This window comes from Physeter macrocephalus, chromosome 13 (assembly GCF_002837175.3).
Source record: "Physeter macrocephalus isolate SW-GA chromosome 13, ASM283717v5, whole genome shotgun sequence".
Lineage (NCBI taxonomy): Eukaryota > Metazoa > Chordata > Mammalia > Artiodactyla > Physeteridae > Physeter > Physeter macrocephalus.
In genome coordinates, this window is record NC_041226.1 from 52,627,966 (window position 1) to 52,690,125 (window position 62,160).

The following is a 62,160-nucleotide window of genomic DNA, read 5'->3' on the forward strand; positions in this document are numbered from 1 at the left end:
AAAAAAAAAAAAAAAAAAAAAAAAAAAAAAAAAAAAAAAAAAATCACAAGTATTTACAGAGCAACTGTCTATAAGAATGACCTGAAGACCAGCAGAAAAGGTTTTCCACAACTAACGATATGAAGAAGGAACCACAATGAAAGAGGTAGGAGGAATGAAGCCTTGGTATAATCAAGACCCACACTCTTGGGTAAGTTACCCACAAATGGGAGGATAATCACAATTGCAGAGGTTCTTCCCAAGGAACAAGGGATCAAAGCCCCACATCAGGCTCCCCAGCTTGGAGGTTCTGCACCAGGAAGATGACTTCCCTGAATGCTGGGCTTTGAAAAACAGCAGGGCTTACATTTGGAAGAGCTGGAGGGCCATAGAAAATAGAGACTGACCTTCAAAGGGCATGTGCAAAATCTCACACTCTCTGTAGTCCTAGTTCAGAGGCAGTAATTTGAAAGGATACTGGCTCAGACCCACTTGCTGATATTGGAGAGCCTCCTGAAGAGGCAGGAGGCAACTGGGACTCCCCCTGTGAACACAGAGATGGCAGTAGCATTTTTGAGGGTTCGTTCTACCATGAGGATACTGGTACTCACAAGTGCCATTTTGGAGTCCTTTCTCTAACCTATTAATGCCAGAGGCTTATGGGCTTGCACCAACCCTGGGTCCCCCCACCACCACCGCTAGCTGCCCCAGGTCCTGGTCCCATCCATCAGCAGGCCAACACCAGTCCTGGGACTCATTCAGCCAGCCAGCCAGCCTCACTGGCTGCTACCATACAAGGCAGGACCTGATAGCCAATCTGTCTGGGGGCCAGTCCTGCTTACCAGTGTGCCTACAATAGAAGGCCCCACTACAGTAGAAAGGCCCATACAGCCCACATAGGGGGCACCCCTAGAGCATACAGCTCTGGTGGCCAGAGGGGAGTGCACTGCTGGGTCCCATAGTACATCTACATAAGGCTACTTCTCCAAGATTGAGAAATGTAACTGACCTACCAAATATATAAAAATAAACACAGAATTAGGCAAGATGAGGTGACAGAGGAAGATGTTCCAAATGAAGGAACAAGACAAAACCACAGAAGAACTAAGCAAAGTGAGGATAAGCAAACTTACCTGATAAAGAGTCCAAGGTAATCATCATCAAGATGCTTAACAAACTTGGGTGAAGAATGGGTGAACACAGTGAGAAGTTTAACAAAGAATTAGAAAATATAAAGAAGAACAAAACACAGCTGAAGAATACAATAACTGAAATAAAAAATATACCAGAAGGGATCAATAGCAGATTAGGGGACTTCCCTGGTGGCACAGTGGTTAAGAATCCACCTGCCAATGCAGGGAACACAGGTTCGAGCCCTGGTCCAGGAAGATCCCACATGCTGCGGAGCAACAAAGCCTGTGTGCCACAACTACTGAGCCTGTGTGCCATAGCTACGGAAGCCCGCGCACCTGGAGCCCATGCTCCACAATGAGAGAAGCCACCACAATGAGAAGCCAGCACACTGCAACAAAGAGTAGCCCCTGCTCACCGCAACTAAAGCCCGCATGCAGCAATGAAGACCCAACACAGCCAAAAAGAAAGAAAGAAGGAAAGAAAGAAAGAAATTTATATATTAAAAATATAGCAGATTAGCTGATTCAAAGGAACAGATCAAAGAGTTTTACAGACAAGCAAAAGCTAAAACAGTTCAGCACCACTAAACCAGCTTTACAAGAAGTGTTAAAGGGATTTCTCTAAGCAAAACAGAAAAGACCACCTTTCCTACCTTTCAGATGCTAAGAAATATAACTACATAAAAATAACCCTGGGGACAATGTATATTGCTTCTGGTGTATATATATCATGAGCTTTCTGGGGACTTCACCTAAGTCTCAATATAGAGAAAGTAGTGCAAAAAGTCCTAAACAAAAGTCCACATTACATTCTCAGAAGACCAAGTATAATTGTGAAACATAAGCTCAGTGTTCATACCTTTGTGTGTCAACCCCACTCAGGATAGGACTATTTGTTCCCAAATCAATCAGGTTGAATAAAAACTGAGTAAGTGGCTCTGAAGAGGAACCACATGTAGCTTTAGGGTGTAGCCAATCTTGTAATAATGATCTCGGTCTTGGAACTACAGAGTAAGTCAAAGCTCAGAGTCCTAAGATGTGGATCAGGAAGGGAACTCATGGTGGAAAGAAATTGATTCACCTAGAAGATGGTTTAAAAATAGCTGAATCTGTCTAATGCATGGTCAATCTATAAGGCCCATACTGTCACCAAGGTAAATGGATGAGTTTTTCCTTTTCTTCCCAGACTTCTGTTACGGAACATTGTTTTCCTTTTCAGGACTCATTTTGATTTTTTTGGGGGGTGTGGTACCATGTTGTGTTGGAATTCATCACATGAAAACATTAACCTTAGATAAAAATTCTCTAAAAATAATCCATATGAGTTTATCCTTAGTAATTTTTTATTTGAAGACATAGTTTTCTATCTAATTGAGCTATAGGTGTACATCTGTTTATTGTATGGTTCACATGCGACTATATGGCCATCATCAAAAAAATCTACAAACAATAAATGCTGGAGAGGGTGTGGAAAAAAGGGAACCCTCATGCATTGTTGATGGGAATGTAAATTGATACAGCCACTATGGAGAACAGTATGGAGATTCCTCAAAAAACTAAAAATAGAACTACCATACGACAGAGGAGTGGATAAAGAAGATGTGGTACATATATACAATGGAATATTACTCAGCCATTAAAAAGAATGAAATAACGCCATTTGCAGCAACGTGGATGGACCTAGAGACTGTCACACTGAGTGAAGTAAGTCAGACAGAGAAAAATATCGTATATTAACGCATATATGTGGAATCTGAAGAAATTGGTATAGACGGTCTTATTTACAAAGCAGAAATAGAGACACAGACGTAGAGAACAAACGTGTGGATAGTAAGCGGCAAGGGGAGGGTTGGATGAATTGGGAGATTGGGATTGACATATATACACTATCGATACTATGTATAAAATAGATAACTAATGAGAACCTACTCTATAGCACAGGGAACTACTCAGTGCTCTCTGGTGACCTAAATGAGAAGGAAATCCGAAAAAGAGGGGATATATGTATATGTATAGCTGATTCACTTTGCTGTGCAGTATAAACTAACACAATATTGTAAAGCAACTATACTCCAATAAAATAAATAAATAAAAAGAAAAGAAAAAAAAAACATTTAACTTACCAAACTCTAAATAAATTAGGCCAGATATGCATGTTATCTTGTCCCACAACACTATAGAAGATAATTACTTAATTTTCCATTTTTATTTTAAATTAAAAGAAACAAATGAAAGATAAATACACAGCTTGTGAATAATGTGGAACATCCAATTTAATCAGCCATGCAAGGAATTTCTGGACTTCATGTGTAAGTTCCAACAGGTATAATGACATATCCACTGAGAATCAGGAAGCAGATTTAACTAAACAATTAGTATTTTTTAATCTCAGTTTCCATTTTGATTGCTTTTCCTATTTTATTCTGAATTTCAACAGATCTCGTGTATACTGTGCAAACCTTGAGTTAAAATCCTTTCCCTACGCCACAAACTAAACTTACTTGTAGGGAGTTTAAACTAAATACCTGATTCTGCTGAAACAAGCTTATGCTTTATTGCATTTTTCTAATATCTTTAAATTTGTTTTCCACATGTGACAAAATACAGTCAGGATAATTTGACAATAAAAGCTGAAGGTATAGGAAATATTTGAGTATGTAACAGAGAGGGAAATATAGAAAACACTCATAAATATGAGATCAAATACTTTAAAAATAATTTCAAATAAATAAAAAATACTTTAAATCAAGAGTCTGGTTTTTATTTTTATTTTATTTTTTCCAGTTTTATGGATATATAATTAACATAGTGTATAAATCTAAGGTGTACAACATAATGATATGATATATGTCTAAATTACAAAATGCTTACCACGATAAATTTAGTTAACATCTATTACCTCGTAGAGCTACAAAATAACTTTGATATCAGTTGTAGTCTGATTTCACTTGGAGGGGAGAGGGGATGGAGGGGTAAGTCATAGGCCTAGACTGACATTCTGAACCCCAAACCAGGCCTATGTTGTCTTGGGAAGACTAGCTCTGGGCCCAGTGTAGTTGATGCTGGCAATCCTTCTGAATTAGCTACCCTACCCTTGGTATGGGGAAATGGCTCACTTCCTTGAGTAAATGAAAATGAAAGGGAGAGCTGAATGATACATCAGAGTGGGGAAGGGCAGTGCTTTTGTGCCCCCATTTAGGACAGAGAAAATATGTGCCATTTCCTTGACACAGAATGGAGCATTTCACGTGTAGAGACTAAAGGGGAAGAGAGACCCAAGACAGGCTGGGGGTAAGCTGGTATTAGACTATGCAGAGATTTTTAAAGCACAAGACTGATTTTTTTAAACTTTTCATTTTGAGATAATTATAGACTTGCATGCATTTGTGAAAAATAATACAGGGAGAATCAGTGTACCCTTTACCCCATTTCCCTCAATGGTAACATCTTGCAAAACTACAATACATCAGATAATGACATTGATACAGTCAAGATCCAGAACATTTCCATCATCAAAAAGATCCCTCATGTTGCCCTTTTGGAGCCACTTCCACTTTCCCCTTGCTCCCACCTTCTTCTTATTCTGGTGCGAACACTACTCCGTGCTCGATTTCTATAAGGGCAAACGCAAGTCTCTGCATAGTGAGTCTGAAGAGCAGTTCATCGTTCAAGGTAGATGTTTTGCAGCAGTCAGAAATCTTAAAGAAAAGTTATGCAATTGGTCAATACTAGTTTTGGAATGTCAAAACATATTGATAATTCTTAACATGAATTTGATATTCAGCTCTAAAGAAATCAGAAAATGAGTAAACAATTGATAAAGAAATCAACAGGTGAATTAATAGCAAAACTGGTCAGCCACTTAAAGCCTAGGTAGCTAGAGGAGATGTCCAAGAACCTCTCCCAGAAGGTATTAAGGGAGATTACAAATGTGGAAAAAAGAGAATGGAAAAGAGGAAGATGGAGTGAATCATTTTTATTTATTAGAACAAACATTGTTTCTTTGTATGTGGGTATCCTTGCACTTAGTTAGTCACCTTGATAAACTAAAAGAATGCAGTTTCTATGGGTCTGGAACACTGTGAGAGGGGAGGAGATACAGGGTGGGGGGGGCAAGTGCCCTGGGGCAGATTTGAAGTGTCACAAAACATGACACAGATGCTAGAGAGCCAGGGGAAAAGAAAGGCCACAAAAAGCTTTGGTTGGACTTCTTTAATAATTTTGTCCATGAATGTGTTTTTTTAAAAAAATACATGAATAAACGGATATATTGCATATGATTTATATGGAGGAAGATACAATAAGTTCTAGAAAGACAAAGAAAAATCATGAAAAACATATTACATAACGAAAAAGAAATACATAGTTATTAATGAAAACTGGGGTATGTGGCAAGTATCAAAGCATAATGAATTTACTAACAAATGACACATGAATGTATTTTAAGATATGGATAAGGGAGAAGAGAGAGTATCATCATCCTCAGAGATTATGATTTAATTGATCTGGGGGATGGCCTGGGCATTAGGATTTTTAGCAGTTCCCCAGCTGATACTGATGGACAGCCAAGATTGAGAAAGAATGGTTAGATGTAGACCTGTTCAATATTGTGAGATTGATGGTTTATATATTTATGTATGATGATTCTTTTATTGTGAAAGAAATTGAGTTAGGGTAAACAAGTTAGTTTACAAATAAGACCATTGGAATGAAAACAAAACAAACAAATGAAAAAACCAACAAATTTAGAGCATCCATAGAAATGACTCTGAACTCCCCCTATATATTTGAATCATCCCAGAGAGTACTTAAAATATTCCAGTACCTGACTCCAACCCTTAGATCTGGGCTAACTCTGCCCCAGACATCCAGTATTGTTGAAACAGAAGATTCTAAGGAGCAGCTGGGCTTGAGAACTGCTGAAGCAAATTGCAGTATTCAAATAGATGCTACCAAGCACCTGAAATAAACATATTACCTCATTCAGACATTAAATGGAGTGGTTCCTGGCAACAAATTCAAAGGGAAAACATATTACATGGCTTCCATTTTCTGGATGAAGTATACTAAACGCTTCTTTAGAAATGGCATATTTCTGGAGTAAAATTTAAGGTTGAATTTTCCTGGATTGACCTTTGTGTAAGGTCTTGAGTAGTGACTTATGGCTTCAACCAAAGCCTTTCAATGGACACTGCCATGCTGCTCAAATGAATACTTCTTAGAGAGACCTGTTATGGATGCAGAGGATGTATCCTTAAAATGGGTCTGTGAACGAAATTTTGGCTAGGTAAAGAACCAAGGAGACCTGAGAGAGGAAGGTCTTTTATTATTAACCTTATTTAGATATAACCCAGTTACCCCATTAGAATTAGTTTGCATCTCTCGCTTGGGGAATCATTGAGTAGCCAGGAATATTCCTGAAACCTGATTTGCATGGGTACCCCAGATTTCCATGAAAAGGTAATATAAACATTTATCTCAGCATCCTGATGAAAGTTGGGCAAGCACCTTTCAGGTAAAAGGTTACCTCTAAGACTTGAAAGGTAAGGACCTGATTTCTGCCTCAAGACCTAAATAAAAGGGAGCTGAGTTGTCATCCAGAAGTGTGACACTAAATCTTTCTGTAGCACATGTGCCCCAGAGCATGTGGCTCTTGTAGCTAATATAGAGTATCTGCTCTAGGTACCAGAAAGAGAATTCAGTCATGAAAGAGCTTCCAATCAGCACTTGATAAATGTGCAAAACATCTGAGTTGAGGAAGAATCTAACAGATATTTTTAAGTTCCTCAAGTTCTGTTCCTAAGCAGGCCCCTTGGTAACATCCTGGTTGTTTTGTTACTGTTGGCTCATCACTGTTAAATGGTTCGAGTCCTTCTTGAATTAATGGGCACCTAGCCCCATTGGGAATAATGGTAGGAAACTGTTAATGAAGAATAAGAAAAATAAATTAATAATTTCCAGCACTGTGGGGAGTCATATTCTGAGTCCTCACCTTTCTAGCTAAAAGTTTGTAAGGGTTGAGTTATTTAACTCCTTTATGCCTCACTTAACTCACCTATAAAATGAAGATAATAATTGTACTAACTGGTAAGTTTGCTGTAAGAATTAAATGAGATAATGCTTGCCAAGGGCATTACACAGTTCCTGACACAAAGAAATCATTCAATAAAAACTCACTGTGTTTGTGGTCATCGCTGATGTCTTCATTGTCACTATCATCATCATAATCCCTGGAGTGAAATGCAAAGGTTTCCCAGGTGGGCAAGACAATAAGATAGACATCTATTTCTGGAGTGTCAATTTTACTAAAATATTGAAGACTTGGATTGGAGAAACATTTTTTATTAAAACAAATATAAGTATATTTTGAAATAAATTTCAAAAATCCCATGGATATTTAGGCTAAACTATGAATAATTTGTGCCTGCAAAATGTCATAAATCTGTGCAACTTCATGTTAAGTCTCAAGACCTCAGAGGTCACATATCCTCTCTCTTCTGCCATCCGTGGAGCAGAACTCTAGGATCAATTGCATCTATTTAAAAAAAATTTTTTTTTTTCTATTTCTTTATTTATTTTTTGGCTGTGTTGGGTCTACGTTGCTGCATGCAGACCTTCTTTAGTTGTGGCGAGCTGGGGCTACTCTTCGTTGCAGTGTGCGGGCTTCTCATTACAATGGCTTCTCTTGTGGAGCACGGGCTCTAGGCGTGCAGGCTTCAGTAGTTGCGGCATGCAGGCTCAGTAGTTGTGGCTTGCAGGCTCTAGAGCGCAGGCTCAGTAGTTGTGAGGCACGGGCTTAGTTGCTCCACGGCATGTGGGATCTTCCCGGACCGGGGCACGAACCCGTGTCCCTTGCCTTGGCAGGCAGATTCTTAACCACTGTGCCACCTGGGAAGCCCAATTGCATCTTAAATAGTTCCTTTCTCTAGAAGAGTTGAGCATCACTGTAATTCCCACTGGAATCTATAGTGCACTGTGAGTTCCCAGTGAATGGTGGAGTTGATGTGGTACTTGAGGAGTCAACTCAAGAGACAGATGAACAAACTGGGTGTGCACACACACACACACACACACACACACACACACAAAGCCCTGTATGCTGGCAAGATCTGCTGTAGGGAGACAGCTGTGGAAGCTCTGTTTTCCTAAGAACACCTGGGAGAAGGAAGAAACCACCAAGCCCTGGTGTTAACTGCAAGGGCAGCCGCTGTTGACCTGCTGCCCAGAGCTGCTACGAGAAGCAGTAGGTGAGGCTAATCCCAAGAGAGGTTCTTCCAGGATTCTCCACACCTCTCCATTACTTCAGCATGAATCACTTGAAGGAAGAAGTGCATGTGTGCTTGTATGTGCACACTCACATCTCATGCCCAGGGGAGAGAACCAGGAAAAAGTTAAAATTAGATTGGGATTTGTGGGAAGTGATGTTTTTTCTTAATCATCATCAAGGAGAGAGACTAACAGTGTCTGTGGTGCATTCCAGTGGGACTGGCTGCCTGGGAATTCAGAGGGGAACTTTGAACCAAATAGAAGCGAGTCAATAGGAAGTAGGCAACCAACGTTGGTGTCCAAGGCAAGAGGGCTTATGGAAGGTCTTGAAGGAGCAAGTCATGCCACAATTAGCCATCTCTGAGATTCTCTCTCAACTCTCAGATATTTGGAACCCTTATCAGATACTTGATGGAATCAAATTTTACTTCTTAATTTGGTAGAGTAGGTATCCTGTATCGACTGAAGGAGACCCATATTGAGTGGACGCCAAGTTTAATCCTTTAGTTGTGACCTACAGGAAGATCTCATTCCTTCTGTGTTTGGATAGAAGTGGAGCTTACAGGTGGAGCCAGAATTTTCATCAGAGAATTGCACTTCTCAAGCACTTGAACTCATGCATGATACAGTCTTTTAAAAACATTGATATAGCGGGAGGCTGCCCACAGGTCTCATGTGCATCTTTTGAGCCCTGCTATTCAAACCAGTTTACATTTTTAGTTGCCTATGGCATCAAAATATGAATTATGTAAATATTTCTTATAAGTACATAGTATACATATATAATACATATATATGTATATATACATTGAAGATATATATAAGGATTCAAGTTGCATTTTCCTACTTATATTTGTAATAGAATCTAGTAATAAAGAGATTAAAAGCTTTTTTAATTAGTTACATAAAATGGATTAAAGTTTGATAAATTTTCTAAAATTGAATGGAAAGAAAATTAAGTCCACAAAATATCATGGAGACAAATTCTGATTTTCATTAAGGTTTTCTGTTTTGACTCAAAAGAATCTGAACAGTATCCTGTTATAACAGGGGATTGCAATGAATGTCTGAAATGAAACAGGTAAACAATTTTGGCTCAAGTATACTTAAGGTGGCTAGATAAAATATGAACTCCTATAGCCTAAAGCTTAAAGTGTGGGTCTCCTAATATAAAACATATAACTAATAATTTCATCCAAAATCAGAATACACTGAAACTTGATAGGAAAAAGATAAAAATCTTTTTACAGTGAAGGGCATATTGCAAGGAAACTTCTGTTTTACTTCATTTTCAGCAACATTGCTTACTGAGTCACTGCTACGAAAGCTTGTGGCCGGCTTCCTCCGATATCATTCTTCTTTTTATATTTTATATTTGTTGCAGACTAGTCAAACACATTACAACTTTATTTCTTTGAATCAGGCTGCCATGACAGATTAATTATGCTGAGTAATAGAGTATGAATTCTTAAACCAATGACACTGATGCTTATCATTGCATATGACAAATTGACATATTTCCATTAATTATTGAATGAAGGGTGGACTTAAAGCCATGATGGTGTAAAAGTGGGCTCGTGTGGAATTTGTAGTTAATTAAAATAATTTAAAATGGTTTACTTTTTAAATATATAATTTAAAAAATTTCCAGGTCAGTTGACACATATCTTTTGTGGGGGTAGGGAATATATGTGGATAGTTAGCCTTTTGTCTCTTTTCATTCAGAATGTTGGTAGATCATTGTGGGAATTGTTCTTTTACAGATGTTGGAGAGTCATAATCTTAAAGATCTGTACACGAAATCATCATATGACCCCATATTCTGCACTTGCTTTTATATTGTTTGTTTAGGATTTGTCCCCTGTGTTAGTCAGTCTCCTAAATATGTTCCTTATAAAATTTTCCTATAATTTAGGACCCATGAAAACTTCTTTTTCTTGATAAAATCTTTTGTTTTCTGATTTTGAAAAACGTTATTTTGGCATGTCAGCCTGCATATAAGCAATTATTACACCCATTCATAGAAAAGATATAGATCTGGATTTATTTTTTATTTGTCTTTTTCAGATATCTGATATATTCTTACTTCTAAATTATCAGCTTCTTTAACTTGCATTCTTTGTTGTGGACTGCCTCAAATCTCATGTGGAAATCTAGCTGCTGTAAGTAGAATATCCATGACTTTTTCAAAGTCCATGCAAAAGTGTGACTGGGTTATACCAAATTTTTGACCCCAGTTGATCAAGTCATAGTAAAGCTGTAGTGTTTGTGCAAATAATTGAGTATATACAGGAATAAGGCCTTTTAAGGTTTGCTGTCCTCGAAGTTTTTAGGATAACAAGGCTGGACGGGGCCACATTCTTCCAAGACCTGCTCTCTGTCACAAGTAGGTTCATAGCAATGCAAATGTTTCTTGCTTATGGCAACGTAAATGAATTTTGTCTGTTAAGGGAAATGAATCTCTGTAAATCTGATTCTCATTTGAATGGGTTTTAACATCTTCTGTAACTTCTAACCGGGCCCTCTTGGCTATTTGAGAGGACATATATCTAACCTCAACCCATATCTCCTGGAGTCAATGTGAATGTTGGAAAAGCTAGTCTGAGAGTGGTTAAGAACAGCTTCAAGTCAACTAGTGGAGACTGGAAGGAATGATGGGTGGAGAAAGAGGTCACCTTCTGATAGACATCTGACTGCCTATAGGCTGTGTCTGTTTAATCTCCTGCACTTGGAAGAGCCAGCCTTCTGAAAAGGAGAGTGATATTATCTCCCAGGCAAACTTGAAAAGAGAATAAACAATGCATTCATCTTCATTAAAGTATGTCACACAGCTGATTTTTTGCATATAAGAGTTTACCAAAGAAAATCTGGAACCACTAAATGCTACTTGCTCAACCAGGACCCTGTAACCATAACATTTAGCTCTTTGGAAGAAAGAAGGAAGCAAGATGAGGAATAATTTAAATTAGCCAAAGTCCCTCTAGATAGCAGATGCACACCATTCAATCCTGAAGTCAGTGACGTTTGTCAGTTTTTAATCTATAACTCTAAGTTTTATAAACATGAAAATGCTATATTTTCCCAGTTGTGTGGGAGAAGAGATAAGCTGAACTGTCTCAATATCAGGGGTTTCTCATTCTCTTAAACGTCTCCTAGGAAAATCCTGGGACTATACTGGAGAAAAAAAAGCAATACGTTATTAGGCTCTTTGTCAAAATCATTTCTGTGATTATTTGTCCTTCTGTTTGAGGGTAAACAAATAATCAAATACTTTACACAGAACTGTTAGATACATTAACCTTGGAGATTTCCAGGGAAAATCAAGGGCAGATACTCCCAGATCGGTTAGACTGACTTCATGAAATGCTTAGCAAATGAGAAGTTTTTGGAAAAGTGTATTTGAAAGTCCGGTTGATATACAGCTCGGTGTTGATCTCTCCTTCTCTGGTGAACTATCAAGCATCTGCTCTGTTGTTTTACAAGGTTTAACAATTCTTTTGATGGAAGCAGACAACACATTGACACTGGAAAGGATGAAAGGCAGAGCTCTTTGTTACCTACAACACCAAAGGAGAGAAGGCAACTGGGCAGTGCTATCCAAGGGCTTGTAGCCGGGGACAGGGTAACTGCTAGCTGGAGCTGTAGGGGGTAGCTTATTAGGGCAAGGGGGTGGGATTATCTAGGTTTCTGGGCTCCCTGTGGATTGGTTAATTTGAATAGTTTCAGGTCCAGGATAGAGGGGCTGTTTCTGGTTGTTGGGTACCTGGCCCTGGTGATTAGGGCTGTCTTCTTATAGTAGCCTCGAGTGTGAGATCCTGAAAGGGAAGGGGTTGGGGACTTAAGCAGCTGTTCAAGAGAGAGAACTGATTGGCCTCTAACTAGTCAGGACCTCAAAACCAGGTCAAGACAGCATTTAAAAAAACCCAACTATATTCCATCCATGCCCATCATTGTGCTTGGGCTTGACAGGGCTTAGGGTGTATAGCAGGTGTATGAGAAGATGTGCTACTATTAAAGAAGCTCCAGAATAGGAGAATGATTCCTGAGATCAAATTCCCATTTGTACACGATTGTTCTGCAAGGTGCATAATAAGGAGAAAGTAAGGTATCGTGATTACTTCAGATTCTGGTTTGGAAAAATTCTGTGTGAGTTTCTGTAGTCTGTATTCCTCTTTACTAATTCCATGGGAATGTCTGCTTCTCTTTTTTAAAAAAAAAAAAAAACTTCATTGAGATATAATTTAAATACCATAAGATTTATCTGATTGAAATATACAATTTAATAATTTTTAGTAAATCTACAGAATTTTGTAACCATTGCCACAATCCATTTTTAGAACATTCCCATTACCCCAAAAAGAGTCCTGCATCCATTTGCCATCAGTCACCATTCCCGCTCCAGCCCCAGACAACCACTAATATGCTTTTTGCCTGTGTAGAGTTGCCTTTTCTGGACATTTCATATAGTAAATGGAATGGTACAATAAGTGGTCTTTAGATCTGGGTTTTGTATCTAGCTTTGAGTTAGCATAATGTTTTTGAGGTTCATCCATGGTATAGCACATATCAGCACTTTATGTTCCCTTTTATTGATGAATAGAATTCCATTGTATGGACATACCACATTTTGTTTATTCATTCACCAGTTGATGGTCATTTGGGTTGTTTCCAGTGTGAGGATATAGTGAACAAGGCTGCCAGGAATGTTGCATACAAATTTCTATGTGGACCCATGTGTTAATTTCTCTTGGGTAGATACCTAGGAGTAGAATTAGTTGGTCATATGATACATTTATGTACAGCTTTTATGTACAAATTTTCCATGTGGCTGCATCATTTTATGCTCCCAACAACAATGTATGAGAGTTCTAATTTCTCCACATCTTCACCAACACTTGTTATTGTTTGTCCTTTTGATTATAGGCATTCTAGTGGATGTGTGTGAACATTTACTTCTTGGTCTTGGTGTCGAAGGATGGAGGGAGCAAAAAGTACCAAGTGAACTGAGAAGCTCTCTTGAGACTGAAACATGAGGCAAGCAGTTCCATATAAGCAATGGATCAGTTTATTATAGGGTGATTTGCTCACGGGGTGGGATCCAGTGGATGATGATCTGGAAGCATTCACAGCTGTGCTCCACCCGCTGAGGAGCCATTGGGACAATTTTATAGTTAACCTAGGGCATGGGGGTAGGTGCTTGGAAACAGGAAATACATTCCTAAGTCAAGATTTATGAATGGGTGACTAGTCTCGTGGGTGCTGGGAATACATCAGCAAAGGTCTTCATCATTGTTTGGAGACTAACAGAGCATAGAGGCCACCTGGACCTAATGATTATTAAACAATACTAACTACAAAGTCCTTGACGACAGAGAAGAGATTTACTACACAGTACAGCCCTAGATAGGGTCAGTGAAAGGACATGAGGAGTTGAATGGGCCCAAGATGGCATCAGTTATGCTAACAGCCATACGATTGGTTTGATAGTGTGTTTGCAATATATCTTTACTCCAAAAGTCTCTTCTATTCTGTGAGATGAGGATATTACCTCTGTCTTGGAGCTTGTTCCCCAACCTTAAGGGGAGCCATTCAGTTCCCTTTTATTAGGACTCAAGGATCCAGGAAATGGGATTGTACTGTGTTCTTTCCTTTTATGGTCCCAGAACATATGAGGGACATTTCCATATTGATTCCCTGACCAGAAAGTCATGAAAAGGTCATATGATAGATAAAAAGTGAGTGCTTATTTCAAGCTTCATCTGTGGTAAATGAGTCTATGGTGATAAATACCTCAGAATTAATTGCTTTTGCCCTGTTGTCCTTGGTTAATTGGCATCACATAGCTAAAATACTTTGGAGTGAGAGACGGCAGACCTAGCCCAGATTATCTTTGTTTCAAAATAGATTAGTTTATGGGGGAGGAAGTTGGTATAATGAAGTGAAGTTTGGATGATACTGGACCTTGAGCAGGTTCTGGGACATAGTTACCTTATTCATAGAATAGGAATGGTAAATAATCAGGGGATTTCAAAACTATTTTTTTTAGTTGAATAACTCTTTCATCTAGAAGACTAATATATTAATCAGAAATATGAGGATTTGCTCCATTTGGAATGGGGTGAGAAGCAAAGTTCCTAAAGTTTTGCTTTCTTTTGGTGGCTACTCCTCTCTCGGGTAGCACAATTACAGGACCCTGGGAATCTGCAGTAAGGAAATTACTGACTATATCATCTGTGAAATTCCCACTCAGCGACTAGGAATCTATAAGTATATAGCTTTTCAATTCTAGGAAAAGTTTTCTTCTGATGCCTTGTATAGATTTTACCTCTGTGAATAAACAATTGGCATTAAAGAAGCTCAAACAACTTACTCATAATATTTTACATAAAATTCAAAGCATATAATGCTACTAATAATCCAGAACATTTTGTAAGGGAGAAATTGTGCCATAAAATGTTGAGAGATTTCCTACCCAAATGCACTCAAAGAGTTAGGATAGAAATGCCTGTAGTTTTTGTAATAAAATCTCTTGGAAGGGGTAATTCTTAACACATGATTCTCATAATGAGTGAACTTCTTTCATATGTTCACCAAACTATTTTTGACAACTAGTACACACCCATCACTGAACCAGGTACTGTGGAGTCTATTTAATAGATGTGCAATTTCTTTTATGTAGAGAGTATTATCTCAGTAGAATACTCTAGTGGGATTTATTGGAAGAGGACTAGACTTTAACAATTAAGGTCAGATTTTTAGAACTCTGATAGTTGTCCTTCATTTCTGCTTGAAATCAGCTCTATCTGCTGACACTCAGCTACCCTGGAACACCCTTTGGAGAACCCAGAGCACCTGATAATATCATAGTTAAAATAAGAATAAGAGGTGATCTGTGCTTCCTTATGGGGAAATGGGTACAATTAAGATGTTGAGATTAGGAAAAAATATGAATAAACAAAGGATTTTATGTGTGCTGGGAAATTGGTCCAGAAATTATTTTAAGTAAATTTTGTAGTCTCAAAAGTTAGAATTTAACCTCTCTTGCCATTAGTTCAGTTTGATTATCCGTGGAACACTGGTTAAATTGCAAGAAATAGTAGAATGGCATTTTTACCCTAAACTTCTAAAGTTTCTATTTTTTTTTTCATTTATTTATTTTATTTATTTATTTTTGGCTATGTTGGGTCTTCATTGCTGCACGTGGGCTTTCTCTAGTTGCGACGAGTAGGGGCTACTCTTCTCTGCATTGCGTGGGCTTCTCATTGCAGTGGCTTCTCTTGTTGCAGAGCGCAGGGTCTAGGGGTGCAGGCTTCAGTAGTTGTGGCACGTGGGCTCAGTAGCTGTGGCTCGTGGACTCTAGAGCGCAGGCTCAGTAGTTGTGGTGCACGGACTTAGTTGCTCCGTGGCATGTGGGATCTTCCTGGACCAGGGCTCGAACCCTTGTCCCCTGCATTGGCAGGTGGATTCTTAACTACTGCGCCACCAGGGAAGCCCCTCTATTTCCTTTTTAAGAGAAAGGGAGACTTAGCTAAATTCTGAAGCAGGGATCCAAATATTTTTACTGTCTCTTATAATCCCACTCTCATCTCCTGAGTCTCGGACCTTGTCAGGTACTTAGAAGGAGCAGGGAATTCAAATGGCATTTTGTGGATTTAATAAAGTGTATATTTTGTTTAATAAAATGTATATAAAATGTGTATCACTGTTTCTACCTTTATAAAATTGGAATAATAAACTTTTCTTAGTTATTTGAATTACAGAAAAGACTGATTAAAGTAGAGCTTGTTATTATTGTTTCTAAATTGCGTTGTTCATTACTGAATAAACTCACTTATTGTATCCGAAGTTATCCAGTGGCTTAGAATAGCAATAAAAGGATGCACATCTGTTTTCAGTAGGCAGTTTTAAAGTTGGTATTATGCAATGTTCAGGAGGTAGGTATACTCATGTTTACTTGTTCAATTGAAAAACATTGCCAGGAAAATAAATGACTTGTTTCCTGTTCCTGAGTTGTTGCTATCTTATTCCTTTCAAACAGACCAGGTCGATTATCCATAATCTAATGTCTAAAATGCAAAGAAATAGGAAGGTTCACTTTCATCATTTTGCCCTTCTTTGATGCACTTAAAAATGCAGAATGTTTTTTTAAGTATATAGTTGTTGTCTTTTTGATTTTTAATTTAAAGAATCTAGAAGAATATGACATACCACGTGGGCATCACCTCATGTCTTTTTAGATACACACGTTGTAGAAAATCTGTCCATTTGTCTAAGCAGTTATTGGAAACAGCCGTTCCTAAGTACAAGACAGTATGATCTACTGGCAAGAGCACAGGACAGGGAGGCAGGAGACCTGAGCACTTATTCTGGCTCTGTGTCCAACCAGCTATGTGATCCTGGCAACAACAGTCAACAATCACTGGCCTGGAACCAAACAGGCTCATCATAAATACTTGGTGAATGAATGGATTAACTCGGCCAATATTTGTTGTGTGTCTATCATGTTCCACGCACTGCTGTATGTGCTAGGGTTAGAATAGTAAACCAAGATTCCCTGCCCTTGTGGAGCTGTGATTCTAGTTGAGAAAGATAGACAGCAAAACAAGTAAATTTATAGGGTGGCAGATCTGATAAGCACTGCTTTGGGGACAAATAAAGCAGAGAAAGAGGGTGCCGTAGATTGAATGTTTGTGTCCCCTCAAAATTCATATGTTGAAACTTAATCATCAATGCGATATTGTTGTTTGGAGGTGGGGTCTTTGGGAGGTGATTAGGTCATGAGAATGGAGCTCTCATGAATGGGGTAATATCCTTCTAAAAGAGCCCCAGAGGGCTTCCCTTGTGGTGCAGTGGTTAAAAATCTGCCTGCCAATGCAGGGGACACAGGTTCGAGCTCTGGTCTGGGAAGATCCCACATGCTGCGGAGCAACTAAGCCCATGCGCCACAACTTCTGAGCCTGCGCTCTAGAGCCTGCGAGCCACAACTACTGAGTCCACAAGCCACAACTACTGAAGCCACGCGCCTAGAGCCTGTGCTCCACAGCAAGAGAAGCCACTGCAATGAGAAGCCCGCGCACCGCAACGAAGAGTAGCCCCCGCTTGCCACAAATAGAGAAGGCCCACGCGCAGCAACGAAGACCCAATGCAGTCAAAAACAAATAAATTTTAAAAATAAATAAATAAAATAAAAGAGCCCCAGAGAGCTCCCTTGCCCCTTCTGTCATGTGAGGACACAGGGAGAAGACAGCCATCTGTGAACCAGGAAGAGGGCTCACACCAGATATCAAATCTGCTGGCCCTGATCTGGGACTTCCCGGCCTCCAGAACTGATAAAGGAGGCTGTTACTGAGGGAAAGGAAAGGGTTTTATTTTCTCATCCAGGGCTGGGTTTTAAAAATGCTTTGTGGAGTTGGAGGTGGGGAGTCTCTCTGTGAATGCTCGTGTGTGTGTGTGTGTGTGTGTGTGTGTGTGTGTGTGTATGGGGTGAGGTAAAAGCAGGGTGAGGTAAGTGGTTAGGAAGATTGCTCTCTGGCTCAACTTGCAAGTACTAAAATTTAAAGGCATGAATATGTGAAGATCCTGGCTGTAAGTGATAGTTAATAGCTGCATGAGGCCAGCTATCACATGCTCATAGGATGCAAGGGACATGTCTCTTCACATTCACTATTTATCAGCTCCCTTTGCATATTTATTACCAATCCCTGAACAAGAAAAACAACATGCAGCGTCCTGATTTTGTATTTTCCTTCTGGTTTCATACTACATGTGGTCTTACTCCTTATCCTTTCTTTTGACACAATTGATTTCTTAGGAACCACAATATTTGGAAAAGGATACACTAGAAATCCTTTTGAGTGATTCATAACGCTTCTCCTAAGTAATAGAGCTGAAGGTTGAAGCCAGTTAATTGTGTGGAAGTGCTTTTAAAGAGATTTTACCATTTGGGATGATCATTAGAGACAAGAAAAGTAGGACATTCCTCTCATTGTCCCTAAGTGGTGGATTGTATTACAGGGAACTCATCATGACACACAGTGGTGGGTTTTTTGGATTGACACTAGCCTCACATATTGGGTCCCAATAGCCTATAGTTTTTTTGGATGTACTGGGGTTTATCTGAATTTATTATTCTACTTGTTGTGCCTTGACCCATTGACATTGGTTTACAACAGATTGAAAACTTAAAGCTGACCTTCAAAAAATAATTTCTCAAGCAATAGTCCTGGAAACAAATGATGTGCTGCTTTTCTCTAAGGTGATTTCTTGATTCATATTTTCTTGGTAAAGGCAAACTTAAAATGTTTTGTTAGACAGAGTACATGTTTGTTAAGATGTCTGGCTGAGTGAGTGGAAAAATAATTGTTTTACAGAAGAAAATTGAAAAATCAATCTAACTTCACTGTACTATCAATCTCCTCCTTTTCCATGAAAGAAAGGCCGTTTGTCTGTGCAGGTGGTCTGAGTTAGAGTCGAGTCGCTCTATTGATGACAGGTAAGATGTGGTGTTTCCCCAGAACACTGGGGTCAGAATAGGCTCCTGGCTTGAGGAAAGATGAAAAAAGTACTCTACTGGGATAGCTCTTCTCATCGCTCTCTCCCCGACCAGAGTAAATGAACAGAGAAAAGAATTAACTCAATTCAGGAAAGAATTATAAAACCAAGCAACTTATTAGAGGACAAAAAAATCTTTGAAAGGTTTCATGTAGTTGAATTATTTGTCCAGAACAAGAGAAAGTTTAAGGCTGAGTAAACAATTATCTTAAAATTATTTCAGAGAGTATTTTTTATAGAGGATGTTTTACTCATTTAATAAATAGTTCTTGGGCACTTGTGCCAAGTGTACAATGGTGAGTAAGGTAAGACCCTTACTCACCAATGAGGGTAAGACCCTGCCTTTAAGGAGTTTTGCCTGGGAGAGAGCCCCTCCCACAAATCAAGTAAGTGAACAAAAGATAAAGGAATCACAAATTGTGATAAGGGCTGTGAAGGAAGCATGCAAAGGGCTCAGACAAAAAATTAGAAAATAATCTACTTTAGATAGGAAAGTCTTTTCTTTCCCATCTTAGCTTAAATATTCCCTTTAGAGGAGGCATCACGTTTAGGGGAGGTGGCATTTAAGCTGAGATCTGAAAGAAAAAAAAAGGAGCTAGCCATGCATGGCAAACAGTGGGGAAGAGGAAGAGTATTCTAACAGTTTTGTACGTGCGAACGCCCTGAGGCAGAAAAGTGGTTGGCTTTGAGGATCCCATGGAAGGCCATTATGCTTAGGTGATGGGAAGAAAAAGAGAGTGACTCAAGATGTTGTTGGAGAGATAGGAGAAGTCAACATCATGTAGGCTTCATAGGTCATGTTAAAGACTTTGGATTTTATTCCAAGCACCAGGAGAGTTTATTGAGAGTAAACTGAGGTAGTGACATGATCCAATAAACATTTTTAAATATTATAATTTTACAAATATGGAAGTGGAGAGACCAATCAATAGGCAGTTACAATACCCAGATGATGATGGCTTTACCTGCCTTGCAGAAGCAGAGAAAGAGAAAAGTGCATGGATTTGAGAGACATCTTGGAATAGAACCCAGAGGCAGAACTTTCTATTGCATTGGACATGACAAGTACGGAAAAGGAAGGAATCAACATTTCTATTTTTGGGTGGGGGGTGGGGAGGTGGCTGGTAGTACACTTGGCTTAACAGAGGCATACTGAGAGTGGTGAGGTGGAAAAGAGATTTGATGAGAAAATCAAGAGTTTTGTTTTAGATATGTCATGTTTCCTATGTTCATGGGACCCCCAAGTGGAGAAGCCAAAAGGCTGTTTTAAAGAGAAGTACGGAGCATCAGAAGATACCTGGGTTAATGATACCAATGTGGAAGTCAACAACTGATTCAAGGCTGTGGGAATGGATGCAATCAGCTATGAAGAGAATGGAGGGAGAGGAAAGAACAGGCGAGGAACCCAGCCTCCATGAGCATGATAGAGGCTGGGTCAGGAGACAGAGGAGTCTAAGGAGAGACGGTCGATGAAGCAGAAAGAAAACCAGCACACGGGGCATGGGAGTCATGAAGAGAGTGTTTAAAGGAGGGGAGAGCAGTCAGTTGTGCCAATTGCTTCTCAGAGGTCTGAGGACACAGTAACTAATGCCTACTGAGTTTGACAACATGAAGTTTTGGGTGATCTTGACCCAGGCATTTCCTTGGATGGTAAGGCTGGAAGACCATATGCAATAGGTTGAAGAACTAAAATGGGAAAGAAGGACATGAAGGGTAACCTTCTGTCCTACGTGCTTAAGACTCAACCATGCATCCAACACTGGTGATTTAGGAATAATTTTATGACAGTCAAAATTGATTTCCTCAGTTTTGAGAGAGAAATGTAGACTCTCTCCTTCTTTGAAAGCATTTTAAAGCTCCACAGTTGTTGATATATCCAGAATGCTTAATGGTAGTCTAGCTACCAATATTTATTGTGTTATCTGAACTAGAATTTAAAATTTGTCATCAATCACTATTTTTTGAGTTTTCCTGCTTACCCAAGTCATCTAATAAACAAAAATTTAAATCTGCACTTAAATGACTATAAGCTGGTGGTCAGCATTTCTGAATATCCACAGTGAACAAAGTATCATGTAAAGCACCTGGGGGGTTACAAAAGAGGCAGAGACATAATCACCAAGTTCCAAGGAATTTACAATTTCAACTCAAGCTGTGGCCCAATATTTATAGAAAACAATTAAGCAACTTTCTCTCATAATAATCTCAACAAAGTCCTGTTGTCCCCACAATGGTTTATTATGAATAAGGAAGATTTTCTGTACAATTAACGAATTAAATATCATCTATTTCAGCATTCCAGAATTTATTTTGTAGATATACGATTATGTGTGTCTCAATAACAACTTTTTAGAAGCCGAGGAGAAAACAGAGACTCGAACCAAGATTAATCAGAAGAGTTGTTTCTAGTATAACGTTATATGCCAATTACTTCTCAATTTTTTTAAAAAAAGTTGTTTCTCTCTCTCTTCCAGTCTAAACCCAATCTGTCCTTGTAGAACTCCAATCCCATCTCCTCACACTTTCTCAGGGTTTTCTTCTTTACAATATCCCCCAAATCTTCTGTATCTTTTACCTCTCCCTCTCTAGCAGTTTACACCCATCGTTATGTAAACTCTCAAGATTCTCATGTATAAAAAAAGACAAATGATTTACAAGCTCCTCAAGTTTAAGAGATGCCAACTCAAATACATGTTCTCCCCTCACTCCTGGCATACACACACACACACACACACACACACACACACACACCCTTCAAAATAATTTCAGGCTTCCTTTCCCTTGTGATTCCCCGTCTCTGTGAACGACATCACCCCAGCCAGACACCTGGGATGTGTCGTTGACTCTTTAACTACCTGACCCTCACTTTTCATTCATCACTAGGTGAGGTCCTGTTGACATACCTTCTAAATATCTCTTTAGTCCAGCTATATCTTTCCAGGACTATTACCCTAGTCTAGGGCACCATATCTGTCACCTAAATCACCCATGACCTTTTAACCAGTTTCTGGAATTCCAGTTTTGCTCTCTTTAACTGTCTACAGTGCATCCATGGTGATCTTTCTAAGTGCACATCCCTGGATTAAAAGTATTTAGTGTCTCCCCATCGCTACCCAGGTCAGATCTGAACCTCTTATCTTTGAAGTGCCTTTCTGAACTAGATTTGTTCACTTGCCTGTCACTGTTCTCTTGCCCTGATGCTACACACACATACACAAACACACGTACACACAGAGACATACACACAGTTCAGATACACATGCACGTACACATGCACAGAGACATACACACCCACGCACATGCATGTGCGTACATACAAACAGACACACACACACACATCTTCAGAGATCATGTTCTCGCTCATCTCTCGGCTATGTGGTGCTGTCTTCTCTCCTGGGAGAATTTCTTTGTTTATGACCTCTGTCTAGCTAACTCTCACTCATGCTCAGACTTCAGCCCAAATGTCACCTGCCCTAGGAAGCCTTCTCTAAGTGCCGTAGAGTCTGGGCTCCTCTGAGCTTTTCCTGTCAGAGTTCTTTCTGAGCTCCATGTTGTGTGATTGATTTGGGGGCTGCTGATAGGAATAAATAAACAGTGTTGCTTGTCTCAGATTTATAACTTGGCTTTCTCCACACTCTTTTTAAAATGTACTGAACAGTGAGTTTCCAGACAACTACAATGTCAATTTAAACAACTGAAATAATAAAAACTTGCCTAGTCTAACAGTGACTAGGCTAATGCTTATTTGTGTCTTGTTGATTATACTATGTTTCAACCTCTTGGAAAAGATAATTTTTCTAGCACCACCTACAACATATTAAAATGAACTTCACTTTCAGCCATTGTTTTCTTTTCCCCCTGTTTCCTTGATTTGCCAAAAAGCTTACACTTTCAAGAATTATTTTAGTACGGCATTCAAATTTACCTGCTTATTATATTGAATGTATTATAGTTTTAAAATCCCCTTTGGAATTTATTCACTTAATCTTTAGTCAACATTACAAAATGCTTCTATATTACCTGTTTAGTAAAATAACCTTGTCATACTTCTGCCAACCCCAAGGAATACAGACACTCTGCAAATAATAAACACCAGTGTGATTAATAAGCAGCATTAAAAAATCTAGCCAGAATGATTATAGAGCTTACGACCCAGGAAATGCATTCACATGCCTCACTCTACCACTATTCCATTTTTTCAAAATTAATTTTTATATTTATTAAACTAATGTATGCACCTAGTTTACTGTAAGAAGGTTTATAATGAGTAATAGCTGCTTCCTGCCCCTTCCCCATATCCTTTGCTTTTGTGAATTCTGTACCCTTAAATAATAACTTTCTTTTTTTCCTAGGCTTTTCAGGCTTTTCCTTTCATATTCCTAAATAACATACTTTTACTGCTATTTCTCGATTTTTCAATTAGGTGTTATCTATATTTTTCCTGTTTTTTTTTTTTTACTTCTTAAATTATAAACTATAACACAACTATAGAAAAGGGCATAAGACATGTATACTTAAAGAAATAATTATACAAATTTAGTAGTATATAAAGTGCATCATATTTTATGTAATATGTGTATAATAAATGATATATGCATATATATGTAATTTTATATAGTACTTATATAATATATAATATAATGTATAACACATGTATAATATAAATAGTGCTGAGGCTGAAAAACCTGTAGCAGAGTATTTCATTGTACAACTATACCAAAAACTCTAGCCACAGAAAATTATCATAGAAATTATCATAGATGGAGTTAGAATTTTTCCATTTTAGGCCTAAACAAACAATACTTCTATGAACATTCTGATATCTGTTTCCTGGTCACATTAGCAGTTCCTCTACAAGTAGTAATTTTGGTCATAGGGTAAGCATCTCTTCAACTTTTCTAGATAGTCTGCAATTGTTTTCCCAAGTTGGGTGTTAGGCTTTCACCATAGAAAATTAAGATTTACCTTTGTTGCACTATAACCATCATACACACTTTTCTTCCCCTTTTCTTCCAATTTATTTATATCACAATTTTATTTGTGTCACAAGACTCTTTAAAACAGTCTTCGGTGTTCATATTGACAACATAAATTAACTTATATCCAAGTCATGTACCTATTATGATTATTTTTCTCTGCAAGAAAAAATTTTGGAGATGAATAATTGTATAATTACTTTTTTGTTTGCTTACATTCTGTGTAACTATTATCCATTTATCCTTTTATCCATTTATCGTCATAGACTTATAAACTCCTGTAAATATGGTCAAACATAAAAGGCAATCTCTCTGTTCTACTTTTTCTTGGAGAGATACTTCCTCTTCTGTTCAGCTCCTAACTAGATTAACTGTACTGTAGACAGGTTAAACAGTATTTTTCCCCCCTCAATCATCTTGGGAATAGTTTTTGAGTCTTTCCTGTGTTGGATTCACCTGTTTCCTGGATTCCTTAATTTCCTTCCTCAGTTTAGCTTAAGCACATTTTGGAAGAATAGCTTTGCATTCTACTTTCCCTCAACTTCATCTCTGAAATCCTTTAATTTTATTTTATTTTATTTCTCCCATCATATTTTCATTTTCCAGGAGCATGTCTTCCATCTTTGAATGTCCCTTTTATTTATACCGCATCCAGGTTTTGCTGTTTGTTGTTTATTGCTCTGGGAAAATCAATTACAATTTTGTTGTATTTTTTTCTTGTGCTCTCTGCACTTTTGTTTCCTCAGTCTCCCCAGTTTTTTTCTCTTTGTTTCAGGTTCTTTCACTTCAGACATTTTTCCTAAAATGTCTACTGGTCTTTGCCTGCTTGTTCATATTTCAAACTGTGGCACCAAGGGGCAGATTGGAAATTCTACGTGTGTGGTGGGGCAGAAAACCCGTTTCAGTGAGAACCTTCCTCACCCTCAATATTGATATCTGTAGGTATTCTTTTCCTTGAGTTGAGCTGGTTATTTCCCCAGAACAGAATCTTCAGGCTCTTGCCGGGATGTAGAAAGCTGCCAGTCACTCTTCTGCTGTGTCTAGTGGGGGATGAGGGCTGAAGCTCTCACTGTCTGTAAGGCAGGTCTTTGCTTAATCCTTCTGATTTCAGTAAGGGGCCTCCGTCCCTTCTCACCTTCAGCGGTCCTCATTGTGTGACCAAGTCCACGGATAACAGGCACAACCTCTCTGGAAGATAAGCTACATGTGTTCAGCTGACTCAGAGCAATCACTCGTTGTACAGGCTGGAGATGGATGCTTGAGTCTGATCTTTTCGAATTTTAATAGAATCTTTTGTTTCTCGCTTCACTTCCAGCCCTTGTCTTCAAAGACACCTGCTCCTCCAACTCCTGAGCCTCTTCTGGGCTGTCAAACAGGTCGGCTTGCCTCTCTGGAAGACACTGTGTAGAGAAAGCCCAAATCTGACTCAGTTGTCCCTCATCTCTCTGGTTTTCATCTTACACAATATCGTTAACATTTCTAGGCAGCTGCTATCTCCTTTTTCATCTCTGTCTTTGTGGGTTTATACCTTTAAACATTTTTTTCCTGTCATTTTAGAGGAGTTTTGGAAGGAACATGAGGAAAAAAGCATATATTTTTAATACGCATCTTTAACCAAATGCTTAATCCTTCTCTGTTGCTAAGGTGACATGCTATATGATATATATATAAAATGTGTAATAATGAGTTAATAGGAGATGAGAAAATAGAGATATGTTATCATCATCATCTCTCTCTCTCTCTCTCTCTCTCTCTCACACACACACACACACACACACACACTGCTCCAGATGACTTCTCTGATGTTTCTCAAATTGCCAATTTCAAAGGTTGCTTTGAACATTCTCATTTTACTCGGATTGACAGCCTACTTCTTTGTTTTTGCATTACCTTCCCATGACTCTGGGGACACCAGGCTTCCTTGTTTCTTACAGTGTCTTCTGAATTTCTCTTCTCTGTTCACTCCTCATGCATTTGTGACTCCCGTTATTTTATTCTTTTTTTCTACTTTTTCTGGTTCTCCTTGAACATTTCCTCCCTTTAATTAGCATCTCTAAACCATGATAAACCCATTTTCGTCTTGCATTCCGATAGAGCTCCTAAGTTTCTCCACGGTTGCTCCATGGTACCGTAAGCTCATTCTACCCCAAACAGACTTCATATCATCCCCAGAATTCTTTTTTTCTCCTCCAATTCAATTGCTACCTCTCTTTTCCCTTAATGCTGTTTATCTAAGTCAGGGGCTGGCAAATGTTTTCTGCAAAGGCCAGAGAGTAAACACTTTAGGCTTTGCGGGCCGTGCAGTTTCTGTCACAATTGTGCTGTTGTAGTGAAGGGCAGCTATAGTCAACATGTAAACAAATGAATGTGGTTGTCTTCCCAAGACTTTATTTACAAAAGTTGGCCAGTAGGCTGGCTTTGGCTTGGCCTATAGTATGCTGATCCCTGATCCAGATTAATGGCTATCCAGCCAGAAACCTCATAAGAACTTTACCTTACACATCTATCTGCTTCGTGGGTTACGATGACTGTGTCTTTCTAGATCTGCCCTTCACCATCTTCACACACTTTCCTCCCTCAAATCCTCGTCTCTCTCACATGTCAATTGCAGTAGCTGTTTAACCCATCCCCTTACTTTCCATCTCGTAGTCATGCTACACATTGCTTCCAAAGCAGTGTCTTATGAGAACAGAATTTACTCTACTTCTTGTTTAAAATACTCAGTGTTCTTCAAATCTCTAGACTGCAGGGCTTCCCCAATTTTAGATGTATAAGAACTACCTGAAGTCTTTGTTAAAGACTTCTGGGTCCCACCCCAGAGGTTCTGATGATATGAATCAGAGTTGAAGGTCAGGAATCTGCATTTTAAACAAACATCCAGATGAGTCTGCAGCATGCAGTCCTCAGATATTTGAGAAACACTGGCCATGGAAAAGGGCAAACCCTTCTGTGTGGAACACAGGCCCTGTGATCTCTCCAGCTCCACCTCTCACAACCCCTCCTTTAACGTGTTGTGGGTCAGCCCTTTTCCTTAACTGGCCGTGCTGGTTCACTCCTTCAGTTTCCCTATTAGATGGTCATTTTGCCAGTAATGTCAGTAACTCCTGGTCTGCTGGGAAAACTTCCTTTAAAGCTCAATTCAAAACTTCCTTTAAGGCCCAACCCCTCTGATGAGTTTCCCTGAACTCTCGATTCTTACTGCGTATGTATCTATATTCTAGTATCTATAACAAATCAATTGCTTTAATTTGTTTGTCTATTGTGATTGTGAGTTGCTGGAGGGCAGGAACGATGTCTTCTGCATTTAAGTATACCTATGTTTTAGAGGGGACAATAAAATGATATAGTAAGTACGCTAAAAATTTGTTGATTCCATGTAAGAATTAGGTTGGGAATATTAATATCTATATTTTATAGATAATTCAACTGGAACTCTAAGATATTAACTGACTTGTTTGAGGTCAACCATATTGATGAAACAATCAAGGATATCATATTGTTTTTTGACTGTTTCCATTACACGTGCTGCCTTCCTATCATGATGGAGTTATTCCCTGTGCTTAAGCGAGCCTTGAATCCTGAAAGTGTTCAGTGAGATTTTCTGATTTGGGTATACACATTCGATCTGTTGATTATTTAACGTTGTCACTTCTGAGGCTGACTACTGACTGAAAGCAAGTCAGTCCAGCCAGATACATTGTTCTTCACAAGCTTGGCCTCTGCACTCTTTGGATTTCGGGACATTTCCATCTTAGAGCTGCCACATCTTTTGGTTTCCTTCCAAGAATCTAAAAAATTGTATTTATTCTGCCTACATTTACTATAATGAATTATGTGGTCATTATTATTGTAACTTGACAACTAACAGTTCAAGAGAAGGTAGGCTCTTTTTGGTGACTCCTGAGAGAGCGTTTTGACGGGGTTTTGCTCTCTTGTACTTCTCATATAGGTGTTCTGAATTCAGAACACCTATATCTCAAAATACCCAGCTCAGATTAGGCAGCTGAAAGCCAGCAAAGGTGAGGGATAACTCATAGAAACCTCTGAAACCCTAGGCTGAGTTTAAGATAGTGATATGGGAAAAGAGTAAATGTTAATTCTAGATTATTTTTGTCAGGGAAAGAAAGGGATTATGTGCTAAGAGATACAGACACGTGAACCTCAAGAGCAGTCAGTACACAGTTATTTAGTGGTCACTTCATTTTGCCTTGTATTAAATTTTATCATTTCTATCTCCTGTCAAGTAGGAACCTCTCATCTTATTAATTTCATCCCATCTTGCACTCAAAAGGAGCTTATGAACTGAAATGAGTGATTCTAAAATCTCATTTCAGCCTTTCAACTTTCACCTATGGTACAATAATGATTAAACAACGAAATGCTCCAAAGGCAGGAAACCAGAGATGGAAAGACACAAGGTGCCATTGGAAACAATCAATCAGATAATCAACCTTGGAAAACTGAATGTGTATATATCTGGTTACTCATCACAATAAAACATAATAGAAACTTGGCATTTTAATGTAACAGCTTTCATATTTCCTTGATAATTGTGTGTTTAACATAAATAATGTCCATTTGTAACATTTATATTTCCTTTAAACACTTACTAATAAATTAGTATTAGTTATTGCCTGCACAGTGAAAAACAAGCTGGTCTTTTTTTAAAGCAATTTAAATTTTTATTGATTTTGTTTACATAACATAGAATTAGCAACTACAGTGGTTGCCACTTTAAGTGACCTCAGAGAAACAAAATATATAATTAATTTACATGGTTATATTACAATTTTATAAAGTTAGCTACAGCAAACCCATGCTTTGTTATAAACTGTATTCCTTTGGCCATATGTTGTAAGCTGTCAATACTAACACGCACCCATATTAGCAAATATAAAGGAGAAAACAGTCTAAAATCACTTGATAAATCTTTTAAGTTTTACATCCATGTTAACAATTATTTTTGTCCATTGTTATATTATACAGTCCTTAATACTAGAAAATATGTTTTAAAGTTAAACAGTAGCACCTTTTCCCATATTGATTTTATTTACGCTAAGAAATCATGCTTGTTTCTTACCGACCTTTGTCAGTAGGTTAAAATTTTGAATCAAACATTTTTAGAAAAGCTACTGAACACAATTTCATTATAAATAATACATGTATATACTATTTGTGTGCAGTTTAAAATTTGGCAAGATGATTATAGACCATAACTCTGACAGGGAGAAGGAAAGGGCATTATGATGCAGATGAGAAACAAAATGAATGGTAATAAAATGAGCTCAAACTTAAATAGGAAGAAAAAAATACATTAACAAACTGAAAACAGTAGTAACCCAAAGTTAATTTAAAATCCGAAGTTTGAAATGTCTTTCGTGATGACAAGCATCTGAAAAAGTGATTGGGAAGAAATTAATAAATAAGCCTGGGATTTGTAAATACATTCCACGTGGCATGTGAATTAATTACTGTCCTTTCCTTCTGGCCCCATTATTGGGGTTTTGGTAGCATCATGTTAGATGCTGGCAGAAAACAACATTGCTCGCTTATCCTCAACATGTGGCTGTGGCCCTGGGTTACCAAAAAAAAAAAAAAAAAACCACACAAAAAAAACAAAAAACAAGGGTAGAAACTCTGTTATATTTTAAGACAGAGTTAAAGCTCTTGGGCCCAATTTGTTCCTGAAGCCACTGTGAGAACATTGCACTGTTTTGCTGGAACAGAATCAGGACCTTTTGCATTGATGTGACGGGCAGTGACGAACATCAGGCTAAGAAAGGGAATCTGTCCCCATGGGTTTCCTCCCGCCCCATCTCATTTCCTCTGTCTTCCGTTTTCTCTTGTACATACTTTCACACACATCTCATCTAAGTTAACCTGAGGCACTTTGCTGGGGAGATGAAAGAATTAGGCAAGAATGCACAAAATGCTCTTAACAGTCTCAAAAAGCAGTTTTGCCTGTAAATGACAGGAAAGCACCACATCCAGAATTCTTTTCTATTAGTTATTTACACAAATAATATAAAAATTAGTAATAAGCTTTACAGGTAACTGTTACATTGACTCTAATATCTATGATTGCCAGAGACCATCTTAACTGCAGCAGGGGTGAGAGAAGATGCTGCTTTCTCCTTTGCCATGTGGACACTGCTCCAGGCAACTCATATTCTGTCCATTATGGGGTTCCTGGCATCTCTCCATTGTAAAGGTATGAACACTGGGGCCTGCCCTTCGTTTAATCATCTACACGTTGTGTATTGTAGCTAAGTATTTACAGATGACAAAACTAAACAAATAGCATTTAAACTACAATAGTGAAAGAAGAAGAATGTTTTAATAATCCTCAAAAAAACTGTAGGTAGTATTTTCTTTGCAGAGTACACAGATAGGAGACTTCAAAGCAGTGTTTTGGGATGGCATTCCAAACCTTCTCTCTCTGTCCCTTTGTGACATTTGATCTTATCTGAATGTAAAGTTGAATATTTTCAAAAACCTCAATCTCTCTGATACTCCCTCCTGATCATTTAAATATGTCTCTAACATCAAAAAAATACACCAGCTGAACTGCTTTCATATTGTGTCTCCAATTATAGTCCAACCAATGGTGTGAGACTATTAATAGAAAAGTTCCTTTAAAAGATTTTTAAAATTTTAAATTGAGTAATTTAAATTTCATTTAAAAATTCTGTTTCGCAGCAACACATTTTTCCTTTGCATCAGATTCACCTTAATTAAAAAAATAAACATCTTTAATAGGAATTCTGAATGAGCTCAATTTAAACGTAAGTGGTGTATGAATATACCAGAAGTTCTGAAGAGCCACATTGAAGTGCTGACTGTAAAGGATTAAGTGCTTTCACAATGAGGCTTTCTTAATTCTCATCGCTTTTCTTCTCATGCTGTAAACAGCTTATAAAATGTCATGAGTAACTCTGAGTGTTAAGAAAATAATCACTCTTACATTTTTACATTGTTTTGTGCAAACACACAGTTGTTTTGTTTTGTTTGGCGGATGCCTCATTGTTTTAACGATTTCTGTCCAAAGTAAAGAAAATGAATATTCCTTCTTTCAAGATGAGCTGTATTTATTACTGGAACGGAAGTTGTCATATCCGTGATCATTAGCTTTGAACTTTAAGCACGACTGCTTTTCCTCCAAGGACTGCTTTTCTTCAAATGACTGGCACCAGCAGCATAAGCATGACTGTACAAAACAAAGTAACTTGTTAAAAGTTTACATCAGTTACACTATCACAACCCTTCCTACTCTCCAGAATTCTGGCTCTCTTTGTGTGACATGCAATTCTGCCGATTTCTTTCCATGCCCTCTTATTTTCCCCTTAAAAACATATAATTACATAAGTAGTATCTGATAATTTTTTTAAACTAGAAAATACAGAGAAGAAAAAGTGTACATAATTAAACTTCCTCATCTTTTAATTAAAATTGAAAGCCACTCTTAATTCTTGATACTTACTCTTGATTACTTGAGAAATACTTTTTTTTTTTTTTTTTTTTTGGGGTACGCGGGCCTCTCACTGCTGTGGCCTCTCCCGCCGCGGAGCACAGGCTCCGGACGCGCAGGCCCAGCCGCCATGGCCCATGGGCCCAGCCGCTCCGCGGCACGCGGGATCCTCCCGGACCGGAGCACGAACCCGCGTCCCCTGCATCGGCAGGCAGACTCTCAACCACTGCGCCACCAGGGAAGCCCGAGAAATACTTTTAATATTTGATAAATATATAACTCAAGACTTTTTCCTATGCAAATGGAAATATTACCATACACATATATACATATGACTGTATATGTGCATGTTTGTGGAAGTGTGTGTATTATTATGTTAATAAAACTGGACTATACATACCACTCCATGGCCTTGACAGTGACATAAACATCTTTCCATGTCAATAAACTTAATATTACATCACCATTTTTTTCAGCCACGTGTTTAATCTCATGTGACTTTTCAATACTGTTACACAATAAGGTTATAAAGTATATGTGTCTCAGTTTTAGTCATCCAAATTTTTTCTTGGATTTGTAAAAATCCTGTTACTTCTGTTTGTTTTCTGAGAATTTACATGTGTAAGAAAATGTAAGTTCCATTGCTTTCTGTTCTGTAAAATGAGGGACATGATCTGGTGACATTCTCCTCTAGCTCTAAAATCTATGAGTTTATGAGTAAGCAATGAATTTTATAGACTGCCTTTGATTTTACAAGGAAGCTGAGTTCTCGGTTTTCCAATAAGGAACTTCCAGTGGAACCAAGCAGAACCAAGGCACCATGCCCTCCAGTACAAAACCGAGCAGTTAATAATTAGGACAATAGAACCACAGACTCAGTGTCTGATGCACATTCCCCAGTTGTTTTACAGGTACGGTAACTGCCACCAGAGGGAAAAAGCTAACTCCATGATGACCAGACTGTAACTATGACATAAGCTGCACCATCCTAAGCAGTACTGAATCTATGGCTAGCACAAGTCCAAGAACGAGCCTCAAGAGAATGGGATTAACATTATTGCTCATAATAATCTGTATCTTGGTGGGCAGCAAAATAATTGTAGCTTGTTCTGCCCGTATATGTAAGCACACAACTACAAGAAAATTGTCAGCAAAGAGATGTTACAGACCCATGTTGACATCTTCCACTCTGAGAATATGGTGTCCCATGTCAGCATGAAGAAGTTACAGAAGATAGACCTTTGCCCCTAATCCCATAGAAATGGAATGGTGTTTGACAGTGGGGAACTGAAAGCAGCTCTTGTGCCCCTTTCCTGTTTTCCCATTTCTGTTCCCCTCTAACCTTGAAAGAACCTAATTATAGGAATGTGATCACTAAGCAATTGAAACTAATTCCTGACTTATGCTCTCCTGAATGCACACCATGCCTTGTCTAACCTGTTGATTCTCTTCCTAGATAAAAAGAAGTAAGACTAGCTCTCTATCCACAGTAGCCCCCCCTAAGCAATCCTGCATGCAGACCACTCAGGCAAGATAACATCTGAAGAGAGAGAGAGAGAGCCAGCCAGTCTGTCCGCAGGGGAGAGGCAGAACCCAACCTCCTGCCTTGATGATTCATTGAGATTCTTCCCCCTCCATTTTTCCCTTTAAAAACTGTCATGGCTGAGCAGAATCTTTGGTGTTGGTCTCTGGACACGAGTCCACCATCTCCCCAGACTGCTGGCTTTTCTGATTAAAGCACCTTTCTTTTCTACTGACACTTGCCTCTCGAATTATTGGCATATGAGTGGTGAGCAGCTGAATCTGGGTTCTGTTACACCAGGGACAAGTGAATCATTCTCACATAAGGGAAGCGAATATTTTATTTATGCTAGATTGTTGAAGGAGTGAATGAACGGATGGATAGATGTTACCCACAAATGCAAGCAGGCAAATGAGGAATAATTTCACATGTTCCACATCAAGGAGCACTTCTCTGTTATAGAATGAAGGCAGAAAAGTGGAGGTAAAACCTGTATTAAACTGCTTTGTTTGACTCGTTATTGTCACCTCTGTATGAAAAAGAAACTAATTTAGTTATAATCTACAGTGTGCTGCATAGTCCAAAATCTTCCAAAAATGGGAACAGTGCCTTTAATCATGTGTAGCTCTTATTTTGTCATGTGATGTTTGTCAGACATCAATGCATGCAATTTTTATTCATTTTCTGTGTAACTCTATGAGTAAAATTGATTGGTTGAGGCAGTAGGGAATGGTTGACTGGGATTTGTAGGCAGAAATCAATTATAGTGATTTATGAGCAAAATTCACATTTAAAAAGAAACGTCTAGGGCTTCCCTGGTGGCGCAGTGGTTAAGAATCCACCTGTCAAGGCAGGGGACACAGGTTCGAGCCCTGGTCCGGGAAGATCCCACGTGCCGCGGAGCAACTAAGTCCGTGTGCCACAACTAAAGAGGAGGCTGCGCTCTAGAGCCCGCGAGCCACAACTACTGAGCCTGCATGCCGCAACTACTGAAGCCTGTGTGCCTAGCACGGGTGCTCCGCAACAAGAGAAGCCACTGCAATGAGAAGCTCGCACACCGCAACGAAGAGCAGTCCCTGCTCGCTGCAACTAAAGAAAGCCCGTGCGCAGCAACGAAGACCCAACGCAGCCAAAAATAAAATAAATAAATAAATAAGAAAGAAAGAAATGTCTACCATGTAATACTAGGGGAAACTGCAAAACAATTGACTAGATCTCTTTGGGTAGAAATATTAATAGTTTGGAAGGGTTATATTTGATGCCAGATTAAAAAGGGCTTTTGATTTTCGAATACTCTCTTACCTTAAAGCAGTTTTTGAATCTTTTGCTCACCAAATACAGAGCTATTGGGTTAATACAGGAATTCAGGGAGGCCATGTTGATGCCAATGTAGTCCAATACCAACAAAAAGCTGCAAAAAATAATACAAGACATGTCTGTAAAAAAATATGCTGCTATGCACATATATTCTTTACAGACTTTTGTGTTTTTGTGAACAAAAAATTAGCCATTTACAATGGTTTTGACTTTATCACTAGTCTTTGCAGATTATGATGTCTCTCTCTGCCTCTCTCTCTCTCATTCTCTGTCCCTGCCATCGCCCCACCCCCCATGCCCAATTCTCTCGTTTAAAATGAAATCTCGGGACTTCCCTGGTGGTGCAGTGGTTAAGAATCCGCCTGTCAAGGCAGGGGACACGGGTTCGAGCCCTGGTCCGGGAAGATCCCATATGCCGCAGAGCAGCTAAGCCCGTGCACCACAACTACCGAGCCTGTGCACCTAGAGCCTGTGCTCTGCAACAAGAAAAGTCACTGCAATGAGAAGCCCGCGCACTGCAACGAAGAGTAGCCCCAGCTCGCCGCAACTAGAGAAAGCCCGCGTGCAGCAACGAAGATCCAACGCAGCCCAAAAAAATAAATTAATTAATTAATAATAATTTTAAAAAATGAAATCTCGTTTGGAAGCACTGAGGCTGGATGCAAAGAAAGGATTTACAAAGTGCAAAGGAGAATCAGACCTAATGTTTTCAATTGTGCTACTCACTCATTTGGACACCCCTGGCTCTCCATTCCCAGTGTTCTCCTAAGTCCCTTTACTTCTCCCTTGGAAATAGGAGTAAAGGTAAAAAAATGGTCATCTTAACTGCTCCCTAAGGATTAGAAAAATGGTGCTCTCTCTTCTTGCCAATGGAAGGAATCAATGGAAACACTTCTGAATGGCATTTATTTACACAACTATTTCTATTTTACCTTCTTACCTCAATAGTTCACATCTATTGGGATCATTCCGATCATAAAGAGTGAGCTTCAAAATCCTGCTGAGGTGAAGAGGAAGCCAACACAGGGCAAAGACAAGGACCAGGCAAAATACTGTTTTGGCCACTTCCCGTCTCTGAAATAAAACCACAGTCAGACACTGAATAGATGCCTCATTATAATCACAGCGTTCTCGCTTTCCAAGCAAAATATTTAATATCGTTTACAAAAAATCAGTGGCATTTGTAAAAATTCAGGACACTGAGCTTTAAACTGAATAGCTAATGTGAGTTAGACAGAAAGTGATCAGAGATTCATCTTTAAAAAGTAATGGCTCTTTTTTCATCTTTTTAGACTATGTAGAATATCTCCAGATAGATAATATAAAAAATATTCTTTGTATATTAAAAAATACCAGCACAAGAAAAAGGAAGCATGCTGTGGTGTATGATAATTTTAGTTTCTTATCACCATGATAATTTTCATACTCATAATCAGGATTGTAATCATGAGTCAGCAAATATTTCTATTTCCTTACCTGCTTTAAGTGATCATTTAAAGCAATTTGCATGCCACTCTTCTTTCTCAACATTTCACAGGTCATCAGGGTATAAAACAATGCAGTGATGGCCAATGGCAAGCAGAAATAGAAGCTAAATAACCACCAATCTTTAGCTGTCTTGTAAAACTATGGGGAAGAGAGAATGTTATACTTAATATTCCTCTGTAAGAAAATCTTACATATGAAATGTTAAATTAAAAAATACTCTTCAAGGAGAAATTATCTTCTAAAGTCGATGCATTTTATAAATACTATGTAGAATCTTTCAGGCCACGTCTGCTGAACAAATAATTAAATTAAATGAAACAAACTTTTCCTAAAAAGCATTTCAATTCTCTAAGGAAGTGTGCTATCATTACACATAACAATGTAAGTAATTGGGCAAAATTTTAAATATTTGGTAATTCAAATATTTTTGTCTTCACATATGCAAGTTATCCTTAAGGAATTCTTTGTGTGAAATACCACATCTGAATGGGTAAAGGTATCCTAGTGTTTATGGGAGTTTTTCACTTTTTAACAAGTTTGTTTATGGGAAAAGCAGGTAGGAGGAGGTCTATATTAATCATTTACCTAAGGGATGTATACATCTAACCTATCAACTAAAAATCAAAGCTGCTTGTAGCATGCCTTTTCTCTTATTCTTTTTCTGCTCTTTTTTTCTTTTCCTTCTTAAAATTGTTGTTCCAGATACGTCTGTGTTGGAGCAGAATTTACGTAATCTGTGCAGTAGTTTTCCCATTTTAACTAATAAGAAACAAGAAAACAGCAGTCTCATTCTCAATTTCACATTAATGCCCCTCTTTATTCTTTTGTCTACCATGATCTATACATATATTCATAAAGCTTTATCTCGTCTTACGTGTAAAATAGAAAATAATCATTGGTGGCATTTGGACCAGCCCCCTTTGCATTAACTCCTCTTAACCCATTCTGTTGGGAAGAGCCTTTTACACTTAGGATCTATCTTCTGATGACCAGTATTACCATTCTTTTCCTATTTCCTGATTAAAAGCTCTTGAATAAATGGCCAAGATGAAGTTCTTTGCAAGGCAGCTTTCCCTTTAGAGAGAGGACAAGCTTGTTATTCAAACCGAGCTTCACGGATTCACATGGATTCCGATCAATCCATCCATACCAGGGCGACTTCTACTTGATCATTCCCTGAGCCACACACTCCCTCTGAGGACTGCTGTGCTGCTTCATACAGAATATGTAGTAGCTGCCAGTCCTTACGGGAATTTGAGTAGAAAAGCTATAAATTCAAATAGATTCTCTCATGTAAACTTGGTTTTTCTGTATTCCTGAGCACCAGGGGATTCCTGGAGAAGTAGGACCTACACTCTTAATTCATGCTAAGGACAGTCAAAAATCAGTAGCTTCCCAAGAAGAGGAGATCAGGGGAAAAATAGCCAAATATTTCTAAGGCAAGAACAGAAAGGGGGACAAAAAAATAAAATTTACCTGCATGAAGGCTGTTTTCTGAGTGGGATGGAGCAAACAGATTCTCAGATAACTTCCTTTGTAGTCAGTGGTAATCATATCAAAACCCACGGCTTCAGGGACAGCCAGGACCACGGAGACCACCCAAATTAAAACAATTTCTACTGCTGTCCATTTTGGAACCCCGATTCCTTTAATTCGACTCCAAGAAGCAACAGCTCGATATCTGAAGAGTAAAACATAATCATTTGCCAAGCTGGCAGAGCCCAGTTTTATTGAATTACACAGTTTATTTTCTTTTTTTTTGTTTTGTTTTGTTTTTTTTTTTGGTGGTATGCGGGCCTCCCTCCGCTGCGGCCTCTCCCGTCGAGGAGCACAGGCTCCGGACGCGCAGCCCCAGCGGCCACGGGCCACGGGCCCAGCCGCTCCGCGGCACGCGGGATCCTCCCAGACCGGGGCGCGAACCCGGCCCCCCTGCATCGGCAGGCGGACGCGCAACCACTGCGCCACCAGGGAAGCCCCAGCACAGTTTATTTTCTAAGTAGCATAGCAATCACTAGGATAGCGGTCAGGGTATACCTGGCTTAGATATATGCTCTTACCTGTCAATACTTAGAGCACATAGACTCAGCACAGTGATTCCCACAGAGGCCTTCTGTATGAAAGGCACCAGCTTACACATCTCAACTCCAAAGGGCCAGTCCTCGGCAAGTAGCTGCATTGAGGAGACACAAAGCTCTGTTAGAGAGATTTTCACAGGGCGCCCTCTGAACTGTATGTATCACTTCGTGGAGACAAATGAACATGTAGAGTTAAAATAACAAATTCCAGTTCTTATTCTTTTTCTCATAGACTACTCCTCTGAAAAGCACTTGCGTTTGATATCTGGAACAAGAGAGTGGATTGGGAATAATGAAAGGGCAGCCGGCTCAGGAGAATTAGCTATACACAGACAGTAGCTTAGAGTCAAGGTCTCCTCCACTGCAGGGCCAACTGGGGCCAGTTGCTTAAGTTCTCCATACAAGATTGGGCCAGCAGCGCTGAAAATGCCTCTCATACTGTTATGGAGTCTCAAATACTCAGCTGGTGGCCAAATCAAAATAAGGTTAACTAAAAATAGGTGATGTGGGACTTCCCTGGTGGTCCAGTGGTTACGACTCCACGCTTCCAATGCAGGGTTCCATCCCTGGTCGGGGAACTAAGATCTCACATGCCATGTGGCACGGCCAAAAAAAAAAAAAAGACAAATGTTTCTTAGCCAGAGAGACTAGACGACTCCTATGGAGAACAGTGTGCGTGTTCGTGTACTTATTCTTCGCTTTAGTCAACTTGACTGCTCTGTAACTCAGCACACAGATCCTTGAACCCAGCAGGCACACTCCTTCCCTAGGGCTTCACTTGAGGTTCTTCCTTATCCTGGAAGGCTTTTCTCCCACAGATCCACTTGGCTAACTCCTTGACCTCCTTCAGGTCTTACTCAAATCTCATCTTTTCAACATGACCTACCCTGACCACACTATTAAGTATAGGAACTGGTCAGGCCTCTCCATCTCCCTCATCCTACTCCACTTCCCGTTTCATCCATAGCACTTATCAACTCCTATTGTATATATTATAACATACTTGTTTGTTTGGTTAAGTTTTTGCTGTCTGGAACCCCTAGCTCATCAAACAGAAAAGAACTTCTGCAATTGCCTAGAACAGTTCCTGACACACAGCAGATGCTTAAATATTCAGGCCCCTAAAATATATAGGCAGTGGCTATCCAGTGAGCAAAAGACCTAGTTCTTGGTACTGTACATATATTTCCGTTTATCTGACTTCAGACTATGCAACCATCTATTGTTAAACTCAGTGATTTTCTTTTTTAGGACAACTGGGTGTGCCCCACCCTGGTAAATGAATCACTTTAGGTAAACATCTGGGTCGAACGTTCATGAGGTTTTGAAAATAAAGAAAAGTATTTCAAATCTACGTGTCTGTGTGTGCGTTTTAATGTTTTAAAAAATAACCTTCCAAAAGTGAAAACTATTTTGAAACACAATTGAGTCTTTCCGTTCTTTCACTCGTGAAGGTTTTTTGTGGAGTTTGTCATGCTGGGTGATTGTTCTGTAACTAGAGCGGCACCCAAAGCTGAAATGTGTGTTTCAGTACGAATATGACTCGGAGCTCCAACGTGGAACCAATTTCATTTCTAAGATAGACATGAAAAGTTACACCGACATGTAGAACAAATGTTGGCATACTTACAGCAAATACGCTTTTTCTAGGGTCTGAAAGCCTGCAAGGCCAGGCAGGCAACAGAAGAGTGGAGGAAGCCAGGTGTAAGAAAGTCATTGGTGTCAGGGAATAATAGGGAACAGAGGGGTCTGGGGTAAATCCTGTCTAAAAGGAGCTGCTGCTAATAAACTTGATGTGATTTTTGCCAAGAGATCCCCAATACAAAAGTTTCTTGATTTTTAGCCCCAAATTGGAATTTTTATATGAAATCTCGCAATTTATAAAAATTGTCAAAAAAAAAAAAATTGTCAACTAATTCATATTTTTTTAAAAAAACACTGTCAGATAACATTGTATTAACAAAATATTTTTATGTGTCAGACCAGCCTCTAACTTGTGACCTCTGGATTAATGAGCTGACTTATAACTCTGCTTGTTCATTCATTCATTCAGCGAACATTTATTGAGTACCACTATGTGCCATATACACCATTCGGAGCACAGAGTGCCTATCAGTGAACAAGGCAAACTCCCTGCTCTCATGGAGCTTACAGTCTAGTGAGGGAGGCAAACGCAAAACACATAAATACTTAATACGGTGTCACACAGGTGGTGTCACCATATTGAAAGACTATGGTGGAATTTAGGGAGCTTTCTTGATAGGCTTCTCAGCAAGGTCTCTCTGAAGAGGCAACCTGCAGTAGAGACCTGACTAAAAAAAGTAAGCCATGCAAAGAGCATTCTAGGCAGAAGAAAGAGCAAAGGCCAAGGCCCTGAGGTCAAAAGAAGCTTAGTGAGAGGAAGGGACAGCAAGAAGGCTCTCAAGACTGGGGTCGAGTGGTCCAGGCCAAGTGTCTAGGAGATATAGTTGCACAGGGAGGAGCCTGAATGGTTTTGTTTTTGTTTTTGTTTTTTTTGAGGAAACCCATTGCAAGATTTTGAATGGGGAAATGGAAAATGGCATCATCTTATTTATGTTTATTAAAAGATCATTCTGGGGACTTCCCTGGTGGTCCAGGGAATCAGCCTTCCAATGCAGAGGACGCAGGTTCAATCCCTGGTCAGGGGACTAAGATCCCACGTGCCGTGGGGCAACTAAGCCCAGCACGCTGCAGCTACAGAGCTCGCGTGCTTTGGAGCCTGCATACCACAACTAGAGGAGCCAGCGTGCCGCAACTAAGACCTGTGCAGCCAAATAAATAAATAAATTAATTAATTAATTAAAAAATATAAAAAGATCACTCTGGAAGCTCAATGTCGACTAGAATGTAGAGTCAAGAAAGGAAGCTTTGTTCCCTGGTGGCTCAGTGCTTGAGAATCCGCCTGCCGATGCAGGGGACATGGGTTCGTGCCCCGGTCCGGGAGGATTCCACGTGCCGCGGGGCGGCTGGGCCCCTGGGCCGTGGCCGCTGGGCCTGCGCGTCCGGAGCCTGTGCTCCGCAACGGGAGAGGCCACAACCGTGAGAGGCCCGCGTAACGCAAAAAAAAAAAAAAGAAAGGAAGCTTTGATGAGAGATTGTGGGCTGAAACTTGTGGTGCCCTGGGGCTGAAAAGAGTGGGTTATAGACTGGATATGTATTGAAAGCAGAGCTAGCAGGACTTGTTGATGGGTTGGATATAAGATATGAGGAGTCAGGAAACTCAAAGAGGTTGATCATGTAAATGGTAGAAACATTGGCTGAAATGGGGAAGAGCCAGGGTCCTGCAAGTCTGAACCAGCTATGAACTCAAGGTGCTTTAAAAGACTTGCCAATTACCCTTGGAAACATAATAAAACGATTCCAAACAGTTAAAAGAACCCTGCCAGACCCAGTTTGGTACACACTATCCAGGTAATATTCTGTCTAATCATTTTGATTGCCTTTATATGTATTGGGGCAGGGGGTGGGAAGCAAAACTAACACATATATGGTACTTACAAGGGACTAGGCACTATTCTAAGCCCTTTACACATGGTATATCATTGAATTCTCAAAGCAATCCTATGAGGTAGTATTACTATTACCCCCATTTTATAGGTAAAAAAACTTAGGGGCACTTAGAAGTTTATTAACTTGCTATGTTGATTTTAAATATGCCCACAAATTCTTTGATACTCCTCCCTTCAAAAGGTGAAGCCTCATTTTCCTCCCCTTGAACACGGGTTGGACCTAATGATTTGCTTTTAGTGAATAGAATGTGGTGGGTGTGATGATGTGTGACATCTGAGACTAGTTCATAGAAGGCATTATGGCTTCCTCGTTGCTCTCTCTTGGATCACTCATTCTGGGGGAGTTGCCGTGTCAGGAGAAGACTAAGCACCCCTATGAAGACTCCAACAGGTGACAAGGAACTGAGGCCACCTAAAAACAGCTGGCACTAATTTGCCGAGTGTGTGAATGAAAAGGTCCTCCAGCCTCAGACAAACCTTCTGATGACTGCTGCCCCGCCAACATCTTGACCCTCATGAGACCCTGAGCCAGAACCACCAGCTAAGCAGCTCCTGAATTCCTGACCCACAGGCACAGTGTCAGGTAATAAATGCTGTTCTTCAAGTTGCTAAGTTTGGGGGTAATTTGCTACTCCGCATTAGATAACTAACATATTTGTCCTTGGTCACTCACTTAAGTAAGTAATAGATCCACATTTGAACCCACGTGGTCTGATTCTAGAATCTATAATGTTTTGAAGAAGCTGATCTTAGATGAAAAGTGTTTAGAATTAAATCAATATTAGTATTTAAAAACCCATAACTATGTGTCAAACAATGGGAAAGTATCTAGATGTAGAGTAAAATTTTCTTCTAACCCCCCCAGCTATTTTATTCATCTACTGTCCAAAAATTCAGATAGTGTCAAGCGTTTTCTTGTCTTCAACGATTTCCAAATGTGCAAATATTAGTATCACATAGGTACAGCCATCAGATGAATCAAGATGAATGAGTGTCCGGTCACTGAAGGGAGAGAAGTCTGGCCAATGAAAATGAGCTCTGCACTGAATCCAGGCCCTGTTTTGAGGTTACTATTGTTTTTGGCTCAGCCTAGAAATTGGATGATTGCTCTTCATACCAGTGGGAGGCCTGCAGCCCAACCTCTGACCCAAGTTATCACAGAGGACAGGGAAACACAAACTGAAAATTGTAGCAATTCTCTTCAAGTTCAACACAGAGATAGTCAGAAACCTAATCACAACTGAGAGATTACAGTTTTCTAATCTATCCTTCCAAAGGGAAAGAGACTGAAAAAAAAACTCTTCATCATTTCAACTCAGACCTGAATGCTGCCAGTCCTGAGAGGCCACAGAACGTGGGGGGACGGAGTGCCCACTTCTATTATTTTGTAGTCAGTCAGAAGGATGACTTTGGCAACCTCTGCTTCTCTGATCAGAAGTCTTTGTGGAGACACCGAGAAGCCTGATACCCTGTGACAGAGACCACGCCTACCGCTGATGCCCATCTCTGTCTGAATGGCCTCCAGCCTCAATGTCTTGGCAATTTAGGGCTTGGAGCTTATTTAAAATGCAAAAGATGTCAACCTCTTGTTTAACAATAAACAAAGCCCTGGGTAGGGGAAAAGCTGCGAACTTAAAAAAAAAAAAATCACTCTCAACAAAGATGCCATCTTTAAAATTTGGTGAAAGAATGTTCTTAGAGATTTTTATAATTCCTGGAAATTAACTATTTCACTATTTCTTGACAAAAATAATGACATCCAACATCTATAATTTGAAGTCCAACAATACAGCTTTCTTCTTGGTAGAGGAAATTGATTCTCCTTTATTGCAAGAGGAAGCAACTCTAACTTTAAACCCAGCAATAATACATTCTTATTCCTTATTTGCAGTTTTCCCCATTCAATTAGACAATTTAAGGGCACGATCTGAATACTGAAGACAAATCATGCATGTAATCAAATCTCTCTGATCGCAAAAAGAATGTTAGAGTTCCATATTATTTCTAAGTCCCTGCCACGTGAATTAAATTCTTAGGTCCTGTTTAAAACTAAGTTTGAATATATATTACCTACCATTTATCAAATGTGAGCCAGTCAGAAAATACTCCCATAACTGACAATGGTTTTCACATGGTGATGGCTCATCCAAGGAAGAGCTTTTGTTAGTGTTGGTCCTAGGAGCAATGTGGTGTCCATTTGACAAATGATAGCCTGTCCTCATGCTGGCCCCTTTCGCCTAAGGCTTCTACTGCTTCCCTAGCACATTTCTTTTGTATGAGTAAAGTAAACACAAATAAATAAATAAACACTAGATTGAAAAAAGACTTGGTCATACTGACTACAAGGTTTCTACACAAGGATGGCCATGATTTCATAACTGCATGTTGAAACAGCTGTTTGAGAAAGAAAAAAGTCAACAGAATCCAAAAAATTATTTTATATCATATTTAAAAATTATTTTATATTAAATATATAATTTTTTTTTTTTTTTTTTTTTTTTTTTTTTTTTGTGGTATGCAGGCCTCCCTCTGTTGTGGCCTCTCCCGTTCTTTCGCCTAAGGCTTCTACTGCTTCCCTAGCACATTTCTTTTGTATGAGTAAAGTAAACACAAATAAATAAATAAACACTAGATTGAAAAAAGACTTGGTCATACTGACTACAAGGTTTCTACACAAGGATGGCCATGATTTCATAACTGCATGTTGAAACAGCTGTTTGAGAAAGAAAAAAGTCAACAGAATCCAAAAAATTATTTTATATCATATTTAAAAATTATTTTATATTAAATATATATTATATAATTTTTAAAAAACTTCTAAAAGGGTAAATAACATGAACAGAAAATAAATATCCTTTCTGTAAAAGTATGATTAAGTGAATCCTACAAAATCTCTCCAACTGGGGGATTTATATTTTTCAATTCTTTTTGTAATTAAAAATTACATTCTAGAGAAATTAAATGGAGAAAATCCTATTAATACACACCACTCTTAATGCCCAAAGGCATCTAGCCGCTTAGAGTCAGGAAATGCCAAAGTTAACCATCTTGTACTAACAAATGTTCAATTGCCTCATTAACCATATACACCATTTTCCTTTCCTATTTTTTTTTTAATTAACAGTATACACTGAGCTTTAACTGTTTCTTTGTTTCAGAATATTCTACAACATTTTTAGTGCCTAGCACAGTGCCTGGCACACAGTGACCGCTCATTAAATGTTGTTGAATAACTGTGAATGAATGAGTTCATGGACGAATAAATGAATTTGATCATAAGGCAAAAATCTTGTGATAAAACTTTTGTCATGAACTTTTCAGTTCTCATATTTGAAACAATTTCTTTAGAGAATTGGGATGACTATGCATTTTATATATTGATTGATTTTTGTATTGTCTAGTCCATGCCCTCCTCCCTTCCAGATGATCAGGTCTTCTTGACACATAGAGCCAGGGCCTCTGGGATTGAGGCATTGGCTCTTGTCTTGGACTTCTGCCTTCCAAGAAGGCCAGAAAAGATGGAAAGCAAAATTCCTCCCCTCCCCTCTCTCCCCTACTCAAACCTATCAGGGAAATGACTTTTAAATAACAGAACCTACTGTTTCTATCTGATGGGATTCAGTGAGGTGCTTTAGCTGTAAATTTGGTGGAGATGGACTCAGGAAGCATAGAGACGCTGTAAGAGACGGTCATTTAAGAAGGTAGGTGAGCAACACATTAAAAATGACAACTAGGGTTGCTTTGCCGGATTGCTGCCTGTTCCATCTCGTGGTGAACTGTGAACATTTCTTTCAAATGACTGGCATTATAGAAATGTTTTTACAGTCAGAGCCAAAAGAAGGAAATAATGGAGAGGTTGTGTTTCACAAGTTTGGGGAAGGGTGTATTCTTCTGCTTTTATCTGTTTCCTGTAGCAGATAAGAGTTTTTCTGCAATTGAACTGGCGTCTTAATAAGATAGTACACCCTCATTCAAGGATTTCCCATGTCAGATCTCCCTTTCTTTTTTCTTATTCAAACATACAGTGAGAATTTAAGCTGCTGGTCAAGTGCACAGAAAATATTTTCTTGACAGACGTTGCACCCGTGCCCTTGGGGACGAATATCAGTTACCGGTTCCATCCTGGGTCCATTAAAATGCACTTAATCACTTAAAGATTAGGCCATGTGGGTTAGAATATGTGGGTGAGGAATAATGTCAGCTTATCCCCCAGGGGTACCATTTAAATACCACAATATGAACAGCGCCCCCTGGAGTTGTGCAAGGCAGAGGTCCTGTCCTAGGAATCTGGTGTGTGCACACTGGCAAAGAGAGGGCTTCCCACTGCTCTGGAAAGATTCCTATCACTTGCTGAAATAGAAGAATGACTCCATTAAAATGAATTAAGTTTCTGGAAACAAAATCTTTAAGAGAAGCAAAGAGATAGAAAAAAGATAAAAAATAAATATGTCTTAGAGAAACTTAAGTTCACCTTAAATATATATCCCTACTTTTGTTACAGTGAACTTTCTTTCCAAGTCTGTAACAGGCCAATAAATAATTGGATTGCTACTCTCCTATGATCTGAATTTTAAAACTTATCCACAGTTTGTGCTTAAAACCTTTCATTGACATGTCACATATTCTGAAAAGATTCAACTAAGAGCATTAAGACATGCTATTCACAAACCTAGCTTTATGGTCAGATTCACTTAGCTGAGCTGGATCTTCTAAGATCACTGTGACACCTGAAGAAACTAAAGAATTAAAACCTGATGGCCTCATGGCTCAGAAAGTGACTCTCAAACTTAAAGAATTCAACAAATCTTATTAAGTATTTTCATGTCTTACTTAAACCTAATTCTATCCAGAGAATGGCTTATGGGATAAGCTATGGTGAGAAAGCGTTTGATTACCATGGAATTCAAAAGCCCGTTAATATAATTTGAAAACACTGTGTGAGGGGGAAGAAGATATGTACAAAGTAAACGTCCAGGGAATAGGCTTCCTCTTTTCTGGAAACCATGATGAAGCTAAGGAGGAGAGAAATAGAGAGGGGACGCGAGTTAGGAGGTGGGAATATGGCTGGGGGACTCAGGGACAGAACACTGCTTGATAAATGCTTCTGTCAACTTTGCTAATACACTTCTGACTCAAGAACAATCCTCTTTCTCTCTATCTTCTACCATCCCAGTTTGGCCGTTTTCTTGTTCCTTTACATTTTCACCAGAGGATCTATAGGGAAAGAGAAATAATAAGTCTCTAAAGTAAAAGCACTGGAAAGGAAAAAAGTCTGAAATTAGAGAAGTTGCCGGCTAAGGTATATCCATACACCATGCTCAGCTATCTCCCAAACATAACCAACCTCTTCTTAACTTCGCAAAGTCCTGAAAGAGAATGTTTCACATCATAAATTACCTCTAGAATCTTATTTCAGCTCAGGCTTTATCTGTCAACACCGCTGAGAGCACTTAATCATTGATTAGCATTTGGCATGTTTCTCTAAAAATCATCAACTATAGCGTATTAGCCATACCTTATATGGTTTTCTTTGGAAAATGAAGACCCTGGCTCCCTGGCCTTGAAACAACATGGTCTTGGCTGTGTCATCCTCCTGTACAACTATGGAAATGCCTTCGATCTTGAACGATTCATTTAAAATGAGCAAAGAGAAAAATGTAAAGCCTTTGATAGATAAGCCTTACCACATTGAAAGAAACATTGCCTTGACATTTTAAGAGCCTTGGATTTATGGAGTGACCGAGTGGCAGATCAAAGGCAAACATAGGAAGCAGCCTAGAGTTAACCTGGGGAACATTTCATTGCCCAAGGCCAAGTGTTTGCCCACCATTTTGTCACAGGCATCCACAGCCAACATGTGAAGCAGTGAATCAGAAATAGGAAGTCTTGAGTTTCTGGGCTATTTGACATCTGCTATTGACCTATTATTCTGTTATGGCCAATATCCTCATACATATAGAAAAAAGAACAAAATATCCCCCCCTTTTTTTGGACAGTTATAAAAATATGAGTATAACATCTTTTGTCAACAAGCATTTGTCTGGAATTGATTGTTGCAGGCACTATGCTACGTGGGTGTTGGGGGGTTAGCTTTATTTATTAATTGACTCTAGGTCATTCAAAGCTAATAGTCTTACTCTTTATTAACACTTTAAAAATGTTAATACTTCAAATGTGCTTAATTAACACTCCTTAAAAATTTTGTTGCTTTAAATAAATGAACCTCAAAGGTATCTAGGTTCTGTTTTGGGTACAAAATGCTTCTGCTACTAAGATGTCTCTAGACATCACAAAAATGTCACTAAAATATCTCAGTTACTTAACTGGAAATATGCACAGTGTTATTATCTTGGGCAAAATTAGACTCCCCTATGCAATGATACCTTTACTTCTTCTATTGCTCTATATGCATAAACTGCATTTACTAATCAGAAAATTATAACTTTGAAAGTTAAATTTGCTGGTCCTTCATTCACTTTTACTTCTAACTATGAAATTAGTGACTTACATGCAGACTTGTTAAGTACTAGAAGTAGTCTGACTGGATAGTGAGAAAGGTGATTTTGTTCAGAAAGACAGTTTTGATTGTGTTACAAGCAGGAATGTCTGACTACGTGACAAGGTCACTTCGCTCCAAACTCACTTGAGGGTTCAGTGAAGCAATTCCCATTTTGACATACCAGCATTTTAATGTTACACGTACCCCACCTTAAGTAGTTAAACGTTAAAGGTCAGTAGTTTTGCTTCTCTGAGCTATGAAGGCAGCCTCTTTGACTCTAATAGTAGCCTACAAAGTCTTAACAAGAAAACCATCTAGAGGCACTCCAACGGGTCACCAACTCAATTTTTAGAAAGCTCTCCATCACCACTAGACATCTGATTATACTTGGATCCTTATCAAAGTCTGCCCATGTAGATATCTGTCATCAGTTTCCAAGGAGATTTGTTTTCAAACTCAATTTGCTTACACATAAAGGAAGCTATATTTATGTTATTTATTATATTTATATTACGTTATATTTATGTTAACTATATATCTATTGAGTCAGTTATTCCATGCAAATATAGTACAGAGTGAACTTGCTATAATTTAAAAACTCATTGTTTGCTCAAGCATTTTTAACTTCTTAAGATGTTAAGAGAAGTTAAAGAAATTTTAACTTCAACCTGCAATCAAGGCTTGTTAAAAATCACTGCTAAACTAAACCAAGCCATACCAACTAACCAACCAACCACCACCAACAACATAAAAAACTTCACAGCATCTACAAGTATACCCAGCTCTTCCTATACAGCTTTGACACTGGTGCTACTCCAACTTACTCTAGGCTCCTATAGGCAACAAATGTCTAGATTATTCCATTCATTTTAGTCTACACAGGAATGGCACAATAAGTAGCTTGTGAAAAAGGAGATATTCATCCTCACATCAGATGCTTAAACACTGGTTTTGGGGTCAGGTACATACATGGACCATGTAAATACTGGCATAGTGACCCATGTATGTATTAAGGATAGACATTGATACATATATATGTATATGGAGATGTTACATAAAATAGTGATTCAAACTAAGAGTACAACAATAATTTGGGGGTACAGTATGGCAATATCTATCAAAATTACAAATGCACATATCCTTTGATTCAATCATTCTAACTCTAGAAATTTACCCTTCGGATAGAGTCACACATGTGTGCAAAGCCATATGGACAAAGATGTTATTTGTAGTCATGTTTATAATGGCAAAAGCTGGAAAAAAAACCCCCAAGTTTCCATCCTTATTCACACACACACACTCACACACATTCTAATAACATTTATTACTGGCCTACTTTGTGCCAGGCACTGCGACCAATGATATTCACCTATGTACTTATGCATCTATACATTCTTTATAACATTTAATATATTTATATATGCATATGTATACATATATATTTCTAAATATCCTCTTTGGACGCTTGCTTTTTCATTTTTCATCTGGATGCTCTTATGTAATTCAGTGACAGCCCTAGTGTGCGCTGCTGAGAAAGAGAAACGAGGCTTTTATTTCCAGCAGGTTCTCATGATTATCTGAAGCTGTTTTAGAGCTTCGATTTGCTGAGTCTCCCACAACATCGATCTACCAGGATTGCCTCCTTGACACAGGAGCCCTGGTGAAAAGACTGTCTAGCAGTTTCCAGAGAAACAGTTCCCTGAGGGAGTCAAAGCAGAGTAGACACATTCCCTGGGGTTTGTCAGCCCTCACAGCAGCCTCTCCCTGTGAAGTCCCATCCCGTTCTACAGCCGCATCAAGGAACATGGCTTCCAGCCAGATCTATGACATTTTGTGGTTTGTCAACTTTACTGAACTCTAGATTTACTGAAGTCCTGATTAATGTAATAGATTCACGTTGATGTTTCTGGGCCTGTGGGTAAACCAACAGAGGAGCTGCGGGATTCTATGAACCCTCAGAAATTGTGAATGTACATTATAGTATCTATTAATTATAATGTATATATAAATTATATATTTATATATTAATTATATATAACATATAAGATGGATAATTAACTGGATTCTCAAGAGAATAATAACATTCCACAAAAATAAAATTAGAAATCGCTAGTTTAGAGATTCAAGTCCCCCACTTTAGGATAAATTTAAATGGCACTCATAATTCACTTCAACTGCTTTGTATCAAGTATAATACTTGACTACTCTGAAATTATAAATGCATTTTTTTTAACTTATATGGTGTCACAATTATTTAAGGGAAAATGGCTTTTAACTAGCCCTGGATTAGGTGTTTTTGTAAATAAAGCCTTTAGAATAACAAACAGTGATATTATCAATATTATACATTACGGATCATCTGAAGGGGATTTCAGGAGATAGAAGTCTTCAGATGACTCAAATTAAAACTGAAAATGCTTACCAAGTATCGTACTATGTAGTAGTGTGTCCCATAATTGCAGCACTGCACTCAAATGAGGTCCTAACAATACTCCAGGTTGGAGAAGGGCAATCTATGCTCAGCTCGCTCTGTGCATGGGGCCAGGAGGACCACGGGTTCTAGGGCCAGAAGGCCTGGGTTCAAGCCCTAGTTTCATCACTTTCTAGTGGTGTGACATCAACCTTCCAGTGGTGTGACATCGAGCAATTTACTTCTTTACCTCTCCAAAATGTAGTTTCCCCATAAAACAGGGGTGATAACAATATTTCTTCCATAGGGTTTGTTGCAGTGATTTCATGAACTAAACCAAGTACTGAGTACATAATACATGGTAGCCATTATTGTTATATTATATCTCAAGTGACAATATTTATGCACAATATAAAAATAAACCAAAAGCCACTATGTAGGATTCACTGATGGCAAACCTAGTGATGGGACCTAATTCTATGTGATGGATTTGTTCATGACTAAAAAGGATGATTACATGGCCAGATTTGTAATGACTCAGTTTGTTTATTTCATAAATAGAAACACAGCTTTAACAGACTGAATGGTTTCAGGCAAAACGTTGTAACTTCCTAGGGAAATCATAAAGGAATTTGAAAGGAAAGGAAAAGCTGTGCGTCCTTTGGGAGTAGGATATTCTCTGGCTTATCGAATGTAATAATTTAGCCAGACAGAGAAAGTAAGATGGTCCTGGAAGAGCTGATTTACATCTGATCTGGAAGCAAAATGCCCTCAATCCAACCTTCCATACAGCACTTCATCTGCTGGCTGACTTAGGAGGGTTTCTAAATGGGCTGACCATGTGGGGTTTCCTGGGACCTTCCTAAACAATCTTTCACAAAACTCTGTGCAAGCCTAGAAAAACTGGATGTAATCTCCCTTTTCAGAAGGATCTTATCACTTATTTAAAATTTCTCACAACACCTTGTACTCTAAAATTTCTCAAGTCAGTTTTGAGGAATTGAATTGAAATTCTCCTGCCACATTGGAATGGTAAGACTTAGTCTGTAGGACTCCTAAAATGGGTTCCTACTGGCCTTAATGGAGCTGTGACTGCATTTAAGGGACCCATTTCAGCCTGTGCTTCTCCCAGGAAACCCTCAGAGTTCACAAGGGCTGGTAGCCATGCAGCAATTTAGTATTTCATCTATTTATCCCTCATTTCTGGGAGTGTTGCCTTCTAGGACCTGGATCCTAATCCAAATCCTGTCTCTAAACCTCAGAAATCTCTAGAATTCCTTAATGTATGCCTTGTTGGATTAGGATTTCCAGAGATTCATAAAAGGCAATTTAAAGGCATGCCATCTGGTGACTCCTCCTGCCACAAAGATCAAAGTATCTCCCACAATCTTTACCTAAACCAACATGCCTTTTCTTTCCCTTGTACTGAGCCCAGGACTAGCTTTAGGCAAATCCCCAAAGTACATTCCCGGTCCCTTACACTTTTGATTCTGTTTTTATGCATGACTTCCTATTGCTGGTTACGATGGGGAAGCAGAGTTTTACAAATTTGCATCGTCCTTCAAAATTTTCCAGCTCTTTCACTTAGGCTATTTTTCTTAACACCACAAAACCCCAGTCGGTGGGCACTAGAAACTTTATTGTAGAGTTGAGGACGCTGAGGCCCAGAGATGTTGGGAAGTGGCCAGAGTTTCAAAGCGGGAGTCAAAGAGTGTAGGGGTTTGCGTCCTGCCCTAGGCTCTGATGCCTGCAGTAATCACATAATGATGTTAGCTACTGAAACTGTTAGTGACTTTATGTTCAGTGTCCTTGGTCTTGTCCACAAAGTCATTGATGGGGTGCAGTTTGCACTTTAGAACCTGACAGATTGAGCCTGATTCTCCTCACCTCCATCACTTACTCATTGTGAGACCTTGAACATCCTATCATCTGTTAAATGGAGTAATGTCTACTCATGGGTTGTCAGAAAAAGTAAAGGAAAGTAACACATCTATCCCAGCGCTTGGCCCATCATAGGCATTCAGTAAAGGGTAGGTACAGTATGGTCATTCACAGCAGGTGAACTGTGTTTTCCTACTCTCCTGTCTGGGTCTCTTTCTTCTAGGCCATTTGTCTCCTAAAAACCTATTCGAGCCCCTCTACTGTTAGGGTCCTTTAAGAAAATGCTTCCCAAGGTTAGTATGCATTTGAATCACCTAGGTATTTTAAGATGCACATTCTGATTTAATGAGTCTGGGTTGGACTTGCAGTTCTAACAAGTTCTCAGGTGATAACACTCCTGCCAGTCCATGAACCATCAGTTTCTGAGTAGAGAGAATGTACCTTGTGAGCTGGATTTAGGGACAAGGTCCTTCAGGACCAGTGGTTCTCAAACCTTATGTGCAGGGCTTGTTAAAATACAAACTACTGTGCTTCACCCAGAGTTTCTGGATTAGTAGGTTTGAGGTGGGGCTATAAGATGTCATTTCTAACAAGTTTCCAAGTTATGTTTATGCTGCTGGTCTGGCGACTATGCTTTTTCCAGGCTTAGCCGTGGGCTACTGAAACCAGGAGGCTATTTGGTTCCGATGATTACTGACTTCTAGGAAGGGACGGATCTTCGGGGCTAAGCTTCCTGCAAAGGCTCTGGCATCTCCCCCTTCCTAACGGTGTGCCCTCCCATCGCGATATTAGCAGGCACCCTTTACCTTGTAGACATTGATGGGGATATCAATGACGATGTGCAGCAGGTCTCCCAGGGCCAGGCTGGCTATCAAGATATTAGGGCCGTTTCGCATGCACTTGTTCTTGTAAATGATTCTCAGCAGTGTGGAGTTTCCGATGATGCCCAGCACGAACACTAGGCAGGACACCACCGTGTTGATGTACTTGAAAGTCTCCTTGATCTCGATGGGTCTTTCGCACGGGGGCGGGGGGAGGGTGCGCGGTGGGGCTCCCGCCATTCTCCCTCCTTTCGGCATCTGCGGAGATGCGGACGACCGCTGCACGCTGGCGTTGGACCCCCTAGGCCAGGAGGTCTTAGTTGGGGGCGCCATTATCTCTCCGGCCCCCAGAAGTGGCGGAGTGGCCCCGGCCGGCGGGAATCCCCTCTCTTCAGCTTGGACCCCCACCACGCCGCAGGCAAGGATCAGCGCCAGCAGGGCGCGTCCGCACAGGCTGGGCAGCGGCTGCATGCTGCTGCCTGCTCCAGGGAGAGTCGGGTGGCCACTCTTCAGCTTTCAGTCTGGAGATCAGCAAGGGAAGGAAGACGGGACACCCGGGTCAGCTACCCCAGCCACGCCCCTGCAAGCGGCTAGCGCAGAGCGCAGCCGCGCCCCCACTATCCGCGCGCAAAAGTAACTCAAGTTTGCGCGCCAGTGGGGGGGACTCTGGCGCCTGTGACCCGCCCGAGCCCGTCTCCTGCCCTTCCAGAGCCAGCTTTCGCTGGTTTTTCTCCCCTGCGTTTCCCGAGGGGTAAATGACTCTCAGTGGGGTGGGGTATTCAGGAAGGGGTGTGACAGGGAGGAAAGGATGGGTGTCTAGAGCAAAGCTTTGAGCTCCTGTTGTGCCCAGAGGGAGACGTGTGTGTTCGTTCTGGCTAAGGGCGCGTGGGGACGGGGGAAATCAAGGCACCTAGAGGCCAAGGGATGTGCCAGTCTCTGCATTTGACTCCTCAGGAACCCGGATACCCTGTGTCTGGACGCCAAGACTCCTTCCTCCCCGCGGGTGAAAGCAGCTGCTTCCCGGCTGCCTGCTCTCGGGCTCCCCCGGAGCCCCCACGAGTGTGCCGGCTGACTCGGAAAATCTCTGGGACATCTCAGTTCTGATTGGGAGAGTATCTGCATTAACGCGGAAGCTTCTGTGCCCTCCAAGTGGCTTCAAACACTCACGCGCTCTCCTTCGCTCCAACCCCATTGTAATTCGCTGTATCCATACATTAAAAAAAAAAAAAAAAATCCCCAAACAAGTAATCCAAGCTGAAGCCCCAGGATAAGGTTCAATCACTGATTTTAATTCAACACCAAGCCAGAACTTTTACCTCGCGGGCCGGACGCACCAGGCGCAGAGGGACCAGGGGGGACCTCCTTCCCGGGACGCACACTTGGCTCGCAGCTGGGTTCCAGGCTACCCTGGAGCAGAGCGCGCCTCCCTTCAGCTGCGGGCGGATCTGGCTCTGACGAAACGCTGAGGGAATGCCTGACCGTGTAGCCTCCGCAGCTTGCTCGGGATCCTTGCTTGTCCCCGGACAAGTACCTTTCTTCATTCGTCCCTTCCCCATCAATCACCGCCAGACTCCTCCCGCCCCTTGCGACCGCGCGGCAACCTTTCCCCTTGAGCGACGCCTGGACTGCATCAGCAGGACCTGCCCGCTGCCGCAGAGGGCAGTCCTCGGCCCGCGACGCGTCCTGGGAGGCTGTGGGGTTGCCATGGTTCTCAGTTCTTCAGATGATGAGCCTAAACCAAGGGCAAGTTTTCACACACCCCGCGACGCTCGAGGCTTCAGCCTAGAACCGGGCTCTGAATTAAACGTGTTTCAAGCCCGCTAGGACTTTTCAAAGAAAAGTTAAGTATCCCGCCGTGATACCTAAACCTTGATTTGTTGTTGGGGGGGCGGGGGAGAGGCTGCTTTTGTTTTGCCCTTCAGTTTCAAGTCCGCATCGGTCCCCACCCACACGGAAGAGCACGATCCTTTCTCTTCAAGCCCTGTCACTGCCCTAGGAGAGAACTAAAATTCCTCCTTCATTTTCTCTAGCAGAGGCTCTTCTCTCTTCCTGCGATCTCTTGAAGTGTTATTGTCAGCCTATCTCTGGATTTTATGACTGTCGAAGGACCCGATACCTATAGGGGGCACGAAAATCATCAGAGAGCTGCCATTCAAATTTAGAATATTTATTTATGAGGCAGAGGCATAAAGTAAACTCCTCCTATCCATACTTGAACTCAATTTTTAAGGAGTAGAAAGAATAAGAATGACTGACAGTTTTGGCCAGAGATTGTATGAAACAGAAGTCAGAAATCCAGGCTGCGCCATGTACACTGGAAATTACTCTGCTGTCCTCCAGTCAGCTAAGTCCCTGTTGCATCCGTGAAATTTCAGAGCCAGGAGGAGCCACTCATTGTAGCAATTCACGGCAGAGTCCAGGTGGCTCATTCTTGGCTTCACAGCTGGTTAATGGCATAGGTGGGACAAGCATCTTGGATTTTTTTGTGTTCTATGCAATGCTTTCTGGGAAAGGCGAAGTAGAAAATCAATTTCTATTTTTAAAAGGTGAACTTGAAGTTTGAAATGTGGCCTTTATAAAGAATATGATTAAGGAATAATGCTAAAGGAATGAGAAATATGGTTTAGGGTTATGAGTGCTAATTCCAGTGCTAATTCCAGTGCTGGCTATTTTGAACCCAGTACTCATCCTCCTTGTCTTGGTAAAAACAAGGTCAACATTCAGTCGCTTCAAAGCTGAGCCGAATAACAAGATAGAGTGTTATGTGAAGGAGGAATTACATGGATGCATTTGGAGTATGAATATTCTGCCCTGTTTTGAACCTGCCTTTCTTCCCATCGTACATAGAGTCCTGCAGATGGGGCCATTTTCTCTTCTTCAGTTGCTCTCCCATCTTCACTACTACTTCCATTCATATTTCTGCCACCCAGTCCTGGATGTCTATTCTAAGCCCCACTGAGATCTCACTCTCCTCTTTTCTCTTAGCACTTTAAGACTGTTAAATACAGCTGAGCACTTGATCACATTGAGGCTTTTTTGGCTCAATATTGATTTCATGTGTATTCGCTTCTCTTTCAGGACAGGGACAGAATGAAAGGTTCTTTCTGGACCATCACAATGTACCTGCCACAAGTTGAGCTCAAGAAATAATTTTTATAGATGTGATAATTACACCTAGGTTACTCAATTGAATTATATTTTGGTAACTCTAGTCATAAGTCTCAGGGTCAAAGGCAAATAATTTTAAGGTAAACATACACATTCCTCAGCTGGAATTTAAAAAACAGTATTTGCTACCTATTACAGGACCTACTAGGCACCTCATCCACAGGATCTCATTTACTCTCTCACAGTAGTCTTTACGTTAGGAATTGTTTTTCATGACTTTATAGATAGTGAAATGGAGCTTTAGAAATGCAAGTAAGGTCACATAGCTGGTTAGTTGTGGGACTAAGATTTGGAGCTACGATTTGAATCCGAGCCTATCTGGTTACATAGACTGTGCTTTCGATTAATTACATAGAGTCTAAACAGATTTTCTTTTCCTAATTTGAGAAGGCAGTATTTTAGACATCAGAATATTTAATTGAAGTTTAACCTTGAATTGAGTGAAAATGTAAAAGTAACCATGTGAAAGATTTATTATTTGATCCTCATGAATGACCTTAATCAAGTCACAAGAAATTGAGTCTCAAATTTCCCCTTTTGTAAAGTGAAGGGAAAGGATTAGATGATCTTTAAAGCTGTCTCAATCTAATACATCAGTTTAACACATAAGCTAACCGATCCTGTAAAAGTGGCCTGAAAAGCAAAAAAGCGAGGCAAGATCTTATGCCAAACCTTAGTTTTTTTCTTTGTACTTTCTCTACGCTTACTTTGAGTACTACTACTACAGATACAAGAGGTTTCTTTCACCTGATGACTTAAAAGCCTTTATTGATAAACTTTATTTGTAAATTCACCAGTAGTTAAAGTGCTGTGTAAATGGCATCTGTAAATAGGAGTAAAAAGTTGGATTGAGTTTTAATAACCCTTTCCTGAAAACTTTTGGGTTTGAACTAATTTTGCTGTTAGCACTGATGAAGGATATTTTTTTTTTACTTCGTAAACGTGGAAACATTGACAAAGTTGCTTTTACGAAGACACTTTTTGAAGTGTCCTAGGAAGTATATCAAAATCCTAGATCGGCTAAGATCACCCATCAAAGAAAGGGTGGTGAGGAACAATGTCCCACAATCCTTTTAAATGCTTTAACTAGAAGGTCTTGAGGGCATGCACATTCAACAATGCGCTTCAGAATTCATTTCTCAGAGACGTTTGCCACGGGGAGCTTGCCCAAAGCAAACCTTTTCCCCGGGTAAGAGAACAAAGAAAAGCCCTTTTAGTCATGAAAAAGAACTAATACTTTCATGTGATCCCCTTGATATGAATGTACCTTTCGAAATCTACCTGGCAGTCTCTAAATCATGAATGCTGGGAACACGGTGTGTGAAAAACAGAAAGCGTTGGTTCAAATGCTTCTCCACACGTGATGATCAAATAGTGGTTGAAGAAAGAGCAGACAGAGGATTTAAAGTGACTGTACAAATCAATAGCAAACAGCCTGAGCCTTTCTATTTTGGGATTTTTCTCATATATTAAGTGACTGTAGCTATTTGGGCCTTCTGGCTAAGGATGCTTTTTTAAGTCTTTTAAAGTTAAGGTTTAATTCATATATAGCTAAATGGATAGGGCTTAACTGCACAGTTTGCACTTTTGGAAGAGTTTTGACAAATGAATGCCTCCCTATGACCCATACTTAACAGGGATTTTTGAAAATGCATTTATTCTTCTAAAGTAGCAACATTTGAATATTTTGGATTTGGATACTATTCTGTTAAAATTTTTATTTAGACATTATTTCTGCTCTATTAACTTATTTTATACATATTATCAGTTTCTGTAACTGAAACATGATTCATAAATTAGAGGTGTGCTTGTAATTGAAAGAATCTAAGATTTGAAACTTTATTGATGATTGCTTAACAATGCCCCTAATGTAATAAAAATTTGATAGGCTTATAGTTACTAGAAATAAGACATAACTAGTTCTTTTCTGCTTATAGAAAATATGAGAAATAGCAACGCCACACATCCTTTTTTTTTTCTGTTTGAGAAAAGCAGTGTAGTTCAGCTACCTTAGGCTACAGTCTACTTTAATTAAAGGATTTAATGAAAGGATTTACTCTCCTGCTTATGGCTTAAGTAATTTTTATATTCCTTTCTTTGATGTATTTTTTTTTCAACGCCCGTTTCAGTAAAAGAAAAAATGAGTATAACCTGGTCTACAAAATCCTTAAAACTGTTCACAAGAACTATTTAGCACAACTTAAAAATGTATTAGAAATTCCTTTTAAGCAGGCAGTCCAACCCGGCTCACTCACTTTGCCAGTGCACACTTGACATTTATGGAAATTATTCTTAGGCCATTCAATCATGGACAAAACACTCCCATTCTTTGATATTAGAATAATCCCATCATGTGTAAGGAACTCCTTTGGGGGCTGTTATTTCAATGATATAAAATTTATGATGAATTTATGGATCATTTCCTCTATTCTCTTTAATTTTCACCTTTCCTTATTTCCATTCTTTTAATATCCTAATGGTGTGTCCAAAAGGATGTGAAATAGTCAAAGGAAGTTAGAAAGAAAGAAGAGAGAGAAACTTGGGGATTTAACAATACCCTGTTGAATAAAGGACAATTGCTATTTTCTTAAAGAAAGGAAAAGTTCTTTGCAGTACAGAATAGAGTGTGTTAGGAGATGAGAAAAAATTTCCACAGCAGGCTTTTGTAAAAAATTGTATTTCATCAATGAGATACTTTTATTTCACTTCTGCTAATAATTAAGGTCTGGATTTTAATGAAAATCTTTTCAATCAAATTCTGTTGACATCTTTAAAAAGTTTCCTATCCGTTGAGATCTAGAAGTATTAGAATAGAACTGCTTGAACTAAAATGTAAAGGGAAACAGTGAATTTCCTGGAAGTTCATTTACCTTACATAAGGTGAATAATTTTATCTCCAGTCCAAACTAAAATAAATAGCTCAGAATTATGGCATCTTTGTTAAGGTGAGGGATCATCAGGGGCTTTCAAAGCGGTGCGCGATTTCACAAGGCTGTTTTTGGTCATCTCCCTTAGAGATGGATGTGCAGAGAGTTGCCTCTTCTCTTTCAGGCCTTTGAGGAAGAACAGTTATTTCTACCTGTGGAAACAGGGATTCTGAAATGGTTTTATCAGCTATGGATTATTGAAATTGCTCACATGCTTTCATAGGAAGTGCACAAAAGACATATTCCTTCAGGGGCTGCTGGTCCAGATTCAAGGCTGGCATTCGAGGCGGATACCAAGTAATAGGTATCCACTGCAGTGGATACCAAGTAATAGGCAGGGAGGCAGGCAGGATAGAGCAATAAGGAATCCAAAGTGGTTCATCCTTTGAAAATCTACATAGTTTATTTTTTCATTGTGATAAAAAACACACAACATAAAATTTACCATCTTAATCATTTGTAAGTGTACAGTTCATTGGTGTTAGGCCTTGTTACAGATCTCCAGTTTTCATCCTGCAAAACTGAAACTCTGTACCTTTTCCCTCTCCTCCCAGGCCCTGGTAGCCACCATTCTACTGTTTCTATGAATTTGACTACTTTAGATGCCATACAGTAATTGCCTTTTTGTGACTGACTCATTTCACTTAGCATAATGTCCTCAAGGTTCATCCATGTTGTAGCAGGTGACAAGATTTCCTCTCCTTATCGGGCCGAATAATAATAATAATAATGTTCCATTGTATATATATAGGCAGGGAGGCATATATATATATACCACATTTTGCATATCCCTTCTTCTGTCCATGGACATTGGGTTGCTTCTACCCCTTGGCTATTGTGAATAACGTTGCAATGAATATGTGCTGTGGACTGAATGTGTGCCTCCAAAGTTCATAGGTAGAAACCTAATCCTCAGTGTGATGGCAAGTGGGAAAACACAGGCTGGGACTGATGAGCAGAAAGCCTTGGGCCAAAACTGGTGAGCAGGAACCATATGCTGGGGTTTTAGCAAAACTTTCCTGAGGGTGGGAGCCCCTGGTGTTCTGCACACATGCTGCTGGGCACACAACTTGAAGCTGAGTTTCAGTCCATGTGAAAGCTTCCACCTTTACCCTTATGAGGCAATACCTTTGGGCTTCCCTGGTGGCGCAGTGGTTAAGAATCCGTCTGCTAATGCAGGGGACACGGGTTCGAGCCCTGGTTCCGGAAGATACCACGTGCCGTGGAGCAACTAAGCCCGTGCACCACAACAATCGAGCCTGCGCTCTAGAGCCCGTGAGCCGCAACTACTGAGCCCACGTACCGCAACTACTGAAGTCCACCTGCCTAATGGCCCCCACTCGCCGCAACTAGAGAAAGCACGCGCACAGCAACAAAGACCCAATGCAGCCAAAAACAAATAAATTAATTTTTTAAAAAAGGCAGCACCTTTGAGTTGCAACCCCGAATGGGGGACATTTACGAGGGCCCACACTCATGGTGTGTCCTGGACTCCAACTTTTGTCCTCCTACCTCTGCAAGGCTGGAAAGAAGCTGCCTCTTGCCACAGCTGAATTGATCAATGCCTGGGGGCAGCAAAAGCAGCCTCAAATGACAGGCTTACTTCTCTGGGTTTCCCATTTCTCTGGGAACTTGGACCAATAATCATTACCTTGTTAAATCTTTGATGTCTTCAAGCTAGTTAAAATACACACACACACACACACACACACACACACACACACACACACACATAAACACACACACATACACATACACTATAAGATATATATCCATTTCTCATCTTCAAAAGAAAGGTTGGTTTTATTCATTATTGTTTTTTTAAAATTTAATTTTATTTTTTATACAGCAGGTTCTTATTAGTTATCTGTTTTATACATATTAGTGTATGTATGTCAATCCCAATTTCCCAATTCATCCCACCACCACCACCCACACTGCTTTTCCCCTTGGTGTCCATACATTTGTTCTCTACATCTGTGTCTCGATTTCTGCCTTGCAAACTGGTTCATCTGTACCATTTTTCTAGATTCCATGTATATGCGTTAATATACGATATTTGTTTTTCTCTTTCTGACTTACTTCACTCTGTATGACAGTCTCTGGGTCCATCCACGTCACTACAAATGACCCAATTTTGTTCCTTTTTATGGCTGAGTAATCCATTGTATATATGTACCACATCTTCTTTATCCATTCATCTGTCGAAGGGCATTTAGGTTGCTTCCATGACCTGGTTATTGTAAATAGTGTTGCAATGAACATTGGGGTGCATGTGTCTTTTTGAATTATGGTTTTCTCAGGGTATATGCCCAGTAGTGGGATTGCTGGGTCGTATGGCAGTTCTATTTTTAGTTTTTTAAGGAACCTCCATACTGTTCTCCTTAGTGGCTGTATAAATTTACATTCCCACCAACAGAGCAAGAGGGTTTCCTTTTCTCCACATCCTCTCCAGCATTTGTTGTTTGTAGATTTTCTACTGATGGCCATTCTAACTGGTGTGAGGTGATACCTCATTGTAGTTTTGATTTGCATTTCTCTAATAATTAGTGATGTTGAGCAGCTTTTCATGTGCCTCTTTGCCATCTGTATGTCTTCTTTGGAGAAATGTTTATTGAGGTCTTCTGCCCATTTTTGGATTGGGTTGTTTTTTTAATATTGAGCTAGGTGAGCTGTTTATATATTTTGGAGATTAATCCTTTGTCTGTTGATTCGTTTGCAAATATTTTCTCCCATTCTGAGGGCTGTCTTTGAGTAGTAGGAGCTGTTTATATATGTTGCATATTAATCCCTTATTGTCATATCATTTGCAACTATTTTCTCCCATTCTGAGGGTTGTCTTTTCATCTTGTTTATAGTTGGCTTTGCTGTGCAAAAGCTTTTAAGTTTCATTAGCTCCCATTTGTTTATTTTTATTTTTATTTACATTACTCTAGGAGGTGGGTCAAAAAAGATTTTGCTGTGATTTATGTCAAAGAATGTTCTGCCTATGTTTTCCTCTAAGAGTTTGATAGTGTCCATTCTTACATTTAGGTCTCTATTCCATTTTGAGTTTATTTTTGTGTATGATGTTAGGGAGTGTTCTAATTTCATTGTTTTACATGTAGCTGTCCAGTTTTTCCAGCACCACTTATTGAAGATGCTGTCTT

The 62,160-nt window shown here is 39.5% G+C and overlaps 1 protein-coding gene across 1 annotated transcript; it reads right to left on the minus strand.

The window, feature by feature from the left end:
• Positions 1 to 30,600: 30,600 nt before the first annotated feature.
• On the minus strand, positions 30,601 to 54,367 carry EDNRB (endothelin receptor type B). Its single transcript, XM_007119268.3, has 8 exons — positions 54,233 to 54,367; positions 52,902 to 53,437; positions 37,758 to 37,870; positions 37,177 to 37,381; positions 35,689 to 35,838; positions 35,153 to 35,286; positions 34,198 to 34,306; positions 30,601 to 31,112 (listed from the first exon to the last, which is right to left on the minus strand). Exons 2-8 carry the CDS (start codon positions 53,385 to 53,387, stop codon positions 30,978 to 30,980), a joined length of 1,332 nt encoding a protein of 443 aa, XP_007119330.1. The 5' UTR covers positions 53,388 to 53,437; positions 54,233 to 54,367; the 3' UTR covers positions 30,601 to 30,977.
• Positions 54,368 to 62,160: the final 7,793 nt, after the last annotated feature.

Coding starts and splice junctions, on each gene's coding strand:
- EDNRB (XM_007119268.3), bottom strand. CDS start 53,387: ATGCAGCCGCTGCCCAGCCTGTGCGGACGCGCCCTGCTGGCGCTGATC. Junction 37,871..52,901: donor TCCCCATCAATGTCTACAAG/GTAAAGGGTGCC, acceptor TCCTCAATGCAG/CTACTTGCCGAGGACTGGCC. Junction 34,307..35,152: donor AATAGATGTGAACTATTGAG/GTAAGAAGGTAA, acceptor TATTTTTTGCAG/CTTTTTGTTGGTATTGGACT.